The 71,754-nt window shown below is 43.0% G+C and overlaps 2 protein-coding genes and 1 long non-coding RNA gene across 4 annotated transcripts in view; all 3 read right to left on the bottom strand.

Moving 5' to 3' along the window:
* Nucleotides 1–1,744: 1,744 nt before the first annotated feature.
* Nucleotides 1,745–11,399, bottom strand: LOC139170781 (uncharacterized). Of its 2 annotated transcripts, XR_011559663.1 has the most exons (7): nt 11,139–11,399; nt 9,474–9,543; nt 9,210–9,366; nt 7,328–7,522; nt 7,189–7,251; nt 3,066–3,187; nt 1,745–2,853 (listed from the first exon to the last, which is right to left on the bottom strand). It is a non-coding gene; the product is annotated as an uncharacterized lncRNA (long non-coding RNA). The 2 variants fall into 2 exon arrangements; XR_011559664.1 differs by lacking the exon at nt 9,474–9,543 and having other exon boundaries at nt 7,189–7,522.
* Nucleotides 11,400–14,445: 3,046 nt separating this feature from the next.
* Nucleotides 14,446–36,796, bottom strand: LOC139171694 (vomeronasal type-2 receptor 26-like). Its single transcript, XM_070760131.1, has 7 exons — nt 36,588–36,796; nt 36,478–36,495; nt 35,486–35,774; nt 30,503–31,294; nt 27,607–27,819; nt 18,388–18,514; nt 14,446–15,377 (listed from the first exon to the last, which is right to left on the bottom strand). Exons 1-7 carry the CDS (start codon nt 36,794–36,796, stop codon nt 14,446–14,448), a joined length of 2,580 nt encoding a protein of 859 aa, XP_070616232.1.
* A 27,993-nt stretch (nt 36,797–64,789) lies between these two features.
* LOC139171695 (pyruvate dehydrogenase phosphatase regulatory subunit, mitochondrial-like) overlaps nt 64,790–71,754 on the bottom strand; it is a 12,420-nt gene continuing 5,455 nt past the window's right edge. Inside the window, exons 5-8 of the mRNA XM_070760132.1 lie at nt 70,945–71,062; nt 70,542–70,691; nt 67,112–67,304; nt 64,790–64,922 (exon numbers count right to left, since the gene is read on the bottom strand). Of these exons, the coding sequence (XP_070616233.1) occupies nt 64,790–64,922; nt 67,112–67,304; nt 70,542–70,691; nt 70,945–71,062 (594 nt within the window). The remainder of the gene's footprint in view (nt 64,923–67,111; nt 67,305–70,541; nt 70,692–70,944; nt 71,063–71,754) is intronic.

Genomic DNA, 71,754 nt, shown 5'->3' on the forward strand with positions numbered 1-71,754 from the left:
TAGGTTTCCTTGCTTCCTTCCTCTGTTCCTGTCCCTTCCCCCTTTTCTTGCTTTCTTGCTTGCTCTTTTTCTTTCTCTTTTACCTTCCCTTCCTCTATTTCTTCTTTTCTTTCTCCTTCCCACCTTCTTCCCTCCCTCCCTTCACTCATTCCTCTTACTCTCCCCTTTCATAGGTTTCCTTGCTTCCTTCCTCTGTTCCTGTCCCTTCCCCCTTTCTTTTTCTTTCTCTTTTTCTTTCTCTTTTACCTTCCCTTCCTCTATTTCTTCTTTTCTCCTTCCCACCTTCTTCCCTCCCTTCACTTATTCCTCTCTTTCTCTCCCCTTTCATAAGTTTCCTTGCTTCCTTCCTCTGTTCCTGTCCCTTCCCCCTTTCTTTCTTTCTTTCTCTTTTTCTTTCTCTCTTTTACCTTCCCTTCCTCTATTTCTTCTTCTTTCTCCTTCCCACCTTCTTCCCTCCCTCCCTCCCTTCACTCATTCCTCTCTTACTCTCCCCTTTCATAAGTTTCCTTGCTTCCTTCCTCTGTTCCTGTCCCTTCCCTCTTTCCTTCCTTCCTTCCCACCCTCCGTCCATTCATTCACCCATTCATCTCTTGATCGCTTAAAGCTAGTTTACTGGTTTTCTTTAAAATAAATATTCTAAAACATGTCTCAATTAATGTAATTTTATTGGTTTCTATTTTTATAAGTTACCAGTAGCCACTGCATTTTCTAACCTCGGCTTATACTCGGGTCAATAAGTTTTCACAGTTTTTGTGGCAAAAATTGGTGCCTCGGCTTATACTCGGGTCGGCTTATACTCGAGTATATACGGTAATATCCACAAGGATATTTAATAACTGCATGGTTATTTTTATCCACATTAAATATCCACCTGGTTATTTTTAATTTGGTTTGGATTTGTGTTTGGGGGCTTTCTCTGTTTCTGAACTGTGCTTAAAGACCCAGGGTTTAAATGGAGGGTAGGCACCCATAGAAATTCTCCAAATGGAGTAAAGTCCTCCCACCTCTTTTTCGATAATTCGGATAATGATTTCTCTAGGTTGGTGGTTCTTTTACTAACCCGCAGATCTTGTCTCATCTCTCCCTGTTTGATCTTTTAGGCGCTTATATGCATTCTCTAAACAGTAGCTCAAAAGGATGTTTAAACAGGCCAATCACCTACCAGTGCCACCTGGATATAAGGGAGAAGACCATTGGGATGGTTTTCTTCTCAGAGGTGAGGAGACCTTATAGGGCACCTCAACGTTATGAAGGTCAAGGAAAGTTGTCCAGGGTTCACAAGAACTTTATAGTTAGAAACAAGAAGTTGTGGATGCTCCATCACTAGAGATCTTGAAGAAGAGACTGGACATCCATTTGTCTGAAATGCTATCGTGCCATTACCTATGTAAGCAGCAGAACATTATGTTTTATTTATCTGTTTCCATGTCAATTGGATTCCACATGAACCATTTCTTTCTTCCAGCTGAGGACAAATTTCAGTGTCACTACAGGGTTTTGATAGATTCCACATAAACATAAGCAGGGAGCTGTTTTAGTTGCTCTGTCAATGTTAAAGCATGATGAATTTTTCTGGCTTGTCTATATAAAGAGGCCGTTATTTATCTGAGTTCTTCTCTTTTCCTTGCCTTGCAGGGCAGATCCCCCCCTTCCCCCCCCCCCCGTTTCAAGCCAATTGCATCCCAGAGAAGAAAAATGAGAAACATGAACCCTCCAAATTTATTAAAAAAGAGCTATGATTTATTTGTAATTTATAGAGTGGATACAAATATAAGGATTTGCAGCAAGGGCAATCTTACTCTTTAGTGTTTGAAAATCAGTGAAATTGATTCAAAATTGATGTGTCAAACTTTCAACAGAGAGACATGACAATGATTTCTAAGAGGAGGCAGGAGAAATTGCACCACTGAAGTCCTGCTGCGTCCCAGCAGCACTGGAACCTTTCCTTTCTCCTTCGTGGCTGGGAAGAGGCTATTGGGCTGGAAGCAACAGGAGGAGGGAAGGTAGGCAAGGTGGTCCTCGGAGAGGGGCGGCATACAAATCTAATTAATAATAATAATAATAATAATAATAATAATAATAATAATAATGCTGCGGTGGAGTCCTTGGGGAAGAAACTGAAGTATAGAAAGGGCCTGTGGGAAGTGTTAGAAGTATTGTACAGGGAATCACATGATAAATGAGCCATGTCTCCAAAAACTTAACAGCTTCAGGAATCCTTTAAACATACACAAACATAAAAATTAATTAAACACTTATTTCAAATTGTAAAAACACATAAGAAAACACACCAAACTCAATTAACACAATGTAAATGTAACGCTTACAGTGCAAAGGAAGAGACCAAATCCATATCTCTTGATTTAATCAACCTTCTCTAGGGTTAGCATGTACACACACCAATGGCCCTCAGGTGCGACCCTAGAATCAGCACCTACAAATTTCTACATACAGGACAAAGTCGCTTGCAGAACATTTCTCTGCAGTTGCTACCATAGGCAAACCTCTCTGCTACCCGAAATGAATAATTCTCCTTTCCTCACAGCTGTCTGGATTTCATTTTTATTTATTCTTCTGCAACTGCAGCTCAAGTTGGAACCCCAAATTATTTTTCAGATACTTCAGATCTTAAAACTGTTTTTCCTTTTTCTATCACCTACCAGAATTTAATATGAAATTGTGGAAGAGAAATTCAAGGCTGCAATCTAAAAGTTTTCACCTGCTTAGTCTTTCTTCAAAATCTTTCCAGAGCTCTTCCTTTTCTGCAATTACATGGGCATTTTTTTGTATAAGCTCCTTTTCTTCACTTGGAGCTCGTCTTTTTATGACGACAGCCTTGAAATTTGTTGTCTTCTGTAAATTAAGATGAACAGAGAAATTAGCCCTCAAGCATAACTACACCCTTAATTATGTTTATATTCCATTATATTTACACACACACACACACTCACACCCCACAAGAATACTTCTTTTATTCTACATCTTGTTTATATCTGGCCTCAGCTCTGATAAATAAATTTGTGTCTGAAAGAAAAAATAAGGATTACTGCCTAAATATTTCTCACCTTTTAAATTCTTCTTTTAATATTGTTATTTTCTTTCAGAACTTCTGCTTGGTCCCCATCTTGTTTTTGAACCCTGCAACTCAGATCTTGATTCTCCCTTCTGAGCTGGTCTATCTGCTCATCTGAAATTTTATTTTGTAAAATATCAACACCAGAGTAAAATTAGCCCTCTTAGGCTCTTTTTTACTTCAATCTTCAGACTTGTTTAAAATTAAAATTAATTTAAAAATACGTAGTATTTTATTTTATACATAGTCTTGCATTTTGGGGAATAAATTAAAGAGTTCCTTTAAAACTATCATGGTAAACTTAATGTAAGGAAGGTGACAGAGAAAGGGAGATCTCTGGGCAATTGAAAGTACATATTTCCAATAAGAAAGGGCACCACACAAAGGCATTTTAACTGTGCCAAGACTTACATAAAATCTGGTCCATATAATTCTTTTTATAGCTTTCTTTTTGTCAAATAATTCTGGAGAAGCCAAAATACATAACAAAGGAGGAATATCATTGTATATCAGATCACTCACACACATATCCTCCACTAAACCCACCACTCACATCGGACTTCTTGATCTCTTACGACAACATGAAATATCTTTCGGGCCCTATTTCCACCTGATTAAACAAAAATCATGTTTTTGAAAGGGAAATTGTTGTATAAGAGAATCGATCTCTCAGCCTGATTTGTTCACCTGTGAAAATAATAATGGGGCAAATAATTGCCCGGTGAATCAAGGTGGATCCATCTCGGCCCGGCGTTTTTCCTTCCTGATGGGACTTTGCCCCGGGGCCGCGAGTGGAAAGAGACTGACTGAGCTCTGTCATTGATGGGGGGGGGGGGGGGGAGAGATATTTGTGGGTGGGTGGTCGCCTGCCTTGGAAGTCTTTCCATCCTTTCTCTCCCTTTGCAGCCCAGGAAGGGTTAAGGGAGGAGGTGGCGGGCAAGGCTCAGCTGAGTCAAAAGGGCAGAAGAATTTGGGGAGGGGTCGCCTTTACTGTTCGTGACAAGGCCGAGGCTCCCTGCCTTCCCGGCCAGGAATTCTGGCTTCTTGGCCAGCTCTCTCTCTGTCTCTCCCTCTCCCCACCCCAGCCCGGGGCATTTGGGACCCTGCTGGTAATTTGGGGAGGGGGATGGAAACGCTTCCGATCCCACCTACCACTTCAATTCCTTTCCTGGGCTGAAATAGCTGGGAAGAAAGCAGAGACCCCCCCGCCTCCTGCGCACCCATTCGGTATATTGGTTGCAAATTTGCTATGGAAGCCTAAGCAATGCACTACCCATGCTGGAGAACTGGACAGACATGTGGACTATTGTAAAAAAAAAAAAGAGGGAGGGAGACACAGAGAGAGAGAGAGAGGAAGAGAAAAGAGAGACAGAGAGCAAGAGAGAGAAAGAGGGAGAGAAAGCAAGCAAGAGGGAGAGACAGCGAAAGAAAGAGAGTAGTGATAAAGAGAAAGAGAGACAAAGAGACAGAGAGAGAGACAAAGAGAGAGAGAGAGAGAGAAAGGGCGAAAGAGATAGCAAGAGGGGGAGAGAAAGAGAGACAGAGAGAGCAAGAGGGGGAGAGAGAGAGATAGCAAGAGAGAGAGAGCAAGAGAGAGAGAGAGAGAAAGAGAGAAAGGGAGGGAGAGAGAAAAAAGAGAGGAAAGGAGAGAGAAAAAAGAGAGGGGAAGGGAGGAAGAGAGAAAGAAAGAGGGAGGGATAGAGAAAGAATTTTTTTTTGCTAATTTTTTTTGGCTCAATGGTGTCCTTCTTTCCCAATCTTAAAATCTAGTCACTTTACCCTATGAGCTACATTTTCATCATTATTTAGCTCATTATTGCCAGACACAAAGGTACAGTGATACCTCGTCTTACGAACTTAATTGTTTCCGGGAGGAGGTTCGTAAGGTGAAAAGTTTGTAAGATGAAACAATGTTTCCCATACAAAACAATGTAAAATCGATTAATGCATGCAAGCAAAAAAAAAAAATTGCAAAAACGGCGCTATGCTAGGTGCCGCCGTGCGGCTGTCACCTTTTAAAACAGCCGGGCGCTTCTTGGCGTTCTCCCGAATGCCGAATCCGGAGGTTTGCCAAAAGTTCGGGTTCGGGAGACTGCCGAGAAGCGCCGCCGCCCGGCTGTCACCTTCCGAAACAGCCAGGGGGGCTTCTCGGCGTTCTCCTGAACGCCGAATCCAGAAATTCAGCAAAAGTTCGGGTTCGGTGTTCAGGTTCGGGAGGCTGCCGAGAAGCGCCGCCGCCCGGCTGTCACCTTTCCAGAAGAGCCGCGGAGCTGTCAGCCAGTCAGGAGGCTCAAACGGAGGTGGGGAATCCCAATAGGGAATTCCATGGGCAGAGCTTTGATGTCACGAAGACGTCCTTCCTGTAGTCGGATGTCTCCGAACTTTTGCCGAACTTCCGGGTTCGGCGTTCGCAGTGGAGGGTTCATAAGGCAAAAAAAGTTCATAAGAAGAGGCAAAAAATTTCCGAACCCCAGGTTCGTATCTCAAAAAGTTCATATGACAAGGGGTTCGTATCATGAGGTACTACTGTACTTAGGGTTGTCTTGATTGATTTCCTCTATCACTTTCCTGATTGTGTAAGGTGGTGTCAAAGAATTTAGGCTTTATGCCTAAAATGGGATGAGAATTCCTTGTCTGCCAGTTTCTAGCTAACTGTGATACCAAACTTAAAATATATTTCAAAAATAAAGCAGAAAAAAAAAACCTATAATAGCAACTGAGGACTAACATGTTGTGGTTGGTGCTGGGCCAGCTCCTGCTCCAAGGATTGTGGGGGTTGGTTTGGGAGAATCCTCATGTTATCAGAGAGCGGTTTTACTGCCAACAGCTTCAGATAGTGAAGCTTCTACGTCAAGGAAAGATTCTGGGAGTGAAGCAGGATCGCATGAGGAGGTAATTACAGGCAGCCCATTAGTGAGGCACCATCGTCATTAGACTCAGAAGAAGAGAGATTCATAGATGCTCGCAAGGGCAGGTTTATGACAGGGAAGGAACAACTGCGCAAGTATTATAGAAAATAAGGGAGAACACCTGTGTCTGGGGCAATTGCCTAATGGGGCTGCTGATAAATTGGCAGCATGGTTGGGAACATGTGTGTGAAATTATCCGTTTGGTGAGAGAGAAGTGTGGTTTGCTTTTGAACTGCTCCAGGATTCACAAGGACTTTTTTGAACAATTCAGTTAAGTACAGCGTGAGGACTCTTGAAGGGGAGGTGGCTGTGACATCTTCACAGCTGCCTTTTATCTGCTCTGCTTTTGTTTTTGACAGCATTCCAGGCTGGTGGTTTGTGGGAGAGCACTTTGGGCTGATTTAAAGTGCGTGTGTGCCATATTTTCTTGTTGATAAACCGACTTTTTGTTTACTTCACAACTGTGTGTTTGAATATATACTTTGGACTTAATTGGGGCGCGTAACATGAAGCACGGCATAACAACATCTCTCTCCTTTCTGCTGGGGGGGGGGATTTTTCCATGGAGTTTCATTCTTTTTAGGAAATTGCCAGTCATCACCAAATTGCAATGATTGGCAGCTAAAAGATAAAGTAACAGCAGTAACTTTTTTTTTTGGAAAAAGCAGAATATAGAATATTGTGTTCAGATACTGAATAAGCAGGAAAGTGGCTCTTAATTGGTTATGGTGACCAAACATCAGCCCCTGCCTGCTTTTGGCAAGGGTTTAAATAGGGAGCCATTTTGGGAAGAAGCCAAACAGAAATTCCCTGCTCCACTTCTTTGTCAGACTGTAGTGAAAACTTTCCAGTTTCTCAGGACATAACACAGAATATAGGTTTTCAGAGAGAAAAATTGATATTGAGAACAGCTCATAATATTCTAAATGTATTTGCCCTCCAATTCCTCTAATCAGAATGATTCTTTAGGACAATGATTGAATAAATTAGCAAGTAATAAAACAAAAAGTAATAAAAGCAACTGAATTCATGTTAACATTAACAAACTCTGTTTTCTTTCCTTTTAGCTTCTAAGGCCAACCATTCCCACCCAAAACCCCAAAACAAGAAATGCAAAGCAGCAAAAGATAACAGGTAACCTCAAGGGAACTAAATTCCTCTTCTTTCAACTAGTTTTCTTTTGGATAAGTCCTTTGAGATACTCACTTCTTGGAGCTCCAAGTTGTACTCTGATTGTGGCCACCTGAGCTTTTCTACACCGACACTTATCTAAAAATTAAATAACAATAACTTTATAATGGAAAAATAAAGAAAAACTGGCAACCAAATTAGTTCAAACACTTACCAACCATCACATTGTTGAGCAAGGAAGGCTGTCCTTGACTCATTCATACTGGTTATAATGGGGTTAATGGGAGATTATTTGCAGTAGAGAGGGTGCCTCCCCAACAACTCTCAGAATGAATGTTAATGACTACATGACTGGCTGATGTTCTAAAAAATAAATGGTTGCTCCAGTGATTCTCTCAAGAACCTTTTCCTGGGGATTGAAGAAAAAAAGAAAAGAAAATATAATTGACTGGTACATTATTTCCTTAAGACTAATAATAAAGTTTATTGTCTATGGAGATTCTCAGTCATCCAGGTCATGGTTATCCCAAGGTGCTTTTTCGAAAGGTAACTAGACTTTGTTTTTTCCATGAAAACATTTCACTTGTCATCCAAGAAGCTTCTTCAATTCTGGATGAATACTGGAAGATGGAAGGATTTATATTCCTTGTAGTCATGTGGTCGTTAGTGGCTCCAACTCCTTTCAGAATGAGTGCAAACTACATGACTTCTCTCCAAAAAAGCTGAGGCAGATGCCTATATAAAAGAGGATGCCCAAATGGTACATGGTACTTAGCAATGATAAGTAACAAAAATATTTGGGAAGGGGGCAACACATTTTTTAAAAATGTATTTTCCATTTTAGAATAGAATAGAATTCTTGATTGGCTAAGTGTGATTGGACACACAAGGAATTTCTCATTATTGTCATTGGGGTCAAATAAACAAGAATCAAGAATTATCCTTAAGATTCCGATTCTTAAGGGTGGTATCTAATTTAGTTTGCAAGGAAATACAGATAATCTAACCAAAAGGAGTTGAATTTATTTTCATGTTAAAAACTTATATACTGACTACAACCACTGTTACTTCTAAGCTGTGCGAGCGCGTGCCCGTGCAGCCATTAAAAATCCCCCAAGCAGAAACTTTTGAAGTGGCGTAAAGCCACGCAGTCCCGGATCGCCAGCAAATCTTTGCTGGCCAGAGAAGCAAGCGATCCAGGACTGCGTGGCTTTGTGCCATGACGACAATAACAGCGCTGTGGCGTCCTTCAAGCGCGGCCCTTTGCGGCGTCCCACCAGCCGTTCCTGCAGGTAGGTTGGGCGCACTACGCAGAGGTGGTGCGGGGCCAGGCGCTGGGTGCCGTGGACGCCTGGGAGGCCAAAGGGGTGGACATGGCTGCTGCCTCTTAGCTGCAGAACCGGACGGGGGCGGAAGCGACGGCGGAGTCCAGCGCTGGGGTCATGCGGGTCCGCTCATCCAGGGGGCCGCAGACTGGTAAGCCACCCTTCGCTCTCTCTCTTTCTCTCTTTGTTGCCAGTGTGGTGTATGTGAGAGAAAGAGAGAGAAAGGAGGAGAAAGAAAGCAAGAAAGAGAAAGAAAGCGAGAGTGTGACAAAAAGAAAACAAGAGAGAGTGTGAGAGAAAGAAAGAGAGAGAGAAAAGGAGTGGGAGAGAGAGAGAGGAGAAAGAGAGAACAAGAGAGAGAGAAAGAAAGCAAGAGAGACAAGAGTGCAAGAGAGAGCAAGAGAGAAAGAGAGACGAAGAGGGAGAAAAAGTGAGAAAGAGAGAGAGCAAGAGGGGGGAAGAGAGAAAGAGATAACAAGAGAGAGAGAGCAAGAGAAAGAGTGAGAAAGAAAACAAGAGAAAGAAATGAAAGCAAAAAAGGGAGAAAAAAGAGAAATATTTATTTATATTTTTTTGACTTCTGTGCCGCCCAATCTCAAAGGGACTGCTGCTCAGACACTATACTTTTCCGCCCACACCGAAAAAAAATTAGAGGGAACATTGACTACAACTATATGTCTCCGTTCTTCTTTTATAATGTTATAAGAGAAAGTCTTGATTGTTCTTCCTGCAACATTGACAAAATGCCATATTTTAAAAACACAAACTTACTGACAGTGATTAATAACACTAAAGCTGGATGCAATGTTCCAAGTGTTAATGTCACTGTTAATGTCTCAAATACTGACTATAACTAAACATTATATTCCTCAATGCATCTCCATTGTTGTTTTATAGATGTTATTGCAGAACGTCAGGATTGTTCTTCCTGTAATATTGAAAAAATAAATTATTTTAAAAATACGAACATACTCTACTGACATCGATTAAGATTAATAGCATTTAGTGTGGCCCTGAACAAATATTTTCTTCTACCTCTTTTCAGATTTTTCATAGGGATTTAATCATCTCAGGAAGTTGCCTGCCAAATAGTGATAACTGGTAGCTAGAATATAAAGTAATAGTATTAACATTTTATTTGGAAAATCAGAATATAGGTTTTGGGAAACAATATCCAGAATAGCATATAATATTCAAAATGTATTTGTCTTCCAATTCCACTAGTCTGAATGATACTTTAGGACAATTGTGGAGTAGCCAAGTTAAAATATAATTTAAGGTAAATAAAAAAGATAAGCAAATAAATAAGGAACAGTACAAAAATGAAAAATGATTGATCAATTAAAATCCAAAAAATAAAACCAATTGCTATTCCTCCCAACCCACAATTTTAACAGAAGAGAGATCAATTAATAGCTGAGCTCTCTATAGTTGTCTACATTTATCCTACAATTTACCTGCCTTAAATATGTGGGTTGGCAACCAGAGTTTTACAGACATACACTAATGTGTTTGCCCCCTGATTTGGATATAAAAACTAAATACTAACATTAAAAACTTAATCAAAATTGGAGGTGGCGCAAATCCAGTCTTTGTCACCTTTATTTTAATGAAGGCTTATATGCAGGTAGGGGTTCCTACTTACCACCACTACCAGTGCAATGCATGCGCAGCTCCGGGTGATTAGTGGGGGTGTGCACATGTCCAAGTGCGATTTGACTTCTGTGCATGCGCAGGAAGCAAAATATAGTGAGAGGCTGCATGAGATTTTGACCATTTTTTTTTTGCTTCCCTGCATGCGTGGAAGCAAAAAATCGCCCCAAATCACTGAAATCTCATATGTGCATGTGTCTTCTTGTGAAGTTTTGCTTCCTGCGCATGCGCAGAAGCCAAATCTTACTCGGACGTGTGTCCCCACCAGCCAGTCACCGAGCTTAAAATAATTAAATAAATAAATAAAATTTTCACTACTGGTACGCAGTGTGGCGCATACTGGCTAGCAAACTCGTATACTGCCTCTATGGTCTATAGGATTTTTTTAAAATAGAAAATATGGGGTGGGTAAGGACATCTCAGGGCTTTACCTAGTGGTGAGGTATCCTGCGGCTGTCCCCCCATCAAAAAGGCAAAGGGCCAACGGTGTAGGAGAAGACCTTCCGGGCAAGCAAGAGGGACTTGTATTTCAGCTGTTGATAAGCTTCATTTTAAATATCTAATGGTTGATTTATGACCCACCGGGTCATCTTTTCAGAGGAGTTTCCTCACCAGGATCCTTATCGCCTCCCAGAAGTAAGGACTCCTAGGGTGATGCCCAGGGGTAGATTCCCATTCCTGGTGCTACCGGTGCACTGCACGTACAACTTTGCTTCTCTTGCAGCTGCACCTGCACATCCCAGAATGTTTTTGCTTCTGTGCATGTGCAGGAAGCAAATCTTTGCATGGGGACATGCGCGCACGAGATTTTGGTGACTTTTTTACTTCTGCGCATGCATGAAAGCAAAAAATTGCTAACAATCGCTGAAATCTCATGCATGAGCATCCTCTCCTGATATTTCTCCTCCTGCACATGCACAAAAGCCAAATCTTGCTCAGGCAAACATACCTTCCCACCAGTCACCCAGAACTGCCCACGCAGCTCCATTTTTGGAATTTTTTGTTTTTTTAAAAAATGGGGTGGGTGAGGATATCTCAGTGCTTTACCTAGTGATGAGATTTCCTGCTGATGTCCCCCAACCAAAAAGGCAACAGGCCAACGGTGTAGGAGAAGACCTTCCAGGCAAGCAAGTGCGACTTGAATCTCTGCTGTTGATAAGCTTCATTTTAAATCTCTCATGGTTGATGTGTGACCCATCATGTTACCTTTTCAGAGGAGTTTCCCCACCAGGATCCTTTACCGCCTTCCAGGAGGGGGCTCCTAGGGGGAGGCCACCCCTGGAAATGCCGGGCAGACCCTGGGTGGGGGGGTAGGATAACCCCTTGGGCCATATTGCTCAGTCAAATGGCAGCACAGGAAACGTTTTTAGGTCAAACCTTTCATGCAGCTGTGGAGAGATACTAGGGGTGCCCCCCTCACACTCCCCACAACGTGCCTCTTTGAATAGAGGGGATTGCGTGCTAAAAAGAAAAAGAGATCCTAAGAGTCTCAAGGCAAAGTCTAACAGAAGGAGTGAGGAAAAGGGAGGGTGGGGTGAAAGATGTAGGGAAGCCCCCCCCCCCCCCCCCAGGCTGCCACGGGGACTCAGCACACAGACACCATTTTGAATCCAGGTTAGGCTGGAAGGAGGTTGTAGGGAAACCTCCAGGAGAGAAGAGGGGGCCCTCTGAGCAGGGATCGGACTAGATGACCTCTGGGTGAACCCTCCAGCCCTTGGAATCTCTGTGACTGTCCCAAAATAATCGTCAGGGGCTGCTCGCTTTTCTCTCTCCCCACTAACAACCCCCCTCCCATCTCTTCCCCTTTGGGGAACTTTCCCTGATTCCAGGCTGGAGAGAAAATCTCCCTGCAGCTTTCTGCCTTGAAATGGAGGAGGGGAGGAGAGATCACTTCAGGAAAGAACCACAAAATGGAGGCTGGTGGGTCTTTGTCAGCTTTAGCTGCCCTTTTCTATTCCTGTAGAAACCAGCTAGGATTTAAAGGCTGGCTTGTGGGCTGCTCCTACAGGCAGAGAGAGAGACAGCTAAAGTTTGCAAAGTAATTAGATCAGGGGTCTCCACCCTTGGAAACTTTAAGACTTGTGGACTTTCAATTCCCAAAGCTGGCTGAGGAACTCTGGGAATTGAAGTCCAGAAGTCTTAAAGTTTCCAAGGTTGGAGACCCCTGAACTAGGACAATGTTTCTCAACTTGGGGGACTTTAAGGCAGGTGGACTTCAATTCACAGAATGCTCCTGGTGCCTGGTGAGTTCTGGGAGTAGAAATCGAACTGCCTTAAGGCTGTTGACAATAAAGTGGAATAGAATAAAATTTTATTTATTAATTTAAATGTTCGTCTGTATAATAAGAATGAGGGGAATAAATAGGAAAATCTTAATTCTGGATTCTTTTACCCCTTAAAAAAAACACCCCAAGCTACTTATTTCAGTGAATACAATAGAATAAATATAAGATAAGAGAAATAGAAATGGAATAGAAATACTAGAAATAGAAATAAATAATAGAGTAGAAAGTCCCTTCCAGACTATTCTGTTCCATTCTATTCATATTTCTATATTCCTAGTCTGGAAGGGACTTTGGAGGTCTTCTAGTCCATCCTTCTTCTCAAGCAGGAGAATTATACCATTTCAGAAAAGTGACTGAATGGATAGACCCATGATGGCAAACCTATGCAATTATAGTATGATTGGCTATGAGTAGAACCCTCCCCACAATCTAGGAAGGGGTGCAAAGGACCTCTTGGCATGACTGCCACTTGCTTGTCAAGAAAGAGTTGTGATTGAGTCGGATTGCCATTCCACCCAGCATCAAAGATAGTAAAGTCCTAAAACCAACAGGTCACAAAACCCACACCAGCATAGCAATACGAGCATTGCAATGTAATTTTAGAGGGGAAGGTTCAAACATAGTGGCACTAAGAACTGCTGCAAAGAATATTGGCAGTTTATATTTTATGATTTTCTGCCTTTTTAAAAACCCTCTTCTATTTTATTTCTTTATTTCACTTTAAGCTTTATTTTATTTTACTATTTTATTTTCTCTCTTCTAATTACTTTGTATTTAAGTTTTACTAGGAAACACCCAAGTGGTACTGCAAAGTCCAATCCTCCCTAACCCCCCCCCTTTTTTTTAAATCTTCCAAGACTTCAGTCACGATCTCCATCTCATTCCCAATGTCAAAAAAGGAGCTTTATTTACACTGTGGGCCCAGGTTTCTATCTGCAAGAGAAAAAATCATTTGCTTCTTCATAACACCCTGCATCTTTTTGCTAATTGTACATTTGTGTTGCTCAGAAACAAAATGAGTCACTTTATTGCCCACTATTAATGTCACCTTTTCTTTTTTTTTCAACTCAGCTCTGCTTTGGAAAAATAAAATGTAGTAACATTCCGGTCCTTTACTCTTCTATTCTCGCATTTGTAGAGAAAATATTTTCTTTTTCTTATTCCAAATATCAATTTTCAGTGGAAGGCTGGACAAGATGGTTACAGAAGGATGATCAGGAGTGATCACCTCATTAATTGCATGGTGAGGAATGTGACATTTAAATGCTGTATATTCATCCAGGCCAATTAAGGGAATGAGGAAGACGGAGAACTTCTTGGATGGTAGGAAGATAAAACAAGGTAATATCATCAGTGTAAAGATATAGCCAACTACACATATTTCTGCTAATTTTAGAATAAATGTCATAATTTCAGTTGACGTCCTTTTGTGAAGAGAATGTCTTTGAACACGTTCTTTCTAAAAAAACCTAAGTACTTCTGGATCATGCAAGGACCCATCTTCAACTCCCAGTGATCACCCAAAGATTAAGATATATGAATTATTGCAACTTATGATTTGGTGTTAATGCCCAGTCTCTTCCTCACACTACATCCATGGGACACTCAGTTATTCCATTTGATGGGAAATATTTTCTAGAAATCTTGTGTGAGATTGTCTACGGAGAGGGGCGGCATACAAATCTAATAAATAATAATAATTAATAATAATATTTAAGTTTCTGTTTTATTTAACTTTCATGTAATAAATTAGTCATTCAGTTGGATAATCCAGAATATCTTCTTCCTAATTTAGCTAGGAGGGCTTTCTCTACTCTCTATATGCTGAGGCTGATGCATTCTTGAGTCTAAAACTGCAAAGAATCCCAATTACAGATAAACCAAAATACAGTAATGGCATTTTTGGATACACCCTTCCCAATAATTTGTAGCATATACACAAGACTGCACAGGTGTCATGTTTCAAATAACTGGTGGGGAATTTCAGGCTTCAGATAGGCTAATAGTAAAGAACAGATATGATGTCAGATATCGGCTCAACTCATGTATGGAGAACAAATTAGACTTTTTCAAAATTTTGAAAGGTTTGAATGTTGAAATTCATTTCTTCTGGTTGTAAGCTGCTCCTTTGTATTCAGGTCTGGTCTCAGTAGGATAATGTAGCACTTGGGGATGAATATGCAGCCTAGAAGACCAGCACTGGAGGCCAGTATGGAGAAGACCTGAACAGCCACCATGTATTTCCCTTTGGTGCTCAGGTAGGTGGGTACAAAAGTCACCCAGACGCTGCAGAAGACCAGCATGCTGAAGGTGATCAGCTTGGCTTCGTTGAAGGCCCCAGGCAAATTCCTGGCCAGGAAAGCCACCGTGAAGCAGATGGCCGCCAAGAAACCCATGTAGATGAGGGTGATGTAGAACATGACAACAGCCCCTTCGTTGCATTGCAGGATGATCTCTCCAGGCTGGGAGTGGAGGTCAGAGTCAGGGAAGGGGGAAGAAACTCCCAGCCAGATGCAGCAGATGACAATTTGGGCAACAGAACAAGAAAGGATGATGGAGTTGGCCAAGCTCTTCCCCAACCATTTCTTCACTCGGTTTCCTGGTTTTGTGGCCAGGAAAACCAAGACCACTGTGATTGTTTTGGCCAAGAGAGAAGAAATGGCAACTGAAAAGATGATGCTGAAAACCGTTTGTCGAAGAAGGCAGGTGGCTCTCCTTGGTTGGCCAATGAAGAGAAAAGAAGACAGGAAGCAAAGCAGGAGGGAGACCAGGAAGATATAGGAGAGATCCCGGTTGTTGGCTTTGACAAGGGGAGTTTCTCGGTATCTAATGAAGATGATTAAGACAAGGCTTGTGGTTAGGAACAAGAGTAGTGCAAAAAACATCAGAATGTTGGCTAGAAGTTCTTCATAAGACAGGAAAATTATAACTTTGAGAATACAATGGATTCTGTCTTCATTTGGAAATTTATCATCCGGACACTTGGTGCATTTTTCTGTATCTGAAAAAGCAAAAATAAATATTTACTGAATGTCCTATCCTTTTTTCCTACAAGAAACACATTCTTGGGACAACAGCTGAAACCAGCAGCATTTTTTAATATGTATTTCTTAACATCGCACAAAAGAACATCAATGGCAAGAGCACTTAGACTTATATACCTTTTACAGCCCTCTCTAAGCGGTTTACAGAATTTTGCCCCCAACAAAGGGTGGAAAGCTGAGTCAACCTTGAGCCTGGTGAGATTTTAACTGCTGAACTACAACCAGTAGTCCACAGTTTGGCAGAGTCTCTTGCTGTGGCCTGGAATAAGGCTGCAACGGAGGCTCTTGACCAGATTGCGCTGTTGCGACTTCTCTGTGGCACTAGACTCCGGAGGGCTCCTTGGTTCACCAAGGACCTCTGGGAGTTGAAACGCCAGAAGAGACGTCTAGAGAAGCGATGGAGGAAAAGTAAATCGAACACTTGTAAGAGCTCATATTAAGACTTACAAAGTGGCGCTCAAGGCAGCAAGATGCGCGTATCATGCTGCCTTGATTGCATCAGCGGAATCTCGCCTGGCCGCTCTGTTTAGGGTGACTCGCTCCCTTCTTAGTCAGGGGGGAGCTGGGGAGCCCTTACAGAGTAGTGCCGAGGATTTTAACACATTTTTTGCTGATAAAATTGCTCAGATCCAGACGGTCCTTGACTCTGATTGGGTAGCAGAGTCGACTGACAACGAGTCAGTCGAGTTGACTAGGGCCTGTCCTTGTCCATCTGTCTGGGAGGAGTTTGACCTGGGGACACCTGATGAAGTGGACAAGGTCATTGGAGCTGTGAGTTCTGCCACCTGCTTACTGGATCCGTGTCCTTCTTGACTGGTCTCGGCCAGCAGGGAAGTGACACGGAGGTCACAGAAGGAGGTCCAGGAGATTGTCAACACTTCTTTGAGGAGGGGGTCCTTTCTGGCTCCCTACAAGGAGGCACTTGTGCGGCCCCTCCTCAAGAAGCCTTCCCTGGACCCAGCCATTCTTAATAACTATCATCCAGTCTCCAACCTTCCTTTTATGGGGAAGGTTGTTGAGAAGGTGGTGTTGCTCCAGCTCCAGTGGTCCTTGGAAGAAGCCAATTATCTAGGCCCCCAACAGTCAGGATTCAGGCCCAGCTACAGCATGGCAACTGCTTTGGATAATGGATGATCTCTGGAGGGCCCAGGACAGGTTTATCCTCTGTTGTGGTGCTTCTTGACCTCTCAGTGGTTTTCGATACCATCGACCATGGTATCCCTCTGTGCTGGCTGGAGGAGTTGGGAGTGGGAGGCACTGCTCTTCATTGGTTCTCCTCCTACCTCTCTAGTCGGTCACAGTCGGTGTTAGTGGAGGGTCAGAAGTCGACCTCTAGGTCTCTCTTGTGGGGTGCCTCTGGGATCGGTTCTCTCCCCCCTACTATTTAATATCTACATGAAACCGCTGGGTGAGATCATCCAAGGGCCTGCCGGTGCCTGGAGGCTGCTAGGGTCTGGATGGGTGTCAACAGGCTCAAACTCAACCCTGACAAGACAGAGTGGCTGTGGGTTTTGCCTCCCGAGGACAATTCCATCTGTCCGTCCATCCCCCTGGGGGGGAATTACTGACCCCCTCAGAGAGGGTCTGCAACTTGGGCTTCCTCCTCGATCCACAGCTAACATTAGAGCACCATCTTTCAGCTGTGGCGGGGAGGGCGTTTGCCCAGGTTCGCCTGGTGCACCAGTTGCTGCCCTATTTGAACCGGGAGTCATTGCTCACAGTCACTCATGCTCTCATCACCTTGAGATTCAACTACTGCAACGCTCTCTACATGGGGCTACCTTTGAAAAGTGTTTGGAAAGTTCAGATTGTGCAGAATGTGGCTGCGAGAGCAATCGTGGGCTTTCCTAGTTATGTCCATGTCTTGTCAACACTCCGCAGCCTGCACTGACTATCGATCTGTTTCCGGTCACAATTCAAAGTGTTGGTTATGACCTATAAAGCCCTACATGGCATCGGACCAGAATACCTTCAGGACAGCCTTCTGCCACACGAATCCCAGCGACATACCCCTCGGCTGTTTCACTTTATGCTTGATTTGTTTGGATTGTATGATTGTTTCTTAATAAGGGTTTTAAATATTGTTTTTAATATTGGATTTGTATTTTGTATTGACTGTTGTGAACCGCTCCGAGTCCCCGGAGAGGGGCGGCATACAAATCTAATAAATTATTAGCGCAGTGGTTAGAGTGCAGTACTACAAGCTGCTTCTGCTGACAACAATAATAATAATAATAATAGTTATAGTTATAGTTGTTGTTGTCAGCAGAAGCAGCTTGTAGTACTGCACTCTAACCACTTGGCTCTATAGAAATCATTTTTTAAACAATGTAAAGCTAAGGTTTATGAAACTGAACAAAATCCTAGGCCAGAATAATTTTGATTTTATCAATGTATTTTATTGCTACTGTATTGCTGTTGTATTGCTATTGTTTATTGTTAGCCACTCTGAGTCCTTTTTGGAGTGAGCGGCATATAGATACAAATAAATAAATAAATTCTGCCACCCCTCCTATTTCTTCTCAGCCCCTCCTTCAGTGGTTTATTCATTTTATTTCTTTATTTATTTTGTTGAAAACATAATGGTTACAGAGGATACACTCATAGTAAAACATATCAATGAAAGAATAGAAGAAAATATATAAGGACAGAAGAAAAGATATATAAAGAAGTATAGGAGACACAATAGGACAGGGGATGGAAGGCACGCTGGTGCACTTATGCACGCCCCTTACTGACCTCTAAGGAATCTGGAGAGGTCAACAATGGATAGTCTAAGGGTAAAATGCTGGAGGTAAGGGGATGACACTATGGAGTCTAGTTCCTTTGGATATTCTACCCTTTAGATAAGAAATTGTGCAGCTTGAAAATAAATAAGAAAACCAGTGAACTTCAATCTCTTTAATGAACATGCTCTGGGTGTACCCATCTCCCACAAGGCCTCCCATTGTTTTCAGTGTGACCCACCTTCCTGGGTGGAGATGGTCCCTTCTGGGCAAGGAACACAGTCATAGCAGCAAACTGGCTCTCCTTCTTTAGTCCTCTTGAAAAATCCAGGCTGACAATTTCCCACACATTTGGACTGAGGCAGAGACTAAGCAGAAAAACAATGAATGTCAAAGAAAAGGTGTTAGGACTCACCATACATATCAAGTGGAGGTAGACATGGGCATTAGCCAAATAGCCATTGGTCTTCCCTTAGGTAAATATGAAGTCTCTGACTCATTCCAAACAGATACAGGAAGCATAACTATGAGCAGATTCTTCATTTTTGCTTACTCTTGCTTTTGGCACCTAACATTGTAATAAATGACTTTTCCACTTAATAAAGTTTGGAGGGATGGAACTGAAAAAAGCCTTAAGTGACAACGAGTCTGTTCCAAAACTATATCCCAGTATAGTACTTAGAAATTAGGACTCTCAACATTAAAGGAGATGTTCTTTGTTGATTTGCAAATTTATATGTTTAATCAGTATGTCAGCCATACTGGAGAAAACTGACCACCTAGTTTCTAGAACTGGAGGTAGATGAGATGGAGGTGAGGTCATCAGATTATCAAACAGGGTATGTAAGGCATCTTTTGCTGCAGCCATTGTGGCATGAGAATGAACTCTGTGTCAGAAAGGATTTCTAAGACCAAGCTAGGTATTTATAATGCCTTGGGGAAAAATTACACTTGGAATACTGCATCCAGTTTGCTGAGACTCTAAAAAGAGTGCAGAGAAGAGCAACTAAGATGATTAGGGGTTGAAGGGTAAAATAAATGAAGAACAGTTGTGGGAATTGGGCATGTCTAGTGTTAAATCAGAAGCTGGAGGCTGAGAAAGGTTAACAGCTCTTTATTGGCAATCAGGAACAGTTGAAGTGACCAGCTCGCAGGTGGGAAGTGACTGCGAGCTACCGGCTAAGGCCGCGCCTTGTATACCTTGCTGGCGCGGGGAAAACAGCCATGAGTTCCTCTTTTTTAAACTTTCGCGTCAAGGTTTCCCTTGGCCGCGACTTAAGCCAATCAGTGATCACCTTTATTTAAAAGTACAAACATAACACCCCTCCCCCCATAGGTTGAACAAACTGTCACTCATTTAGATATGTGACATAGTCCTGTAGCCTGATTGGTGGCTTGCTGACTCGCCAGACCTGCGCAGTTCAGTTTGCAGGGAGTTGTCCTTCTGGTTGGCTGGCTCCCGTGCTGCTCCGTCCTGGTAAAGATTGTCTTGGCCTATGGACGTTGAAGCGGCCTTACCAACGCCAGCCGCCAGGGTTCCAGGGCAGCCGCCGCTGGATGCCAGAAGAGGATGCGGTGAGTAGTCTGGTTGATCTTGGTAATTCCCATGTGTTAGATCTACGGGAAAAATGTCATTGTTACTTTGTGTTAACTCACTTGGATGTCGTTTTCAGATTTGGTCTATGTGTCTCCGCCAGATTTTCCTGTTGGCTAGTTGGATCGTGTATGATTTGGGGCCAGCTTTGGATTCAGTTGTCCCCTCTCTCCAGTGGAGATTTGAGTCAAAGTCTTTTGCATAGACTGGGTCGCCTGTTTTAAAAGTCCGTTCTGGTTCTGTTGTAGGCTTGTCTTTCCTTTCGGAATACTCTTGGTGAATTCTGTCCAACTGGGAACGGAGTTTCCTTCCCATAAGAAGTTCTGCTGGACTTTTGTTTGTGCTGGCCGACGGGGTGATGTGCTGGACTAATAGGAATTCGTCCAGCTGCTGTTGCCAGTCTCCCGGTGCTGACCAGTGCAGGGCTTCTTCTGTGAACCTCACCATGCGTTCAACCCAGCCATTAGCAGCCGGAAAATGGGGAGATGTTAGTGCATGTCGGATCCCCCTTTCGGCCAGGAAGACCTCCATTTGCCTGGAGGTTAGTTGTGGACCGTTGTCTAAGACGAGCACCTCCGGCAGTCCATGTGTTGAGAAAAGTCTCCGCAGCGCCTTTATTGTAGCTGCTGTTGTAGTTGAGGTCATTAAGACAACCTCCAGCCACTTGGAGTATGCATCGACCACAATGAGGAATGATTGTCCCGCTAGAGGTCCTGCGAAGTCTATGTGTATGCGGAACCACGGTCCCTTTGGTGTCTCCCACTCCGTTGGTTTGGTCTTTGGTGGGTCTGGGCGAGTTTGTTGGCACATGTGGCTACCCAGGTTTCTATGTCCTGGTCTAAACCTGGCCACCAAAGGTGGCTCCTGGCCAGGCTTTTCATCTTTACCATGCCTGGGTGACCCTGGTGTAACAATTTCAATGCTTTCTTCTGTAGCTGTTTAGGAATTATCACCCTGTCACCCCGCAATATGCAATCTCTTAATACATTTAATTCAGTTTGTCTGTTCTTGAATACCTGGCATGTCTCTTTTGGAATTTCCCCAGGCCACCCTTTAAGTACCCATTGTTTTACTCGGGATAACACGGGGTCTATTTCTGTCTCTCTGGCTATTTCTGCTGCTGTTATTATTGGGTTTTCTTGCATTTCTATCAGCAATACATTGGACGCTGGGGCTGGGTCATTTACCAATTCTGCCTGAGGGCACCTGCTTAACGCATCTGCGTGCCCAATTTCCTTCCCCCCCGTGCTTAAGTACATAATTATAAGCGTCTAAAAAATCATCCAGCGGGTCATTCTCGGAGAAAGAAATGTAGGGGTCTGCTTATCTCCTGCTAGAATGCCTAACAAGGGCTTGTGGTCAGTAATCAATGTAAAAGAGCGGCCAAACAAATATCCATGGAAACGTTTAACGCCTTATCTAATGCCCCCTTATCTAATTGAGAGTACAGTAATTCCTTTCTGCAGGTGAAAGGGTTTTAGAATAAAACGCAATTGGGACATCTGTACCATCTGGGAATGTGTGGCTGAGGACTGCTCCTATACCGAAGGGGGAAGCATCGCAGGTTAACGTTACAGGCATGGTTATGTTATATTGAACAAGGACACTGTCGGAAGTTAATAATTTTTTAATGTTTTGAAAAGCGTTGTGCTCGATGTGTCCCCACGTCCAGGTTGTGCCTTGCTTAAGAAGCCGGTGGAGAGGTTCTGCTACCGTGGCCTTCTGTTTGAGAAATATGGAGTAAAAATTCAGGAAACCAAGAAATGCCTGAAGTTCTGTTTTGTTTGTCGGTACTGGGGCATTCTTGATGGCCTGGACCTTCTCTTCTGTGGGGTGGATGCCGTTCCTATCTATAGCAAAACCTAGGAATTCAACACTGGGAACTGCCCACGAGTACTTGTCCGCTTTTATGCGGACACCCGTCTCCTGAAATTTAGTCAAAACTGCTCAGATTCTTTCCCATAATTGGGGGGGGGGGAGATTGAGCGGAAATAAGCACATCATCGAAATATGGCACCATGCTCCATTAAGCTTTGAAAAATGCCGGGAGCAATTGAGACCCCAAATTGTAAACGGGTACATTTGAATGCCCCCCGGTGGGTTACTTTTGTCTGGGCTTCCGCTGTTTCTTCCGACACGGTTAACTGCTGGTATGCCTGGGCCAAATCGATTTTAGCAAACATGGATCCATTTCCTAACATGTGCAACTAATGTTGCACTACTGGTATTGGATAGGCATTATGTTGCAACGCTCTGTTAATTGTACCTTTGTAATCAGCGCATATTCTAACTGACCCATCTGGCTTTAATGGAAGGACGATTGGGGTTTCCCATTTAGCATGGTCTATTGGTACTAAAATCCCCTGGGCGATTAACTTATCTAACTGTTGGTCAACTTTTGGCAAAAGCGAGAGGGGCACCCTACGGGGTTTTAAGCGGATTGGGGCCACTGCCGGGTCAAGGTTGAATGAAATTGGAGTGCCCTTGTACTTCCCTAATCCTGGTTTAAATACTTCGGGGAATTCTTTTATTATTATCTCCATAGGGGCTGAGGTTTGGCTGGCAATAGAGTGGATTCCCATAACCCCCATGCCTAGTGGTTGGAACCAATCTAGTCCTAGCAAGGTATGCTTGGGCCCATCTACAACAATAAGCGGTAACAAACCTTTAAACCCCTCACAACATACCTGTACATTTACAGAACCCAACCCAGGAATAGCATTTCCCTGAAAGTCCGACAGCCCGGAAGTCCAAGGGGTCAAATGTTCCCTTTTAACGTGTGGCATATACAGAAGAAATTTATGCCATGGCATTATAGTATGTCTGGATCCCGTGTCGATCTCCATTTTACAGGGTCGATTGTTTATGAAAAGCGAAGTAAACAGTTTTCCCAGAGCTGGCAAAGAGTTATAGTTAATAGTAAATGGAGAGTTATCTTTGCGGAATCCTGGGCGGAAACCGGTTGTTTGTTTGAAGTTTCCGCGGTTATAGGGTGCGTTTGCGTTTGCGGATGGTGTCGGTTGGCGTTGCCAGGGTTGGGAGAAATCCCTGGGGAGAGATGCTCTGCAGACGTCCGCGATGTGGCCTTTTCTGTGGCAGCGTCGGCAGAGGGAGTCTCTGAAAGGGCATCTTGACCATGCGTGGGAGCCGTTGCAGCCGAAACACGGTGGGAAAGGCCATTGTGAGGCGTTGAATTGTGGCTGGCGGCGAATTTGGAGGCAGTTCTTCAGCTGTTGTGTCGGGTGTCGTTTCGGTGGTGCCTTCTTCGGTCGCAGGGTTGTTCTCAGTTACCTTGTTGACCGTCTGGTTTGAACGTTTGAGTTCGGCGGCAGATGCTTCGGAGACCTCGGCGGCTTTGGCTGCCTTTATGATGTCTGAGGTATTTCTTTTGCAGGGTTAGGTTGCTCATGCCGAATATTAAACGGTCGACTAGCTGTTCCTCTGGATCCTTGTACTTACACTTGGATAAGAGGGCTCTCAGTCGAGTCACAAAGTCGTTCATAGATCCCCCATCAGCCTGCTTCATTTGCGAGAATTGGTTCCGGCTGATACGGGCAGGAGTCGTCGGCTTGAAATGGCTCTCGAGCTTTGCTTGAAGCGTTGATAACACTACACTCTCGATCAATTCTTGGTCCATGAGTGTGGTTGCCAAGTTGTAAATCGCCGAACCGCAATAATGTAGGAATAGGGCTCGTTTTCTGTCGTCCGACGCGTCATTTAAGTTGCTTGCCTGGAGAAAGATGCGGAATTTGGACATGTAAGCCGTCCACGTATCTTCGTCTGGGTTGAAGAAGGGCAATACATGAGGCATTGCTGAAGCCATCTCTGGAACGCGGAGGCTCGAACCCCTCGTTGCCACTGTTAAATCAGAAGCTGGAGGCCGAGGAAGGTTAACAGTTCTTTATTGGCAATCAGGAACAGTTGAAGTGACCAGCTCGCAGGTAGGAAGTGACTGCGAGCTACCGGCTAAGGCCGCACCTTATATACCTTGCTGGCATAGGGAAAACAGCCGTGAGTTCCTCTTTTTTAAACTTTCGCACCAAGGTTTCCCTTGGCCGCGACTTAAGCCAATCAGCAGTCACCTTTATTTAAAAGTACAAACATAACATCTAGTTTAGTGAAAAGAAGGACAAGGTGTGATATAGCAGTGTTTCAATATTTGAAGGGTTGCCACAAAGAAGAGGAGGTCAACCCATTTTCCAGAGCGCCAGAAGGCAAAAGAAAAGCAATGAATGGAAACCAATCTAGGAAAGAAGCAACCTTGAACTAAGGAGAAATTTCCTAATAGTGAGAACAATTAACCAGTGAAATGGCTTGCCTTCCGAAGTTATGGGTGCTCCATTACCATAGTTCCCTCTAAGCTGAGCAGTGAGCAATCGCTCACTTAAAAATCATAATCAACTCAGAGTTTTCCAAACCTGCCCAGAAGCCGAGAGGGAAAGAGTGAGAGGGAAGGAGGGAGAGAGGAAGAGAGGAAGAGGGAGAAACAGATAGAAAAAAGAGAGGAAGGAAAAGAGAAAGAAAAAGAATGGGAGTAAGGAAGAGAGAAAGAAAATCAAAATCTAGTTTGAAACTAGCTCAACTATTTAAGTGGCATTCTGATATTGATAGAGTTGCCCTATTATGAGCTCACTGTTATAGACACACAGTACAATATTTTATTTTGAAATTCTCTGAGGCAAAACAGGGTGGGTTTTTTGTTTGTTTGTTTGTTTGTTTGTTTATTATTTCTGTGCCGCCCAGTCCCGAAGGGACTGCCGCTCAGACACTATACTTTTCCGCCCACCCCCCCAAAAAATTAGAGGGAACACTGTCCATTACAGGAGCTTTTTAAGAAGAGATAGAAAAGGGTCTCCTGTTTGAGCAGGGGTTGGACTAGAAGACCACCAAGGTCCCATCCAACTCTGTTACTCTGTGTTGTGGTTGGCTCTGGGCCAGCTCCTGCTCTGAGGACTGTGGATGCTGGTTTGGGAGAATCCTCATGTTCTCAGACACTGGTTTTACTGCCAACAGCTTCAGAAAGTGAAGATTCTGTGTCAAGGGCAAATTCTGGGAGTGAAGCAGGATCGGACAGTGAGGTAAATGCAGGCAGCCCATTAGTTAATGACCCCATTAGTGAGTCATCAGACTCAGAGGATGCTCGCAGGCACAGGTTTATGACGAGAAGGGAACAACTGCGCAAGTATCATAGACGATAAGGGAGGATAACTGTGGCTGGGGCAATTAGGCTAATGGGGCTGCTGATAAATTGTCAGTGTCGCTGAGAGCGTGCTTGGGAGATTATCCGTTTGGATAAGGACATCGTGCTTGAACTTTGTTCCTGATTATCACAGACTCTTGGGGGAGATTTCACAGTTAAGTAGAAACTTGTGGAATGACTAAGAGAGGTTTTGGCTGTGACATTTTCACAGCTGCTCCTATCTGCTTTGGTTGGTTTTATTCTCACAGCTGGCAAAGTCTGTTACCTGTGTTTGAGCTCATTTGCTCTGTTTAAAGTGCATGTGCACTGTATTTTTCTTTGATAAACTGTTCTGCTGTTTAATCTGCATCAGCCTGTTTGTGTTTCAATTTACATTCCTGACTTCACTGGGTCTCGTAATGTGAGCCCGGCATAACACTCTGTATACTATATTGCCGTTTGAGCAAAAGGAACAAACAAATCTGAAACCAGTAGTAACACATTTTCCAACCTTGTTGGTTTTCCACCAGTTTGATGGAGACCCTGCTGTGCTGTTCTGTTCGTGAAACAGTCACACTTGTACTGTTCAGGTCGTATACGACCTGGACTAAATAAGGTTTACTTTAGGTACTTAAATTTGGTCTTTTTGAAAACTTTTTTCACTGGGATACTAATTTGAACTTTTCTGAACACAATGAGAGGAAAACTGAAATGAAAAAGTTAATGCTTATATTTGTATTTTGCTCATAAAAACCCGCCCCCAGCATTTTTGTGAAATATTTTCAATTTATAGATAGTTTAGCCTGCAAACTGCTTACAATTTTACTATATTTGGCATTGGATCACTAGTTTGATCATTTCTGAACATAATGAAATGAAAATTGAACTGAAAAACCTGATGCTTATTTGTTTATTTTGCTCATAAAAGCACCCCCCCATTTGTTTCAAGTATTATATTTTTTAGGCTCCTAATTCCAAATATTTTCAATAACTTTGGCATTGATATACTAAAATGAACATTACTGATCATAAGAAAAATAGAAATGAACTGAAAAAAATGATGCTTATTTGTTTATTTTGCTCAGAAAAGCCCCCCACCAGGCTCTGCACATTTTTTCACTTTATATATAAATTTATATATATATAAATTATGCTGTGAATTCAAAATTAGTTGTCTAGGTATCATGTACTTACTTTGCCAAAGGATATTCCAAATATTTCCAGCCAAATCTATATAAAAAGTGAAAATAATTGGACAAAGCCAGGCCGGGGGGTAGTGGTCCTTTTCTGAGCAAAATAAACAAATAAGCATCATTTTTTTCAGTTCATTTCTATTTTTCTTATGATCAGGAATGTTCACTTTAGTATATCAATGCCAAAGGGGGGGAAATATTTGGGATTTGGAGCTCAAAATTATGAAGTGCTCAAAATTATGGCTTTTCCGAGCAAAATAAACAAATAAGCACCAATTCTTTCAGTTCAATTTTCATATCATTATGTTCAGAAATTTTCAAACTACTAATCCAATTCAAAAGGTTTTCAAAAAAGTTGGAACTGGCAGGCTAAAAAAATGTAAAGTGGCAATGATTGCACACAGCCGAGTGAAATAAAAATATAAGCATCAATTTTTCATCTTAGGGAATATTTTTCTGATGATCAGGAATGTTCAATTTAGTAAATCAATGCCTATGGTATTAAAAATATTTTGGATTTGGAGCCTGAAAAAAATGTAAAGTGAAACTGATTGCACACAAGCTGTGTGTGGGGAGGCCCTATTTCTGAGCAAAATAAACAAATAAGCATCAATTTTTTCAGTTCAATTTTCATATCATTATGTTCAGAAAGTTAAAGTAGTAATCCAATGCAAAAGGTTTTCAAAAAAGTTGGAACTGGTAGGCTAAAAAATGTAAAGTGAAAATGATTGCACACAGCCATGGGGGGGTGGCCCTATTTCTGAGCAAAAAAACCAAATAAGCATAACTCTTTTAGTTCATTTCCATTTTTCTAAGGATCAGGGATGTTCAAAATAGTGATCCAATGCAAAAAGGTTAAAAAAAAAGTTGGAACTGGCAGCCTAATCTAGATAAAAATGAACAAAATTACATACAAATCTAATAAATTAAAAGTGCACAAAAATGTTGGGGGTGGGATTTATGAGCAAAATAAACAAATAAGCATTAATTTTTTTCATTTCAATTTTCCTTTCATTGTGTTCAGGAAAAGTCAAATTAATATCCCAGTGAAAAAAGTTTTCAAAAAGACCAAATTTAAGTACCTAAAATAAACCTTTTTTAGTCTGGGTTGTATATGACCCGAACAGTACAAATGTGACTTTTTTTGCCCAGGAAAAGTAAACCCCCCCCCCCAAAATACTCATAGAAAGAACCCCTAAAATGACGCAAAGCCATGAAATTTCAAGTTTGAAATATGCATGGAATTTTTTTTACAGGGTCTCAAACTTCGTTTTGAGTCACATACGACCCGTACAGAACAGCAATTAAGTTACAGATGGTCCATAAAACGGAATAGCACTGAAGCCTCCAAATCAGTCTAAGAAACTGTAATATTTCTATTCCACACATTTAATTCTCACTGAAGGGCAACCACTTTGGGGACTAAGTTTAGGCTACTTAAAATGGGATCTCAGAGTTTGGAAAACAGAGAAAAGACATCAAGCTTACTCTCACCTTGTTGAGCAACTTTAGGTATGAATGAATATCTTGACCGATAATAAGTCTCTGTCTTTCAAAAGTGCCCAGAAACTCGATCCTGGGATCCTCCTTGGGGAGAACCAACAAGCTTTTGATGCCCAGATCTGCTGCTAAATCTCCGTTTTGGTCTAAGTACAGTTTCATCTGGGAAATATTGCAAAACATATTCTTCTCCAGGAATGGATGAAACTAGAATTGAAACATTCAAAAATTTTAAAACCTGAAAGCTTAGCTTTATCCTTACATTTGAATCTTTCTTCTACAGTTATCTAACTTGCAAATATGCTTAATTGGGAGAAAAGGTGTTATCATTATCTTCATAAGTGAATGAAAAAGGTTCAGAAATATTTATCAATATATATTGAGAAATATATTTGATAGAATTAGTCAATTGTAGGGAATATTCTAGAGCAAATAAATTGAATAACATGAAAAAAAGATTACTTATAAACTTGAAAACAACAGGTTGATTACCAGAAAGCATGGATTTGTCAAGAAGAAAGTTGTCAGGCTAATCTTCTCCATGAAAGACCTGTCTGGAAACATACCAACCTGAGCTAATTCTACTTTATTTTAGTACTAGATTAACAGAATTTTGTAAGTCTGAAAGTACACATTTCACACCAATTTTTTTCAGACTGAAAAGTTAGGGAAGTTCTTTTCTGAGTCTCTTTCTTTCCCATTATGCAGCTGCAGGATTCCTCCCTCTTAGCTGATCCTTCCCTGGGCAGCCTCTGTTCTTCCCATCCCAAAAATTATTCACACATATCATTACACTTCCTAAACAGACTATACAAATGTTGGTAATATAACTTGATTTCAGTAAAGAACCAACAAGCAATTTTGTGATGTGATTAGAAACCTAGTTAAATGCAGGGTGGTTTATATAGTAATTGAGTGAGTAAAAACTTAATTTTTAATCTTTTTAATTTTTCTCAAGAAAAGAAGTAGTTACGAATAACTATTTCTCCTTGGTCATCAATTCTACATTGTCATTAATATAAAAGAATTGATAAATCTCTGTGATGCAAGATTTGGTGGAAGATTGATAACAATCCCAGCGGCCGATAAGGTCCCACAGAGTTGGCCTTCTCCAAGTCCCATCGACTAAACAATGTCGTCTGGTGGGCCCCAGGGGAAGAACTTTCTCTGTGGCAGCCCCAGACCTCTGGAATCAACTCCCCCCAGAGATTAGAACTGCCCCCACCCTCCTTGTTTTTCGTAAATTGCTTAAGACCCACCTATATCACCAGGCACGGGGGAATTGAGACATCTCCCCCAGGCTTATATAGTTTTATGTATAGTATGCTTGTGTTGCATGGTTTTTAAATGTTGGGTTTTTAATGTGTTTTCTTTTAAACATTAGATTTGTCATGTTGTACGTTGTTTTATTATTGTTGTGAGTCGCCCCGAGTCTGCGGAGAAGGGCGGCATACAAATCTAATAAATTAAATTAAACTCTCAAACAAAATTAACTTGATGTGATTTAAAGAGTACCAAATTTCCAGAAAAAATGTTTATGATTTCCTCATAGAAAGAAGTGTCTGAGTTATACTACTACGGTATGGTATCTCATAAAAGGCATATATTCAAAATAAATGAATGATGCATTGGAAGAAGAACACCAAGCCTGATAAGTATTTAAGTTTATTCTTGTGGTTAAAGCAGAAGGCTAGGAAGCAAGAGAGAGTTAATTCATTAATTAACCTAATTATCAGGAAGTATTGTTAATACCTCACTGAAATCAAGTTATATGCTCAGTATTCATACAATCTATTGAGGAAAGAACATGATATCTGTGAATATTGCATGGGACCAGGACAGGGTGGGTTCCTCCTGGTTCACCCAAACTGGTAGTGACACACTGGTGACATCATGATGACATCACTGAACCAGATCAGTGCCAGCCCATGGGCGCTGCCATCTTTTTTAAAAAATTGAATTAAAAATATTTTTTCCCTTATGAGCATGCACAGAAGCCGAGTTCCAGCACAGTGCATGCGGTCACCATCTTTTTTCCAGCCTTTTTTTCCTGTGTGTGTGTGTGTATTTGTCAGATTTTTTGTTACTGCGCATGCACACATGCATAAAATGTGCCAATGTGACACCAGACGGAGCGAACCGGCAGTGAGGTAAGTTGGAACCCACCTCTGGACCAGGAGACTGTGAATTTGTCAGTCCTTCTCAGCCCAACTCACCTCCCAGGTTGGTTGATGTGGGGAAAATTACTTGTAAATAAATAAATAAACATTTATGAAAATTATCTCAAAATTATCGTAAAAGGAGGAGCCTTTTTTTTAGAACTGAGCCAGTGAAGGGGGAGCTCAGTCTTCCCTTCCCTTAAATGCAAATATCTTAATGCTGAGATTGAGCAGGCATCAATCAGAAAAGCTGGGATTCCTTCAGACAGTATGGTATGTGCTAAATCAGGGATCCCCAAGCCTGGCAACTTTAAGACTTGTGGACTTCAACTCCCAGAATAGCTGGCTGGAGAATACTGGGAATTGTCTTAAAGTTACCAAGTTTGAAGACCTCTGGGCTATATGATCAGAATCTCTTAAATTTATAAAAGTAAAATTCCACAGTGCTTCAGGGATTGGGTGACACAGAAGTCATATAAAATAAATAAATAAATAAATAAATAAAATAGCCTAAAATACAGGACTTTATTTCAAAATGCATATAGCCCTTTTAAATTAGAAATGTTTAATACTAAAATTGGTATCTACTCCTTGGAAAGGTATTCCCTGAGCAATTAGATTGGCCAAATCTATTGGCCTTTTGGAGCATAAGTGGGTTGGGATGGTTTATTCCTTCTCCTTTGGATTCTTTCTCCAAAGGAGATTAATGGATCTATATCGAGACCCCATACCTGCCACGGCTGCAGCCTTGGAGTCCCCAACATTTTTTCCCCTTCCTTTCTTCTCCTCGATATGGAGGAATAGGCAGCATTTACGGCATGGGCCAGAGTCACAAAGAAACTGTAGTCGAAATGGTAATTTTTAATCCGGATCCTATTCGTTTTCTCTTGAGACTCCAGTGGTGCTTTCTGGATGCATGTTTTCTGGCCTTTGACAGAAAATAGATGCTTTGAAAGAGAACAGTGAAAGTAATGATCTTGAAACTGGGGAACTACAAAGAAGTAAGGTTCAAAGCCAGGATCATTTGGCCTTTCTTTTGTCAGATAAGCAAAGTTCCAAATACTATGGATATACTTGAGAAGTGTATTGCTTTTTATGAAATACATTATAAAATTTGGGAGGATCCATACTTTCCTTTCAATGGGTCTGGGCATATCTTCAAGTATTAAATGGAAAGGAAGAGCTCTGTCCAAAATGGGAACATTTTCTATGAAGTGAACAAAGACATTGACTTGTCTCCACTTAAAAATGGCACCCCTGAGGTATGATGTATGTTCGGTCATTGAGAACTGTTGTGATATAACAACACAAATTTCATTCCTAACCAGCATGGGAGTCAAAGTCCTCATGAAATTTTCTCCATTGTCTGTGTCTGAAGCAAAGAGACCAATCAAGGTCCAATTGAAATAGAGGAGCAGTTGAACAATGGCTGGGTAGTTGATTTCTTCTTTGGGCAGGATCCGGTGGAAAAAGGGGAATTGACTTTTATCACTCAGAGCCTCTGAAGCAATTCTATCTCTGATCTGAAAAAACAATGAAGAATGTTGTGTTATATTTGGGGGTCAGATCAAGTGCAAAATACGATATTTGTAGGTAAGCGGGCTTATCTGCTGTTAAATTTATGGAAGGAGTTGATAGCATGGGCTTCAAAATGTTTCCCCGAAGGGAGGGGGGGCGATCTCACATGAATGCGCGAGATCACCCCCAAGAAGCCTTTCAGCAAACTTCACAGATGTGTAGCCATCTGTGGCGGTGCCGAGGTTAAAAGGCCGCCTTGTCAGAGCTCCAACCTTTTCCTCAGGATCCTCACAGAGAAGCACCCACCCACCCTCCTTTTACCTTTTGGTGTGATGAGGTCACCTCAGGGGCCGAGTAGGATTTTTTTGCGGCATGAGCACCTTTGATGACAGCCGTTTTTTCACCTACTGCACACCAAAATGGGGGAGAGGGGACAGGTAAGAGGTGTTTAGTTTGGCATTTTCAGTTATTTGATGTTCATTAAATTAAACCGCTTTGGTCACTGGTGGGCAGGTTGACATCTAATTTTAATAACAATAAAGCAGTGAAGGGCTACCAAAATTTTTACTACCACACTGTGGGCATGGCTTATGCATTTTGTTTCAACATCTTTCAGTGCAAATTGGGTGCTCTGGGGTGGAGCTCCAAATTTTGCTACTGGAACTGCGTTCCTGACCGTTCCTGTAGGAGCCCATCAATGCAATAAAGTGACCCATTTTTAAACCCAGACTGATGTCCATGTGTAATTTGGTTTCTGACGCAAATTAACAAATCCAATCCCATTTTGATGAATATTCTAGAATGTTTTGTTGATTAGACATTAAAGACCGCATATTAACCGGACTATATAAAAATTGAATACAAGAAACAAAATAAGCAAAAAATAATAATAATGCAAATTCTTTCTCTATCACCCATTATTTTACTACAGTTAGATTTCAAATGTCAAGTGAAGTGTTCTATTTCAATAAAGGATCCAATTATTTATAGTTTTTATATTTTGCTACATCTTTCACTACCTGTATATCTTTGCTTTAAATTATTTGTGCAGCAATATTTTTGGCTACTTCTCCAGTTGTGCAAGAGCCAGGGAGACCACAACTTCAAATACCATTTTCAGTTGTACAAGCTAACAGGTCTTTAATTGATATTTTGTCTGTTCTTGCAGACACAATTTGGGGAGTTTGACAGTTTCATAGCTTTAATTTTACACAACAATTATAAACCCTGATTTTAATGTACAAAGAAGAAATTGTGTAAATTCCCATTTAAACTCTGAGGGCAGCAGCTGAAGTCCTTTTACCCATCCTGGAGATACTCCTCTGAGGATGTGACTGGGTTTGTTCTAGTAATGCTATATATTAACCCCCAAACTTCAGTTCTGTATAAGGGCTTGGGGGTAACTTTGGTATTACTTTAACAAAGCTGGATAGCTATGAACTTTCTTTTAACTTTAAGCAGTGAATTCACTTGAACCCTTTCTCTTAAGTGCCTCCTTTGAGGGAAACAATATCCAGTTTTAGAGAAAATTAACTTTAATGATTGTACAATACTTAATGATTGTCATAGGGGTTAAAGTAATCAGGAAACAATCAATATTAATAAAAATCTTAAGGATACAAGCAACAAGTTACAGTGATTCAGTCATAAGTGGGAGGAGATGGGTGATAGGAATGCTGAGAGAAAACTTGTACAGTAATACCTCATCTTACGAACTTAATTGGTGCCGGGAGGAGGTTCGTAAGGTGAAAAGTTTGTAAGACGAAACATTGTTTCCCATAGGAATCAATGGAAAAGCGATTAATGTGTGTAAACCCAAAAATCAGAAACCGGCCACCACCACCATCGAAGGAGGCTTGAGCCTCCCGATCCTCCCCGCCCCTTTGCCATGCATGTCATCCTGCATGCAGGATGCCATGCAGTCAGGAAGGTCATCCTGCTCCCCCCCCAGCCAAAAACACAAAGGCGGTCTGCCGCCGCCCGCAGAGCAATGGGAAGCTGAAGCCGCCGGCGGTTTGAGCCTCCCTTTGCTGCATGCTGCTTTGCCCTGCCTGTTGCCCTGGGTGAAGCGCTGGGGGGAGGGAGTTAGGAAGGTTCTCCTGCTCCCCCCCCAGCCAAACACACAAAGGCGGTCTGCCGCCGCCCGCGGGGCAATGGGAAGCTTCCTAACTCCCTCCCCCCCAGCCAAAAACCCAAAGGCGGTCTGACGCTGCCTGCTTGAGCCAGGAGGACAGGCAGGGCGAAGTGCGTGGAGGAATGGGAAGCTGAAGCCGCCGGCGTTTGAGCTTCCCATTCCTCCACGCCACTTTGCCCTGCCTGTCCTCCTGACTCAAGCGGGCGGCAGCAGACCGCTTTTGGGTTTTTGGCTGGGGGGGGGAGCAGGAGGACCTTCCTAACTCCATCCCCCCCAGCCAAAAACCCAAAGGCGGTCTGCCACCGCCCGCTTGAGCCAGGAGGACAGGCAGGGTGAAGCAGCTTGGAGCAAAGGGAGGCTCAAACCGCCGGCGCCTTCAGCTTCCCATTCCTCCACGCCGCTTTTTAAAGCCACCGGCGGTTTGAGCCTCCCTTTGCTCCACGCTGTCACCTTTTAAAACAGCCAGGGGGCTTCTCGGCGGCCTCCCGAACGCCGAACCCGGAAGTTCGGGTTTGGCGCTCGGGTTCGGAAGGCCGCTGGGCAGCCCCCCCGGCTGTTTTAAAAGGTGACAGCTGGGCTTCCCAGTGGCCTCCCGAACCCGAATTTTTGCCGAACCTCTGGGTTTGGCATTCGGGAGGCCGCCGGAATGTCCCGCCGCCTGGCTGTCACCTTTTAAAACAGCCGGGGGGGCTTCCCAGCGGCCTCCCGAACGCCAAACCCAGAAGTTAGGGTTTGGCGTTCGGGTTCAGGAGGACGCTGGGAAGCCCCCCGGCTGTTTCAAAAAGTGACAGCCGGCCGGCAGGGGGGGCAGCGGCGGGTTCGTAAGAAGGAAAAAGTTCATAAGAAGAGGCAAAAAATTTCTGAATCCCGGGTTTGTATCTCGGGTTGTTCGTAAGACGGGTTCGTATCATGAGGTACCACTGTACTTAATAGTAGTGCAGACTTAGTAAATAGTTTGACAGTATGGAGGGGATTATTTGTTTAGCACAGTGATGTAAAAATTAACTTTAGTAAGGAAAGATGTTACTTGATTTGTTGGCTTATCGTCAGATAGGCATCTATATCATTTTCCAAATAACATAAGTTTTTACTTTGATTCATCAATAACCAGAGAATTATGGCAGCAGTTTTCTTAACAGCACACTACATCATCCAATTTATGAGTAAGATTGTATTATGTGTGCAGATCAGGATATTCCAATATGTATTTAGCACCTTAGACATTTAGCACCTTCAGGATCCTTCATTAGTCCTGATAAGACATTAATATCTAGACTGAATAACAAGGGTTCAAATATGCACCTTTCCTTTCCCCTTTTAATAAGTATCATTTTCTTATGGCTCCATTGAGCCCAAACCTCTCAAAGAAGCACTTGTAGAAAGAGCTTTGATCAGGACAAACAGTCTAAGGTCCATTTTAAGGCCAATCAATTTACTCCATGATATTTCTCCATTTTTCAGTGTGAAATGTTGCACTAACATCTCTAAAGTCATCAAACTCTGTTTACTTGACTGACTTAGTCTGTGATTAGCCATTTCAAAAACTATTTTCAACATTGGATTATTAATTTATGTATTATTTATTATACTAATTTATATCACTTTTAATTCTACATAAAATTTTGTTCTCATTCAAGGAATGCACTTTTTTCTCTACCCAATCTCAAATTTCCTTAAGAGCAACATGGCATTCATTTTTGCTGCAACATCTATTAGATAAACTATTCCTGCTGGAGTCTTTTCTGTTCAATTTTTAATGTACTACAGACATTACTATATCCAACTTGAATTCGACTGGATATAGCTGTTATTATTTCTTTGTGAAAATGCCATTAGAGGGTTCCACAACCAGGGATATTTTTGAAAAAGCTGAATAGCCAGTATTCAGTAGACTTTTTATGGTGGATTTGAATATGAACACAGTATGGTAAAACATAGCTGATATGTTCACTAACATGGTGAAAAGCAGTCCTTGAATTCCATGGAGAAAATAGGATTGCATTTATTGTTCACCCACCATCACCTCATTCACTTTACCAGCGAGAGAAGAACACACACAAACCTGTGGGACTTTGTAGGTGTCTGCTAAGATTGATATCTGGATGGAGATATCCCTTCTAGCTGCATCAAGAAGAGCCAGGAGGTTCTCCTTCCTTCCACAGACATAATTGGGGACGTTGGCTTGTCCAGTGGAGAGAATGTCCAGCAAGGCATCTGAAGTGTGTGAAGTGCTCAGACAGTTATCATGAATGTTGTATCCCAGTGTGAGATTGTGCAGGAGCTGTGAACTCTTGTTGACCACTTGAATTGCAAATATTAATCGTAGGATTTTAAAAAAACCACGAGAATTCCTATTGTAAAAAATGTCTATGTTATTACCATCAATAATAACCAATAAAACAGTCAAGGATCCTTGACTTACAAGGTTTGTTTAGTGACTGTTCAAAGTTACAAGGGCACAGAAAAAAGTGACTTATGACCATTTTTCAAAGTTACAACTGTAGTAATATAATTTAATCAAAATTCAGATGCTTGGCAAATGATTCAGCTCCCAGGATCATGTGATCACATTTTGCAAACTACTGACAAGCAAAGTCAACAAGGAAGCCAGGTTGACTTACCAATTGTGTTACTAAATTACTGTAGTAATTCATTTAACAACTATGGCAATAATGTTCGTAAAATGGAGAAAACTCATTTAAAAATTGTCTCCCTTAGCATCAGAAATCCTAGGCTCAATCGTGGTTGAGAGCTACCTCTGTTTCAAATATAACCATGTCTGTCTACATAGGTCTACTGAGCATAAGCCAACATTGATCCAAAACTAGTGATCAGTTATACAAATATGAAAATGGGCTGGGCTGGGGTAACAATTGTTTCAATCTCTTCTTCAAACAAAAGTCAGCATTCAAGTGATGAACTCAGGATTGAACTGGGGGACAAAAATAATATGGAGTTCTTTCATGTTTCTTTCATCTTTGGATTTGAGTCCCTTCAATAAAATAAGACAAAAGAAGGAAGACATGGAAATAAAAATCATTCAGAAAATTGGACATGTCCTGCAATATAGGACTAAATGAAAAAAAGTAGAAAAGAAGGAAAGTATTAGAATTGCAAATGGAGGGAATGTAGCTCCATTACCGTGAATGACTTACGAATCAGACTGACTAGAAGGAGCACTGTTGAAAGGCAACATTATATGCGATATTTTTGCTGCAGAGATGATGATACCAATTAGATGGTCACCTGGGCTGTAATAGCTCCATAGTTTGTTTCCATCCTGGTGCTCCAAATTCAGCAGGCATTTCTTCCTAAGATTTCCAGAGACCAGATGGGGCAACAGCAGCTTTATCAGCAGAAGCAGGAGGTCCATACTTTATGGGGTGAATCAATCCCCTTCCTGTTTCCAAAGACGAACAAGATTTAGAAGATTTCAAATCAGTCTCACAAGATGGAAATGCCAATGGCTTTCCTGATTCAGAAAGAGGGAAACATTCAACTTCACCTGGAAAGGGAGAGAACCAGATCATGCCTGTCCCAAAACTCATTCCCATGCAGCTTCACCTAATGAATGTATCCGTTTCTGATACAACAATCTTTGCCTATGGCTTCAATCTGATGATTCTATCAAAGACCCAGATGGACATAATTAGAGTGAGAGGCAAATTCTCCTCTTGGGACCCTGAACAATTTCTGGGCTCCATGTGCAGAGGAGAGATAAGAGGAGAGCATGTGAGTGAAAAATCATAAATATACCCCTGGGGACTCGACTGTGTTCTTCCTCTCTAGATATGTCCAGACAGTACATTTTGGGACACAATTTCATCAGCTAGGTTAATCAGAAACCCATTTCAGCTCCCACTAGTGCAGTTTTCTCAAATAGTGAGGTGCCTCCCCCTTGGGGGGATGCAGAGCGATGCCGGGGGGGGGGGGCGTAATCCTGGGAAATGTGTTTTTTTTTTGCCTTGAGAATATGGGTTTTGTGCACCGAACAATAGCACACAGCATAGAGCAGCAGATATGAAGTTCATGTAACAAATCTTAAGAGACCCCATGGAAAAATATTTAACAGGGATGAAAAGAAAGGGGGAGAAAGATGGAGATATTGAGATAAATATAAGTCTCTAAGATGAGGAAATATGATGAAGCGTATGTAGTGCTTGGCTGCACTGTGACTATGGTGGGAGGCAAGAAAAGACCAGTATGTTTACTGTGTCTAAAAATATTGGCTCTGGACAGCATGAAGCCAAATAAATTAAGGCACTTAAACAAATTAAGCCCTGTTCTGGGCATGGCTACTTCTCCAACAAATCCTCCAAAAGACTCACTCTTCAGCAACAAACAATTGCTTTTATTTCTCTTCACGGCAGTTTATATACATGGAATATATATATACAGCTAAAATGCTAGCAGCACGGTTGGGGGATTTTCTCTCTCGGCTGGAGGCCTTATGGAGGCATGAACATTCTTTCTGAATAGCTTGGAGATAACAGACTATAAATCATTACTTCAAGCAAAGTCTTACCGGTGCTAGACAGACCATTCAATGAAACTCCTTCTGGCTCATTTTTAACAGCCTCTCATAAATCTTTACGGTTTCTTTCCAAGATACTACTGAAAACTACGCCATACATATTCAGTACAGTTATCAGACCACACCTTCTTTTCCAGCTACTCCTGGAAATGACATGTACAAATGCACAGAGCTACTAAAATGTGGATTAATACCTCTTACCTTGAATCTCTTCTCTTCTTATGACTTTTCTTCTATATTTCGGATCTAACCACTCACTGTCTAATATCTCATGATCACTTTCTGACAGGGACCCACTTTCATCAACCCCCTGAGGCACTCCTAATCACTGTCAATTTCAATCCTGGCTTCACTTCCATCTGATACCCTCCTTAACCCAGGATAAACTAAGGAACCTGGCTCATCATCTTCAGAATCAGACATTTCCTGTGGCTGACAAGGATTACTCACAACACCATCCCTCCCCCCATGGCCCCTCCCCTGGAGTGGATGGAGGGAATTTGGTTTAGAAGGAAAATGAACATGAAAGTCAAAAATCAAGTCAGGGGCTTCAAAGTCTCGGGTATCCATCCAGAAGCAATTATCAGGGCCGCCCATTGACCCTTCCACCAAGTACTGGAAACAGTCATTGAACCAACAAGAGTCCTTGATGCCAGTAATGTTCAACTGGGGCAGAGGAACTTGGAGTCTGGGTGCTGGGCATGGAACTGCAAGAACAAAAGGGTCTGGAGCAGGAGGATGAAGTGGAGAATCAGGGCTAACTGGAACAAGAGGGAATTATGAAAAACGGGATGTACATGCATAGAGCTGGGCAAGGTCAGGCAATAAATCACAGAATTGATGACTTTTTCTATAGGGAAAGGTCCTAATAAACTTTGGTTGAGCTTGCAGCTGGGTTTTTATGAGAAGAGGTACTTGGTGGAAAGCCAAACTCGATCACCTACAGTCAATAGTGGGGTGATCTTGTGAGAACGGTCCGCAAATCTTTTATAGTCTTCTTTGGCTTTGTTCAAGGAACACTGATGAGGTTGTGAACAGAGTGCAGCTCGGTCAAGAAATCTCCGGCTAGTGGAACTGGAGCATCTGAGAGCGTGAGCGGAAAAAAATCTAGGTGGTAGCCATAATTAGCAAAGAACGTCATGGTCTGCATGGAAGTGTGTTGAGAGTTGTTAAAAGCAAACTCGGCTAAGGGAAGGTATTTTGCCCAATCTTTCTGTCGGTCATAGACAAAACAGTGCAGGTATTGCTCTAAAATGCCAATGACTTTTTCTGTACCCCCATCAGTCTGGGGGTGATGGGTAGAAGCCAAGGAAACTTGGACCTGGAGCACAGCCATGAATTATTTCCAAAACTTGGGAGTGAATTGAGGCCATCTGTCACATACTATGGTATCAGGTAGACCGTGTTGCCGGAAGATGTGTTGGATGAATAGTTGAGCAGTGACTTTCGCTGTAGGTATTCTGCAGCAAGGAATGAAATGCACCATCTTGGTTAGCATGTCCACCACCACAAACACGGCTGTGAATCCAGCGGAGACAGGTAAACATGTCAGGAAATCCATGGAAATGGCCCCCCAAGGTTTCTCAGGTGTTAGCAAAGGCTGTAATAATCCAGGGGGAGATCCTGTGGCTGTCTTGGCTTGGTGACAATGGATACAAGAATTGACATAGGAGTGGACATCATGGCGAAGTCTTGGCCACCAAAAAGTTCGGGATACTAGGTGTAGTGTCTTGAAAAGACTAAAAGGGCCAGCTGTAGGGTTATCATGGTACTGGTTTAGGATAAGGGTTCAAAGTGGCCCCACTGGAAAATATAACAGGTCTTGGTAACATAGCGGGTCCTCAGAAAATGTCCATAGTGAATCAGAGTCAAGGTCTTGTTTTCTTTGGTCTACAAAGTCATCTTGGTGTTGTGCTTCCCAAATCCGTTCTCAAAGATCTATCATTTCTTGTACGGCTGTGATCAATGTGAGAAGTAGGGTGGTATGAAGCGGCAACAGTTCTTTGACTTGAGTGTACTCAGGTTTGCGAGACAAGGCATCGGCTTGTTTGTTATCTCATTTGGAAATGTAGGCGATTCTGAAGTTGAATCTGGCAAAGAAAAAAAAGTCCACCAGATCTGTCTTTGGTTTAATTTCCTGGCAGTTTGGAGGAATTCAGGTTTTTGTGGTCAGTTCTGACTTCTACTTGGTGATGGCCTCCTTCCAGGTAATGTCCCCAGGCCTCAAATGTTGATAGCCAACTCTTGATAGCCAAGAGTTTTTTTCCCCAAATGGTGTAGTGGCACTCAGATGCATTTAGTTTTCTGGAATAGTAAGGATATGGGAACGAGGGACTGCGATCTGGTGTGTTTGAAGAAGTACAGCCACACTCCGACATTTGAGGTGTCAGTTTCCATGACAAAGGGATAACAAGGGTCTTGGTACTGGAGGATAGGTTCCTGTATGAAAGCTATTTCAGGGTCAGGAACACTTATTGCTCTGTTAAGCTCAATATTTCAAGCCTAGTATTTCCCAGCCAATCATTCTGGGAGTTGAAGTTCCCCCATGTTAAAGTGGATGAGACTGAGTAACAGAGAAAGAACCAACCGAGGGACTGTGGAAGACAAGATGCAGAGGAAATCCTGCACTCTTCCTTTATAGTTTAGCTGTTCTTATCATGAAGATCCAGAGCATTTAACCTGAAGAGATTGGCTTCCCTTGGAAACAGGGATCATGGTTTGCTAGGATCCTAGATCTGGCCTAGCACTGTGTTCATAATCAAGCAAAAGCAACTTCAATTCTCTTTCAAATTTCTCTGTAGAAACTGAAATAAAGTTGGAGGGTGTCTTTCTATCTTCTGTCACACAGAGAAAAGTCGCATGCACATCCTTTCTCTCTGCAAAACCAACAAGATTATAGGAGTGGAAGAATCCAGGGGTGGAATTAAATGAAGGATTAGCCTAGTATGGTATGGTAACAAGTGAACTAAATTCAACCTCCCTTGAATTCTGTTGACCCTTATTTAACTCCAAGCAAATGCTAATCATTATTTGAGAAGACTCATATGCATAGGCATGATTAGCAATAAATCAGTTAAATTCAACCTTCACATATGGAACTGATCTTTCACACCTGACATGAATCAGATGTAGGAACGCTAAAAATCTTTCATTGTTTTTGAGTATTGGTAGGTTGAACTTTGTGGGTTAAGCTAAAATATCTAGTGTAGAGGTTTCTGACTTGAGTTCAATGTTGGGGAAAAAATCAGCTGAAGCTATTATTTTTCTGCCTATGTTCTTCTTAGAGATGGTCATTATTTTAATGAGATACATTTTGAATCATCTCATGCTCTTAATGGATTGTTTTATTATTGACATCTAAAATAACCCCCGGGTAAATTGAGTTTGAGATCCCTACTTTAAATATACATTATTTGTCAGGAGTGCGTGTGTAAATTTTGTATTTCTTCAGATAGCATAGCTGCAGCCACCCCTCCTGCAATATTCTAGGAAAAATGGGTTGGGTTCTCTTCTCTTGTGGCCAGTTTGCAGATAGTCTCATTAATAATTATTATAAACATTAAATAAATGTATGAGGGTCACCCAAAAAGTGATGTACAGTGATCCCCCGTTTATTGCGTCCCCAACCATTGCGAACAGGGTACTTCGCTATTTTTCAACCCGGAAGTCAAAATACCATCTACGCATGCGTGCCGTGGGCACGCATGCGTAGATGACAACCGGGAGATCAGCTGCTGGGCGGCTTCCCTGAGTCTTCCCCCTCTTGCTGGCGTCAGCGAGGAGTTTCCCCACCGCCCACGCAAACTCCTCGCTGCCGCCCGCCCTTCGCCCGCCCACGCCGTTCATTCTCGCCGCTTTCGAGCTGAATCCGGGAGCGAATTCGCTCCCGGATTCAGCTCGAAAGCGGCAAGAATGAACGGCGTGGAAAAGCCGTTCCTTGCCGTTCGTTCTCGCCGCTTTCGAGCTGAATCCGGGAGCGAATTCGCTCCCGGATTCAGCTCGAAAGCGGCGAGAATGAACGGCGTGGAAAAGCCGTTCCTTGCCGTTCGTTCTCGCCGCTTTCGAGCTGAATCCGGGAGCGAATTCGCTCCCGGATTCAGCTCGAAAGCAGCGAGAATGAACGGCGTGGAAAAGCCGTTCCTTGCCGTTCGTTCTCGGCGCTTTCGAGCTGAGTCCGGGAGCGAATTTGCTCCCGGACTCAGCTCGAAAGCGCTGAGAGCCAGCGCCCCCCGGACCCCCAACCCGGGTTTGGGGGGCTGCTAGGAAGCCCTCCATGCCGGCGGCAAACAGCCGCGCCGCCCCCAATCTTCGGCTCCTCGCTAGCGCTGTGGGAGTAAAAACACCATCTGCACATGCGCAGATGGTGTTTTTACTTCCGCAGCGCTACTTTGCGAAAACCCGCTCGTTGCGGGGGGTCCTGGAACGGAACCCTCGCAACGAGCGGGGGATCACTGTACCACATTTTTTTCTCAGCTTACAATAATGGTATGAATGCAAAACTTTAGATCAAACCCACGGCCGATGGGCCAACTGTGGCCCTCGGGACAATAGTTTATGGCCCCACCTCAATATCAAAGTTTAATGTTAGTGTGGCCCGAGTTTGATACGAATGGCACTTTTCAGTGTTGTGTGCAGAGCTGAATGAACCTGCCAATCCCGGTGGAGTATATTGCTCTTGGAGGTGGGACATCAGCCAAGTATATTGCGAACTTGCGCCATTACCCCAGGCTCAGAAGCGGAGGTGGAAATTGCTACTCAGCAGGACAGAAAAAAGCGGAAAAGACGCATCGGCTAAAGTTTAGCCGCTAAACACTGAAACAGTATCACCAAGTGGAATTATATATTACACAGCCCTAAACATGTCTTGTTCAAAGCCTGCAATGAAGAGAAAGGTTGATGATGAGCACAGACAATTTCAGGCAAAGTGGGGTGCAATATTTCTTTGTTGAGCACACGGGCATCCCAACGTGTCTTAAATTATAGGCTCAAAGGACTCTTGCATTGTTTGGGTAAATTTCAATAGGAATACCCTCTGGCCTGGGGATTTGTTATTTTTCTGTTTAATTAAAGTATTTCTTAATTCTGTGATACTTATTTTATCATTAGGTATTATTTCTTCCTCAGATATGATTGGTAAGGGGCGGCATACAAATCTAAGTAATAAATAAATAAATAAATAAATTAGCTAAGTAGTTTGTTATTAATTTCGGGTTTGGGTTCCCTGAGTTGTAAAGCTTTTCGTAAAAAGTTTGGACGACCTGTTTCTTGCCCATGTTGTTTGTTTTTAATTTGTCATTTTTATCATATAAAACATTGAGTGTTCTACTGGCTTTTTCTTTTGCTAACTTATAAGATAAGACCTTTCTGGCTTATTCCCAAATTCAAAGTAGTTTTGCTTTACTTTCTTTATTTTACATATGAGTTCTTCTTGAATTATCAGATTTATTTTGTGTTTTACTAAGTTCAGCTGTCCTAATATTTTATTGGATTTTTTGTTTATTTTGGAGGTTTTTCTCTAATTTCCCTAATTTTGTATTTAAGGTTTTTGACATGCTTTCTTTTTTTTCTTTTTTGATGAGTAGGTGATTGTTATAACTCTAAGGTATGCTTTCATTGTGTCCCAAACGTTTTGCAGGGATGTGTTCCCATCGTTGTTTATCTGATAAAATAAGTGTCAGCGTTCTAAATAGCATCTGAGAAATAAACCAGTTCGAGTCCAACTCTCTCAATCAGAGCATCATTTATTAACAGAACCATGTTAGCTACACCATTGTCATTCCGATTCTGATCCTTCCCAGAATCCCACCTAGGTTAAGGTTCATCTTACATCCCCCACACCCACAAGTTCATCACAAGAGCCAGTCTGTGTGCAGGGGCTTATCAACTTCCTCTTCTCTTCAGTTGAGGGAGATCAAACGGTGGCCTTGGCTTGGAGAAAGGAATCTTTGGTTGTGTCTAGTAACTTTCCCCTTTGACTACTCACTACCCCTCCCATTCCCCCTTGTGTTGTGTTAGGCTGAACTCTGTAACTCCACATGAAGACTTCAGCCTGACACAAATAAGTCTATTTCCCTTGCCATGTTTCAATATGTTCTGTCTGGGTCACTCCAGAAGCCAATACCAACCAAAAAAGAGAAGCCAGACACACTGGTAAAAGGCAAAGGCAGTTTTATAAAATCCAAGAAAAACACAGGTAACAGAAAATGTCCTTACAAACAGGAAAATGCTGTATCTTCAGATATATTCACGAAGGCCAAAAGTCCATGCAGCAATACAGAATTCTTGCTGCCAAACCAAAGCTGTAGATAGCAGACCTATACCTCCCACGGATCTTCCAAAGCTGCTGGGCCACAAGCCAGGAACAGAGACGCCGAGAAACAAGACAGGATAACGCCACGCCAAGCTGATAACACTCCACATGGCTTAAAGGGCTTGCCTGCCTTTTAAACCCTGCTGATGAGTACCACACCCAAACCCAGCTGTTTCTACTTCAATGGTGAAAATATCTCTTTAACTGCTCCTTTCGTTGCTCTGAACGTCGCTGTCTCATGTCAATGACAGCTTGTGCGTCATCACCTAATGACTCCAAGCTACTGGCTGGGGAGAGCCCCCCCTCCCGGGGCTCTCATGCTGTTCTCCTTCATCCCATTCCTGATTTTCCTCTCCCCCGTCCGACTGTTCAGCCCCCTCCTCTGCGCTGACATCCTCCTCCGGGCATGGAGCCAGCAGAGACACAGCTGGTCCCTGAGCAGCTTCAGGCTGAATCACAACACAATATATTCCTTATCTTTCATCATTGCACAATTTAGGGTCCAATCTGAGCAGATGCATAGTCGCTTCATTAGGTAAAGTTTTTAAAAAGTTATAAAACTCAAATCAGAGATAGGAAATATCTGAAAAGATCTGAAAAAAATCCCAGGAGGCTCAATAAACAACCGCAAGACTACAAAGCAATCACAAGGCTACAGGACATAACAAAGGTACGTTCCTGAAGCCTCCCGGTGCTTCTCAACTGACTAATTCATCTCACCATAGCCCAATCCCTCTCCTCTCCATCGCTTCCCAGCTGATTTAAAAACATCAGAAGCCCGATTCAAAAACCTCCAAAGCCTGATTCCTCCCAGGCGTTCCCCCGTGCTTCCCACCTGATTTTAAAAGCCAGATTCCCGTCTGAATCCTAAAGTCCTGCAGAGTTTCCAGGTGCAGCCAATTCCCCAGCCCTGTCATTTAATGTGGGTGGGTGAAAGGCGAACTGTGAAGAGCCCTATTCCCTATCCAGCGCTGCACAGCTGACTCCAATAAGCCCAGCAAAGTTACCTGGGAGTAATTTAACAAAGACCAAGAGGTTTCGTCTGGAAGTGAAAATTTCTATCAATCACTAATGGAATCAGCAGTAGGTCTTTGGCCTGTCTTAATTGTTTTAATTATCTAGTTGTTCTTTGTATGGAAAAGGGATCTGCAAATTGTTGTTGGAGTAGTGCACAGAAAGCTTGATACTGTTGCAAAATAGGGTCCTGTCTGGCGAGGAGAGGCGTAATCCAGTTGGTAGCATGATTAGGTAACACGATAATTATGAAGGCAACTTTCTCAGAAACTTGGGGAAAATCACCTGGTCTGGCATCTATAAATATCTGGCATTGGCCCTGGAATGCCAAGAATTCCTCGCGTTCACCATTAAACATGTCTGGCAATGCAATAAGTCACAATTGTCGGGGTAGAGGGGGAACTTTCAGGACAACATGGGCTTGTAAAATTCACAACTGATTCCTTAAATTTTGGATATCTTGAAAATTCTCCATAATATCCAGGAGCATGCAGTGGCGAGTCTGCGAATTGGGAGACAAACAATCTGTTTTTCTTGATGGATCAATTATCTTATTAGGAAGCAAACTCACATGCTGGAAACATGGATTGAAGCAAAGGGATATTTTTCTACAAAGTATTTCAGGAAATCATTCAAGTCTAAAGCATATTTCAATCTGTAAGAGTCTGCCTTTTGAGCACAGATGAGGCTCCAGGAAACAAGCTAAACTAAAAGCATAAACATTCACTAATGAGTAATGTCTGGTTTTCTTTTTACTTCAGTCACTGTTCGGAGATAAAAGAACAAAAATCCATGGATTCTGGAATCAGTTTCTCTCAGCACCATTTTTAAGCTGAACTTTGCTTGCCACACCTCTTTTCCTATTTATACTGTCAAAATTTCTATTTCTACTGCCAGGGTGGCCAAAGGTCCCAGAAAGATATTCAATATCTAGATCTCCATCTATACAGATATTCATGCCTGTCTCTCATTCGTCTATTTTTGGGTCTTCAATTCTCATTGTCCTTTGATTCCGACATTACCCTAATTGGGAGGTGGGAGGAGTGTTGTATAGTCTCTGGTGATTCTCCAGTCTTGAAGTCTTCTTCACTCTCATTCTCAGACTCAGATGTCAATAACACTGGTCTGCAATTCCATTGTTCCTCTGCCTCCTGGTCTTTGAAATCTGTGACCAGCTGAGCCGGACGTGGACAACTCACAACACTACTCGGCATCGCCGAGTTCTCACACCGGGTCCAATGCAGGGGGTATGGTCTGGATGGAAACTGTAAATGATAAGCATGAATCAAATCAGGAGCTTGAACATAATTTGCATCGACCCAAGTCAATTGTCAGGGCCATCATATGTCCACTGGACAAGATACTGGAACCGATCTCTGATACATCGGGAATCTTGAATTCTGGTAAACTCCAACTTGAGCAGATCATCTTGAACAATGGATACTGGTGGGGCTGGAAAAGGTGGTCAAAGGGGGCAGTCAGGACTTATTGGAATTAGGAGGGATTGATGAGACACTGGATGGACATGAAGAGAACTAGGCAAAGTCAGACAATAGACCACTGGACAGATGACCTTTTCCAATGAGAATGGACCTATGAAGTGTTGATCAAGTTTGCAATGTGGTTTCTCTGAGGACAAATACTTGGGGGATAGCCAAACTCGCTCTCCAAGAAGCCAAAGGTGGGGCTTGTCAATGAGAGGGGTCTGCAATTCGCTTTAATGCTCTTTAGCGTTATTCAGGTATCCTTTGACCATCTTGTGGAGAGGCTGGAGCTCAGGGAAGATGTCTTCTATGAAGTGGAGAATTAAAGAGTGTGAGTGGGAAGAAACTGATGATAGCCGTAGTTGGCAAAGAACAGAGTGATCTGAACAGTCAGTACTTACTGCAATGAGGAGGGATCGATGAAACACTGGATCGCATGGAGAGAACTAGGAAAGGTCAGATGATAGGGCACTGGATTGATGACATTTTCCACTGGGAATGTACCTATGAAGCGTTGATCAAGTTTGCAATGAGGTTTCTCTGAAATAATGGGTGGATAGCCAAACTCAGTCTCCAACAGCCAAACATAGGTTGTCTTGACGCGACCTGTCTGCAAACCACATTTAATGTTCTTTAGCTTCATTCAGGTACCGTTTCAACATCTTGTGGAGAGGCTGGAGCTTGGAGAACATGTCTTCTGTGACTGGAACTGGAGAATTAAGGAGCGTAAGTGGGAAGAATCTGATGATAGCAGTAGTTGGCAAAGAACAGAGTGATCTGAGTGGAAGTGTACTGGGAGTTGATAAAAGTAAATTCAGCCACAGGAAGATATGGTCATGAAACCGATGGAAGGAGATAAGGTTGATAGGAAGTCCATGTAAATAGCCCCCCCCCCAAGATCCCTCTGGCACCGGAAAAGGCTGTAGAGGTACAAGATGGCTTCTCGTGGCTGTCTTGACTTGGTGGCAATGAAAACAAGAGTTTACATAAGAAAGGAGGTCATGCCAGAGTCTAGGCCACCACAAAGTCTGGGATAACTAATGAAAACAGCTGGAAATATAGTTGCTAGACATGTAAGGCATAGACAATAATATTATGTTATTATTATGGCATCTGCTCGCAGGTTAGGCTAATATGGGGTGTACGTGACTCTCAAGTTACATCTGGCAAAGAAGAAAGTCCAACGGATCTGACGTTGATTCAGTGTTCTGGCAGTGCGCAGGAATTTCAAGTTTTTGTGGTCTGTCCAAACTTCTAGTTGATGACTTCACCTTCAAGGTGATTTTGCCAGGTCTCAAAAGTGGTCTTCATGACCCCAACAGCACTCTTTCTCAAATAGGGTAATGGCGCTGCAGTAAGAAGCACATGGAAACAGGGGACTGCCATCCTGACGCATCAAATCAGGAGCTTGAACATAATTTCATCTACCGAAGTGCAGTTGTAATGGCCACATTCGGTACATTGAACAAGGTAGTGGAACCAATATTTGATTCATCCGGAATTCTGAATGCTGGCGATCTCCAACTTGGGCAGATCATCTTGAACACTGGATACTGGCAGGAATGGAACAAGAGATCGAAGAGAACAGCCAGTATTTACTGGAGCCAGGAGGGATCAATGAAAAAGTGGATTGCATGGAGAGAACTAGGAAAGGTCAGATGATAGGGCACTGGATTGATGACCATTTCCACTGGGAATGGACCTATGAAGCATTGATCAAGTTTGCAATGTGGTTTCTCTGAGGACAAATAATGGGTGGATAGCCAAACTCGGTGTCCAACAGCCAAAATAGGGTGTCTTGATGTGAGCAGTCTGCAAACCACTTTTAATGTTCTTTAGCTTCATTCAGGTACCGTATGAACATCTTGTGGAGAGGCTGGAGCTTGGGGAAAATGTCTTCTATGACTGGAATTGGAGAATTAATGAGCGTAAGTGGGAAGAATCTGATGATAGCCGTAGTTGGCAAAGAACAGAGTGATCTGAGTGGAAGTGTGCTGGGAGTGGTTAAAAGCAAATTCAGCCACGGGGAGGCATGCTGACCGGTCTTTCTGCTGATCAATGACAAAACAACGCAGGTACTGCTCCAAGATGCTGATCATTTTCTCTGTACATCTATCACTCTCTGGCTGCTGTGTGGACAATAGGCAGACTTGGACCTGGAGTGTCGACATGAATTCCTTTCAAAACATAGCAATGAACTGGTCTCCGTTGCCTAACTCCATTTTGACAGGCAGACTGTGTAAGCGAAGGATATGCTGAATGAACTGACGAGTAGTTACCTGAGCCATTGACAATCCATGACAGGGAAAGAGATGTGCCATCATGGTCAGCATGTCCACCACCACGAGCATGGTTGTGAAACCGGAGGAAGGAGGTACGTTCGACAGGAAGTGCATGGAAATATCCCACCTAATATGTCCTTGGCACCGGAAAAGGCTGTAAATAAAGGTCCAGTATGGTCACCCGTGGCTGGCTTGGCGACAACCAGAGGAAAAAAGAAAGTTCAGCAGGAATTGCATGGAAATAGGGCCCCAAAGTCTCTCTGGCACCGGAAAAGGTTGTAGAAGTCCAGGATGGCCTCTCGTGGCTGGCTTGGCTTGGCGGCAACAAACACAAGTCTTCCACTCGTTTCCCCATTTTACCATCTCGTGGACAGATTGGAGCTTGGACAAGAAGTCTTCTGTGACTAAAACTGGAGAATTATGGAGCGTGAGTGGGAAGAATCTGGGATGATAGCCGTTGTTGGAAAAGAACAGACTGATCTAAGTGGACGTGTGCAGGGAATTGATAAAAGCAAATTCACCCATGGGGAGGAAAGCTGACCAGTCTTTCTTCTGGTCGTAAACAAAACCATGCAGGTACTGCTCCAAGATGCTGATCATTTTCTCTACATTCATCAGTCTCTGCGGGCTGTGTGGACACTATGCAGACTTGGACATCGATAGGTGACATGAATGTTTTCAAAAATGTAGCAGTGAACTTGGCTCCGTTGCCCGACAACACTTTCTCAGGCAGACTGGGTAGCTCTATGATATGCTGAATGAATGAACCTGAGCCATTGGCAAACCTCGACAGGGAATGAAATGTGCCCTCTTAGTCATCATATCCATCCCATGAGCAGGGTCATGAAACCGGTGTAAGAAGATACGTTCGACAGGAAGTGAATGGAAGTAGCCCCTCAAGGTCTCCCTGGCACCGGAAAAGGCTGTAGAAGTCCAGGATGGCCTCCTGTGGCTGTCTTGGCTTTGCAGCAACGTAAGAATGGAGGACATGTCAGAAGACTCTAGGCCACCACAAGGTCTGAGATAGGTAATGAAAACTTCTGCAAATATAGTTGATAGACAAGTAAGGCATTGACATTAATATTATCTTCTTTCCGAATATACTAGAAATATAAAAGGAAATTGTGTGTTACATAACCACCTTGTATATGTATTGTACAGCCAAGTCCCTTGAACATAGAACTCATCTCGAAAGCAGAGCCGGCCTTTGGAAAAAGTCCAAAGAGAATGAAGGCTAATCTCTTGCTTGGCTTGGTCCAAAAAATTGTCTCACCAGTGCGTTTCCCGAATCTGTCCTCGTAGGTCTACCGGATTGTGCATGGCTATGATCAACACAAGAGGCAGAATGATCTGAAGCGGCAATGGCATGGAGATACCTGGCATGGAGATACTCAGGTTTGTGGGATAAGGCATCTGCTCGGGGATTATGACAACTTGGGGTGTACATGACTCTCAAGTTACATCTGGTGAAGAAGAAAGACCAACGGATTTGACATTGATTCAGTTTTCTGGCAGTGTGCAGGAATTTCAAGTTTTTGTGGTCTGTCCAAACGTCTACTTGATGACATCAACATCAAGGTGATGTCTCCTGGTCTCAAAGGTGGTCTTGATGACCAACCGCTCTTTTTCTCAAATAGAGTAATGCCGCTGCAGTAATAAGCACACGGAAACAGGAGACTGCCATCCTGACGCATCAAATCAGGAGCTTGAACATAATTTGCATCTATCGAAGTGCAATTGTCAGGGCCACCCTTGGTCCACTGAACAAGATTGTGGAACCAATTTTTGATCCATCGGGAATGGTGAAGGCTGGCGATCTCCAATTTGGGAAGATTGTCTTGAACACTGGATACTGGCGGTACTGGAACAAGAGATCGAAGAGGGCAGTCAGTACTTACTGGAACCAGGAGGGATCGAGGAAACACTGGATCAACAGGGAGGGAACTAGGAAAAGTCAGATGATAGGCCACTGGATTGATGACCTTTTCCACTGGGAACAGACCTATGCAGCTTTGATCAAGTTTGCAATGAGGTTTCTCTGAGGACAAATAATGGGTGGAGAGCCAAACTCGGTCTCCAACAGCCAAAATAGAGTGTCTTGATGCGAGCTGTCTGCAAACCACTTTTAATATTCTTTAGCTTCATTCAGGTACCGTATGAACATCTTGTGGAGAGGCTGCAGCTTGGAGAAAATGTCTTCTATGACTGGAACTGGAGAATTAAGGACCGTGTGCTGGGAGTTGGTAAAAGCAAATTAGACCACTGGGAGGTAAGCTGACCAATCTTTCTTCTTGTCATTGACAAATTCATGCAGGTACTGCTCCAAGATGCCGATCATTTTCTCTACATTCATGAGTCTCTGGGGGCTGTGTGGACATTAGGCAGACTTGGACATCGATAGGTGACATGAATTTTTTCCAAACTGTAGCAGTGAACTTGGCTCCGTTGCCCAACGACATTTTCTCAGGCAGACTGGGTAGCTCTATGATATGCTGAATGAATTGATGAGCGGTGACCTGAGCCATTGGCAAACCTCGACAGGGAATGAAATGTGCCATCTTAGTCATCATATCCGTCCCATGAGCAGGATCATGAAACCAGTGGAAGGAGATACGTTCGACAGGAAGTGAATGGAAATAGCCCCTGAAGGTCTCTCTGGCACTGGAAAAGTCTGTAGAAGTCCAGGATGGCCTCACGTGGCTGTCTTGGCTTCGCAGCAACAAACACAAGAGTTTACATAAGAATGGAGGACATATCAGAAGATTCTAGGCCACCACAACGTCCAAAATAGGTAATGAAAACTTCTGCAAATATAGTTGACATTGACATTAATATTATCTTCTTTCCGAATATACTAGCAATGTAAAGGGAAATTATTGTGTGTTACATAACTGCCTTGTATATGTACTGTACAGTATGTTTCTATACTGTTTTGTTGTTCAAATGTTTTTATCCTTTGTGTTTTTTATTTGTTCTCTGTTTTTTGTTCTTTTTTAAAATTTGAATTAAAAATAATTTTTAAAAAATTAAGTCTGAGATACTAGGTGCGGGGTCATGAAGAGAACAAAATGTCTTGTTGCAGAGTAGTCATGGAACTGGTTCATGATCAGGCTACGGAGCAAAGTCCCTGGAACATACAACTCATCTTGAAAGCAGAGCCGGCCTTTGGAAAAAGTCCAAAGAGAATCAAAGCTAATCTCTTGCTTGGCTTCATTGAAAAAATTGTCTCACCAGTTCGCTTCCTGAATCTGTCCTCGTAGATCTACCGGATTGTGCAGAGCTATGATCAACTCAACAGGCAGAATGAGCTGAAGCAGCAATGGCATGGAGATACTCAGGTTTGTGGGACAAGGCATCTGCTCGGGGGTTATGACAACTTGGGGTGTACGTGACTCTCAAGTTACATCTGGCAAAGAAGAAAGACCAACGGATTTGACGTTGATTCAGGTTTCTGGAAGTGTGCAGGAATTTCAAGTTTTTGTGGTCTGTCCAAACTTCTACTTGATGACATCACTTGCAAGGTGATGTCTCCAGGTTCCATAGGCAGTCTTGATGACCAACAGCTCTTTTTCCCAAATAGAGTAATGGCGCTTCAGTTATAAGCCAACAGAAACAAGGGACTGCCATCCTGTCACATCAAATCAGGAGCTTGAACATAATTTGCATCTACCGAAGTGCAATTGTCAGGGCCACCCTTGGTCCACTACACAAGGTTGTGGAACCAATATTTGATTCATCAGGAACTGGGAACGCTGGCAATCTCCAGCTTGGGCAGATCATCTTGAACACTGGATACTGGCAGGACTGGAACAAGAGACTGAAGAGGGCAGTCGGTACTTACTGCAACCAGGAGGGATTGATTAAACACTGGATGGACATAGAGAGATCTAGGCAATGTCAAACGATAGACCATTGGACTGATGATCTTTTCCAATAAGAACGATGGCCTCCTGTGCCTGGCTTGGCTTGGTGGCAACGAACATGAGTCTTTCACTCATCTCCTGGTTTGACCATCTCGTGCACAGATTGGAGCTGGGACAAGAAGTTTCCTGTGACTGAAACTGGAGAATCAAGGAGCGTGAGTGGGAAGCATCTGGGATGATAGCCGTTGTTGGCAAAGAACAGAGCGATCTTAGTGGAAGTGTACTGGAAGTTGATAAAAGCAAATTCAGCCATGGAGAGGTATGCTGACCAATCTTTCTTCTGGTCGTTGACAAAACAATGCAGGTAGTACTCCAAGATGCCGATCATTTTCTCTACATTTCTTAGTCTCTGGGTGATGTGTGGATGCTAGGCAGACTTGGACATCGAGATCCGACATGAATTCTTTCCAAAACATAGCAATGAACTGGCCTCTGCTTCTTGACACTATTTTGTCAGGCAGACTGTGTAACTGAAAAATATGCTGAATGAATTGATGAGTAGTGACCTAAGCCATTTGCAATCCATGACAGGGAATGATATGTTCCATCTTGGTCAGCATGTTCGTGATTGTGAAACTGGAGGAAGGAAGGAATTTCATCAGGAAGTCCATGGAAATAGTCACCCAAGGTCGTTCTGCATTGGTAAAGACTTTAGCAGTCCAGGGGGGGGGGGGCTCCCATGGCTGCTTTGACCTAGCGGCAATGGACACAGAAGTTTACATAAAAATGGACATTATGCAGGAGTCTCTGCTACCAGAAATTCCGAGATATTAGGTGCATGGTCTTGAAGAGACCAAAATGTCATGCTACTGGGTTATCATGGCACTATTTCACGATCAGGGCCTGGAGCGGGCCCCCTGGAACATACAAGTTGTCTCGAAAGCAGAGCCGGCCTTTGGAAAAAGTCCAAAGAGAATCAAGGCTAATCTCTTGCTTGGCTTCATCGAAAAAATTGTCTCACCAGTGCGCTTCCCGAATCTGTCCTCGTAGATCTACCGGATTGTGCAGAGCTATGATCAACTCAACAGGCAGAATGAGCTGAAGCAGCAATGGCATGGAGATACTTAGGTTTGTGGAACAAGGCATCTGCTCGGGGGTTATGACAACTTGGGGTGTACGTGACTCTCAAATTACATCTGGCAAAGAAGAAACACCAACGGATTTGACGTTGATTCAGGTTTCTGGAAGTGTGCAGGAATTTCAAGTTTTTGTGGTCTGTCCAAACTTCTACTTGATGACATCACTTGCAAGGTGATGTCTCCAGGTCCCATAGGCAGTCTTGATGACCAACAGCTCTTTTTCCCAAATAGAGTAATGGCGCTTCAGTTATAAGCCAACAGAAACAAGGGACTGCCATCCTGTCACATCAAATCAGGAGCTTGAACATAATTTGCATCTACCGAAGTGCAATTGTCAGGGCCACCCTTGGTCCACTGAACAAGGTAGTGGAACCAATATTTGATTTATCAGGAACTGCGAATGCTGGCGATCTCCAACTTTGGCAGATCATATTGAACACTGGATACTGGCAGGACTGGAACAAGAGACTGAAGAGGGCAGTCGGTACTTACTGCAACCAGGAGGGATCGATGAAACACTGGATGGACATAGAGAGATCTAGGCAATGTCAAACAATAGACCATTGGACTGATGACCTTTTCCAATAAGAACGATGGCCTCCTATGCCTGGCTTGGCTTGGTGGCAACGAACATGAGTCTTTCACTCGTCTCCTGGTTTGACCATCTCGTGGACAGATTGGAGCTGGGACAAGAAGTTTCCTGTGACTGAAACTGGAGAATCAAGGAGCGTGAGTGGGAAGCATCTGGGATGATAGCCGTTGTTGGCAAAGAACAGAGCGATCTTAGTGGAAGTGTACTGGAAGTTGATAAAAGCAAATTCAGCCATGGAGAGGTATGCTGACCAATCTTTCTTCTGGTCGTTGACAAAACAATGCAGGTAGTACTCCAAGATGCCGATCATTTTCTCTACATTTCTTAGTCTCTGGGTGATGTGTGGACGCTAGGCAGACCTGGACATCGAGATCCGACATGAGTTCTTTCCAAAACGTAGCAATGAACTGGCCTCTGCTTCTTGACACTATTTTGTCAGGCAGACTGTGTAACTGAAAAATATGCTGAATGAATTGATGAGTAGTGACCTAAGCCATTTGCAATCCATGACAGGGAATGATATGTCCCATCTTGGTCAGCATGTTCGTGGTCGTGAAACTGGAGGAAGGAAGGAATTTCATCAGGAAGTCCATGGAAATAGTCACCCAAGGTCGTTCTGCATCGGTAAAGCTTTAGCAGTCCGGGGGGGGGGGGGGCTCCCATGGCTGCTTTGACCTAGCGGCAATGGACACAGAAGTTTACATAAAAATGGACATTATGCAGGAGTCTCTGCTATCAGAAATTCCGAGATATTAGGTGCATGGTCTTGAAGAGACCAAAATGTCATGCTACAGGGTTATCATGGCACTGTTTCATGATCAGGGCCTTGAGCGGGCCCCCTGGAACATGCAAGGTGTCTCGAAAGCAGAGCAGGTCTTCGGAAAAAGTCCAAGGAGAATCAGGGCTATTCTATTGCTTGTGTTGCTCCACAAAGTTGTCTCGTCATTGCGCTTCCCAAATCTGTACAGGATCACCCATGGCTGTGATTGACTCAACAGGCAGAATGGTCTGAAGTGGCAACAGCTTCTTGGCATGGAGGTATTTGGGTTTGTGGTATGAAGCATCTGCTCATGGGTTATGCCAACTTGGAGTATACATGACTCTCAAGTTAAATCTGGCAAAGGAAAAAGACCAACGCATCTAATGTTGATTCACTTTTCTGGTGCTTTGCAGGAATTTCAATTCTTTGTGGTCCATCCGAATTTCTATTTGATGGTGAGCTCTTTCAAGGTGATGTCTCCAGGTCTCAAAGTTGGTTTTAATGACAAACAGCTCTTTTTCCCAAATAGAGTAGTGGCACTTGGACCGATTCATTTTTCTGCACTAATAAGCACATAGGAATAGGTGACCACCATCCTGACACATCTGAAGAAGCATGGCTCTGATGGCAACATCCGATGCATCCACCTCCACTACAAAGGGACGAGGGACTGGATGCTTGGGTTCTTTCATGAAGGTCTTCTTTAAGGTCAGAAATGCCTGCTGCTTGGCATTGCCCCACTGAAACACAGGTTTCTTTTGTAGCAGACAAGTGAGAGGCATGGTCAATGTGGCAAACTCCAGGATGAATGTTCAGCAATAGCGAACCACAAGTGTCTCTGGATGCCTTTCATCCGTCGCAGGGCTTTCCATGGTTTCAAGGCCTTGACCTTGCTAGGATCCATGATGATGTCTTCTGGAGAAATAAGATGTTCCAAGATGTCTGATAAAACTGATTTCTCCAACTTGGCATACAGGCGATGTTTTCTCAGACATTGCAGAATTTGGCAAAGATGCTGGAGGTGACTCATGCATGATGGGGAATAGATCAAGATAGCATCGAGGTAACCCAGGACAAATTGATCCAATAGATCCCAGAAGAGGGCATTCATGAAGTATAGGAAGATAGCTGGAGCATTCGTGAGTCCAAAGGGCATGACCATATACTCAAAATGGCCATACCGGGTTCTGAACGTTGTCTCCTAGTCATCTCCCTCTCAGATGAATACCACATTGTAGGTGCCCTTCAGATCTATCTTGGTGAAGATGGTTGTCTATCAAAGACGTTCCATCAGTTCAGGAATCAAAAGCAAATGGTTGTGGTTATGTACTGTAATGGTGTTCAGTTTGCGATAATCACAGCATACACCCAGATCTCCAGTTTTCTATTTTTGAAACGGGACTGGAGCTGACAAAGGCGGCGGCAAAGGCCGGATAAAGCTCATGGCCAAGTTTTTGTCTAAAAAGTCCCATAACGTGGCCAAATTGTGTTCCGAAATTGAGTAAATGCCTCCCCCTTGAAACTTGCCGTTTGGAAGCAACTTGATGGCACATTCATATGGTTGGTGTGGAGGCAAATAGCCCACCACTTTCTCGCTGAACACATTTTCAAAGTCTGGGATGTCAGGTGGCAACTCTACATCAGATTGCCCTGGTACCTGGGCTGCGCAGAGGTGGTGTATGTGGTCCACACTTGTAGACGTGGAAATGAAAGCAAGTTCTAGGACCAGACAATGCGAGGTTTATGGGTTCTTAGCCATGCTAACCCGAAGACCAAGGGAAAAAGAAGGACTTTGATGACATAGAACTAGATGGCCTCCTCATATTGTCCAATGGCTAAACGCACAGGTTGGGACATGAACTTGCTCAGTCCCAATGGCAGCACACGTCCTTCGATCATCTCAACTATCATTGGAGGCTTGACAGGGCACAAGGAAATAGAAAGAGATGGTGAGGCGGCCTGCCTCCTTACAATACAAACATTCAGCTTGACATCTGGCGTTCTCTGTGTTGTTCAGGTGAGGTATGTCTGCACTGAGATCCATAGGTTCTTCACTGGGAGTTGACACTAAGTGAAGCACAGGATGTCCAGGTGGTATCTGAAAGAAATATCTTGGGGCAGGGACTGGTGGGTTGACAGGTATCATCTGGACCCCACGGCATGGACCAGAAACTGGCATGGTGACAGCAGGAACAAGACCTAGCTGCAGAGCACGGCGGGCATTCCTAAACTGGATTTTGGCCTCAATGAATAAACAATGCTATTCCAATTCATTCATGGTGGGATGGATGGTTTCATGGACTAGTTCATCCAACATCTTATTAGATAGCCAATCCTGGAAAGCCTGTACTAAAGCGTCTTCATTTCAATTTAATTGCTGGCTCAGACATCAAAAATAACTGATGGTATCAGCATTAGGACTTTGACCTGTCTTAATTGTTTTAATTACTTAGTTGTTGTTTGTACGCAAAAGGGATCTGCAAATTGTTGTTGGGGTAGTGCACTGAAAGCTTGATACTGTGGCAAAATAGGGTCCTATCTGGCGAGGAGATAAATAATCCAGTTGGTAGTACGATCAGGTAACAAGCTAATTAGGAAGGCAACTTTCTCAGAATCTTGGGGGAAATCACCCGGTCTGGCGTCTATAAACATCTGGAATTGGCTCACCATTAAACACGTCTGGCAATGCAATAAGTCACAATTGTAGGGGTGGAGGTGGAACTTTCAGTAGAACATGGGCTTGTAAAGGTCCCAACTGATTTGTTAAATTTTGAATGTCTTTACGGAGGGCTGTGTTATCTTCTTGAAAATTCTCCATGATGTCCAGGTGCATGCGTGGTGAGTCTGCAAATGGGTGACCACGCACAACACAGACAAGAAGATTTCCCCAGACTATCAAGAAATCTTGCAAAGCTAGGAGGGTTTTCCGTGTCTCCGCTATTTATGTTCCAGATGAGTCTAAGGCTTTTAGGCACTGTTATGGATGGTGCTATGTTCCAAAATTTTCATACTGCTCTCTGATTGGCCAGCCACAAGCAGGGGTGTTGAATGGCTGTCAGAAGCTGGCTGCCTCCAAAGCAATTCCTTAAAAGCAGCTTGCCTAGAGCCAGCTGGCATTCTGCATTTGCTACAGCTGAGATACAATAAAGCCTTTGCTTTTTACTGCGACTCCACTCTACTTTGTTATGCAAATTTAACACTGGTGACAAAGAAACTAAGGAACAAAGGCACCTCACCAGCAGCCATCTTACAACAGAATCCAAGAAGAAAAAAACTGCACAGCCTATGGACAAGAATGTCCTCACAGACATCTCCAGCTCCAGCGCTCTATGATCCAAAGTGGGAATCATGGAAAATGCATATGTCCAGATTCAGAATGTTCCTGGAGGTGAATAATTTCCATGACCTACTGGACAATATAGAAGAGGGCTCTCTTCCTCACATACTGTGGTCCAGAAATTTACAATATAGCCCAGATACTTGTAGCACCAGGGGACATTTAATCAATATCTTGGTCCACATTATAAGATAAATTAGCAGAGCAGTATCAACCTGCAGCCCCACCGATGGTGAGTAAAAACTAATTCTACCATAGGCGACAAAGAGAGGGGGAAACAATGAATGACTTTTTAGCAAGCCTAAGACAAATTGCAACAAGGAGTGAATTTGATAATCAGAAGATTTGATGAAAGACTGCATCATCCTAGGCATGAGAGACTTAACACTTCAAAAGAAATTGCTAGTAAAAAGAGGAGCATTGTTTAAAGATGTTCTGGAAACAGTCAGAAGCATCAGAAACATCTGCAGCAAGCATCTGAAAAACAAGTTCCACAGTTCATCGCAAACACCACCAGACTGACTGGACAACGAAAGTTCCAGAGTTTGAGAGAGACGAAAAAGAGAATGAAAGATGCTGGCAGATCCGAGACTGCAGAGGGAACTACAGAGGAGGTGAGCAAAGAAGTCTCCGCTGCCCCAGTTGCCTGGGAAATCACCTGAGATCCAACTGCAATTTCAGGGATGCCATCTGCTACCACTGCCAAAAGAGGGGACACATCGCTGAGGCATGCAAAGCATCCCTACCGGCACTCTATCACAGTAACCTGGTCCAGTTGAATCTGAGTGGGGAAAATTGGCCCCAGAATCAGAATCGACCAGATGAACAGAGAGGTAGATGCGAAGAAGAAGGGAACTAGTTCAACAGAAGAGGAAATTACCACACAGTAGGACACTCCCTTAGGGATGAGGAAGAAAAGTTTTTCATTCAAGTAGAAATAAACGGCCAACCCTGAAGAATGGAGGTAGACACAGGATCTACATTTACCATTATATCATGGTCTAAAATCGAACAACTCATGCCAGATATTACAAGGCACAGGCTTAAGCCAAGTGGAACTAAATTAAGGGATTTCCAAGAAAATTGAATTCCAGTATTAGGCACAACAAAAGTACCAGTGGAATTCAAAGAGTTTTTAAAAAGCCTCACCATGAGAATAGTTGAAGGAAAAAGGCAAATGCTGCTAGGGTGAAATGGCTGAAAACCATAGGGATCAAGATGACTGGGCTTCACCAGCTTGCAGATGGCCTAGAGCTGTGATGGCGAACCTATGGCACATTTGCCACAGGTGGCACACGGAACCATATCGGAAGGCAAGCCAGACTCTGCTAAGTTTCAGCTCCAGTGTACATGTTTGTTTGTTTGTTTGTTTGTTTATTTGTTTATTTATTATTTCTATGCCACCCTATTCCTCGGATTCAGAGCGGAATTCTTGAGATTCCGTATTGATGGGACTGGAATTCAGCCCACAGAAGTGCCAGCCAGTACGAGAAGCTCTGTATGCAGCATCTGGCCATCCACTACATTGCCCACCTCATTGAACTGCTCGGCCAGGAAACGCACCTGCCACCCCACCTGCTGGAGCCACCCCACGACAGCCAGAGTGAGGGTGCCCCACCCTGGGTGACGGGCGTGGCGGGCAGCTCTGCCAGGAGCCATACACCACTGGCTCGACCAACTTGTACGCAGCTCAGGGCAGGAACATGGCAGCCCCATTCTGGCTGTGGTGGGGCGGTTTGAAGCAGGCGGGGCGGCAGGTGTGTCTCCTGGATGAGCAGCTCGGAGAGGTGGCCAATGTTCCCTCTAATTCTTTTTTGGTGTGGATGGAAAAGTATAATGTCTGAGCACATTTTCATGCCTGAGCACCTGATTTCCCCCCCAGATGTCACTCACTCTTACGCCCGCTAAATCTTCCCTGAGTGGATAATTTTAATAACAAAGATATTGTCTTATTGTTTTTCTCCCCACTAAAAAAGAACATACATCATATAGGTCAACTGAGTAAACAATTATCATCTACTAAATATCATATTACTCTCTGCATATGTCGCCATCCAATATGTTCATAGATATAATCCATTATGTTAGAAGAAAAAGTAATGTATTAAACCAATAATGATCAAATAATCAAATAGCAATCAACCATTTATCATTATCATTATAATTATTCAGTTTGCCATATATTGCCCTCTTAAATGACCAATATGAAAGACAAGAGCACAAGTCACTTAACTATGTAAATCATAAGTCAAGGAATCTGTATTTATTATATACTATTAATCCATCCCATTGAAGATCCTGCAATTTGAGTGTTTAATACAGTACTTCCAGAACATTGTCCTTCCCTTCATGCTACTATTCTTTCTTCCTTCCTTCCTTCTTTCTTTCTTTCTTTCTCTCATTACCCTCTTCTCCATCTCTCATTCTCACCCTCCATCATTTTCTCATTTCTTTTTCTTTCTTCCCTTTTCTCTCCTCTCTCTTCCTTCTTCTCTCTCTCTCTCTCCCTCCTTCCTTCCTTTTTTCTTCCTTCCTTCCTTCCTCTTTTTCTCTTTCTCCATCCCTCCATTTGTCTTTCTCTCTTTCTCCGTCCTTCCCTCCCTCTCAATCTCTTTCTCTCTCCCTCCCTTTCTCTTTATTTCTCTTTCTTTCTCCCTCCTTCTTCCTTCCTTCCTTCCTCTATTTTCTTCTCTCTCTCTACCTTCCCTTTTCTCTTTCTCTCTAACTCCCTCCATCCCTCCCTTTAGCTCTCTTTCCCTCTTCCTCCTTCCCTTTCTCTCCATTACTCTCTCTCTCCCTCCCTCCCACTTTTTTCTTTCTTTTTCTTTCTTTCTTTCTTTCTTTCTTTCTTTCTTTCTCTTTCTATTCCATCTTTCCTATTTTCTCTATTTCTCTCTCTCTCTTCCTTCCTCTCTTTCTCTTTTATCTCTCCCTCCCACCTTCCCTCCATCTCTTTCTCTGTCTCTCTTCCTCCCTCCCTTTTCCTCTATTTTTCTCTATTTCCCTTTATTTCTCTCCCTCCATCCTTCTTTCTTTCTCTCCCTTCCTCCCTTTTTTCTCTCTTTCTCTCTCCCTTCCTCCCCTCTCTCTTTCTCTCTTCTCTCTCCCCCTTCCCTCCCTCTTCCTGTCTTTCTCTCTCCCTCCCACCTTCCCTCCCTCTCTCTTTCTCTGTCTCTCCCTCCCTTTCTCTCTATTTTTCTCTATTTCTCTCCCCCATCTTTCTTTCTTTCTCTCCCTTCCTCTCTTTTTTCTCTCTATCTTCCTCCCTCCCTCTCTTTCTTTCTCTCTCTCCCTCCTTCTCCCTCTCTTTCTCTCTCTTCCTCCCTTTCTATTTTTCTCTTTTCCCCTCCCTTTCTTTCTCTTTCTCTCCCTTCCTTTCCTTCCTCTTTTTATCTTTCTCTCCTCCTTCCTCCTTCTCTCTTTTTCTTTCTCTCTCCCTCTCTCCTTCCCTCCCTTTTGCTCTCCCTCTCTTCCTCCTTCCTTTTCTCTCTTTCTCACTCTCCCTCCCTCCCTTCTTTCTTTCTCTTCCTCTCTTTTTTCTTTCTCTCTTTCTCTCTCTTTCCCTCCTTCCCTCCCTCTCACTTTCTTTCTCTCCAAAAGAGCAGGAGCTGCCCCGGTCATCGCCGGGCTGCTTTCTCCTGCTGGGGTGTAGCTGCACTCACTCTTGCTGACTTCAGCTGGGAACCTCGCCAGGGAGAAAGACATGGCCAGGTGTCGCATGTGCAGCTTCTTGCGCTGACTGGCATTCTGCTACAGTCTGCCCGCCCACCCACCAGCCCGCCCCTCCTGCCCATCAAGGAGCCGCAAAAGTCTGGGGAGGAGACCAGCTAGGCGCTGCTGGAGCCTGGGCCACTCTTGGCTGGGCACAGGGAGCAGGAGGGCTGTGGGAAAGCGGGGCCGAGGTCCAGAGAGGGACATCAACCATGGGTGCCGCGGGCCATGGCTGGGGTGCTTCATGTCCAGGCTTGGTGGAGAGTGGCGCACCACCGGGCCAGGTCTCTAGTGCATGTGCATGCGCAGGAAGCTAAAAGGCATATGTGCATGCCACACACACACACATGCACCTCAACACCACTGGAGCATTCCAGTAGGGCCACAAATGGCTGCCCTTTACTGATTATTTTATTTTAACAATTTTTAGTATCCTCACTGGATATTTTTATTTAAATCATACTTCTTGGAGATGGACAAAGTTTTGGTTGTTGTGGACTAATAAGGCATGGGGAAAAGAAATAAGTGCCATAGAACCAGCCCAGGATCTCTCTCACCAGAGAAGAATGCAAAACAACCTAAAATTGAGAAGCACTTTCCTGGCAAGAGACTTTTAAGTAAAACTGTCCCCCACTCCACTTCCAACAATCTTGAGAGGTTAGAACAGGTCCTGCAAAACTTTACTGTTGGCGGGGGGGGGGGGGGAGCAAAACGGCCAGCTGTTTTCACAACCAATGAGTCCAGCTACGGCTGATAGGGAGGCAAGAAACAAACTAATTCAGAATGTGGAGAGTTTACCATGGGAGAACACAACAGAGTTTATGGCAAAGCAATGCCTTCTCACAATGCAAACAGTTGTTTCAATATTTGAGTAGCTGATAACCAACCAACATGATGTAGAGACAATGAAAAAAGATATAGCTGTTTTTCTGCAAGTTCAACAATGGGCTACAGTCACCCCCATTAATGTCCGACAGCAGGTATACCGAACCCCATATTCAGGATAAGGAAGAAGAAAAAGTAAGAGAGCCCGCAAAAAAGTGGCAACTCAGAAAATCAGGCCACCTTCAGTCAAGGCTACAAGAGGAGAAGGTACTGACAGAAAAGATTTATTAGAAGACAGAAAAGTATCTCCCTTAGAATCACACCAATTACAACCCTCACTACAAACACACCAGGGTGCTCTTAGAGGGTTGCTCCAACCCTTCCCAAAATTTACTAGAACCATTTCTAGTTCATGACCAGAACTTTTCAGCTAAGAAGCCCTATATTGTCTCAAAACAATGGTTTGACTTTTTTTGTGTAGAAGCCAAAAAAGGTCTCACCTTCGCTTATAAATTGTAAAAGAGCGAGACTGGGAATGCCAGCAAAACGAGCCTTAATCATCTTGTTACCCTCAAAAAACAGTATAATTGCTCTTAAAAAGAGACAAGATGCAAGGTCTTTCCTGGGAACAGCTTACTGTGGCCGCAAAGCAAAATAACTCCTCTCTGTTATTCCACACACTGGGGTTTGCAGCTCCAGTGGTCCTTCAGGGCAAACTTTTACTGGGAGACATTACACAGGAGACTAGACTGGGATGACCCACTGTCGCCAGGCCTAGAACACAAATGGAAGACTTGGAAAGAGATGCTGCCAATTCTGGAAGCAGTTATCATACCTTGAAGGTACACCTTGATCTCACCTATGTCAGAAGCACAGAGAGAGTTTCACATATTTTCAGATGCATCAGAGGAAGCCATAGCTGCTGTGGTCTATCTGAGAACTGTATTAGGAACAGGTGCGCATTTAGGATTTGCTTTGGGAAAGTCAAGGCTGGGGCCGACAAAGAGTCACATGATCCAGCGTTTGAAACTTTGTGCCGCAACATTAACCATATAGATGTTTGATCTGATTTTAAGAGAATTTGATTTGGACTGCCAGAAAGTGTCTTCTGCAGAGCAGTTCTAGATTATATTGTTGAAAGCAGAGATTATCGTATTCCAGTCCATCCAATGATAAGCAAAGTTAACACTAATAGCAATAGCTGCCTTGGCTTCAATCCTCAAACATGTGGCGCAGTAGTTGAACACCATTGGCATTGACAAAATCATCATCAGTCAATTGCAAAGGGCAGATTCAGTCTAGGCATTTGGCTGACTGTGCAACCAAGGACAATAATAAATATTTCCACCCATTGAGGAACAGCTTCCAAAGGCTTGAGCTTCATGCCATGGCTGTTCTGAGAGCCTCTAATGAATGAACCACCAGCTGCCAGCCAGGAAACTGGAGCAACCTTCATCCACCTCCATGAGCCGCATTACGAGTCCAGGGAACAAGAGAAGCAGCGAAACCTTGGGGCTACTTATACATCACTTCCATGATCTGACGAAAGAGTAAAGTACGCCCTCTCTGCTCATCTCCAAAGCGCTTCAGGTCCAAGGGCCAGACATTGTCAGAAGGGTAGCCATTTGCCATCCACTCAGCCAGGTACCTGTTATCAGAAACACACAGAGCTTCAGAGATGCTGTGAAGGCCAACAGGTCTGTCAGTTTGCAGTTCAAATTGTATCAAAGGATACACACACGCACACACATAAACACACATGGACAGGTATCTTTTGAATCTCCTGAAGAGATCCAGAAAACCCATTGTTACAGAGAAACCACCCCCAAGCTCTACCTCTTCGACAGGAAACAAAAGATTGACAGTAAAAAAAGACCTCCTGGTCCATCTACTCTGCTCTTATATTATTTCCTGTATTTTATCCTAAGATGGATATATGTTTATCCCAGACATGTTTAAATTCAGTTACTGTGGATTTACCGACCACGTCTGCTGGAAGTTTGTTCCAAGCATCTACTATTCTTTCAGTAAAATTATATTTTCTCACATTGCTTCTGTTCTTTCCCCCAACCAACCTCAGATTGTGACCCCTTGTTCTTGTGTTAACTTTCCTATTAAAAAACTTCCCTCCTGAACCTTATTTAACCTTTTACCATATTTAAATGTTTCGATCATGTCCTCTCTTTCCCTTCTGTCCTCCAGACTATACAGATTGAGTGCATTAAGTCTTTCCTGCTTAAGATCTTCCACCATTTTTGTAGCCTGTCTTTGAACCCGTTCAATTTTATCAATGTCTTTTTGTAGGTGAAGTCTCCAGAACTGAACACAGTATTCCAGATGTGGTCTCACCAGTGCTCTATAAGCGGGATCACAATCTCTCTCTTCCTGCTTGTTATACCTCTAGCTATGCAGCCAAGCATTCTACTTGCTTTCCTTACCACCTGACCGCACCGTTTCCACATTTTGAGACTGTTAGAAATCACTACCGCTAAATCCTTCTCTTCTGAAGTTTTTGCTAACACAGAACTACCAATACAATACTCAGATTGAGGATTCCTTTTTCTCAAGTGCATTATTTTACATTTGGAAATATTAAACTGCAGTTTCCATTGCTTTGACTACTTATCTAGTAAAGCTAAATAATTTGCCATATTACAGACGCCTCCAGGAATATTAACCCTATCGCACACTTTACAGTCATCGGCAAATAGGCAAGCCTTCCCTACCAAACATTCCCTTATGTCACTCACAAACATATTAAAAAGAATAGAACCCAGAACAGACCCTCATGGCACACCACATGTAATCAGTCTCTGCTCGCCATTAACAACAACCCTCTGATATCTACGCTTCAACCAGCTGCAAATCCACTGAATTATCCAGGGATTAAGTCCAATCTTCACTAATTTATCTATCAGCCCTTTATGTAGAACCGTATGAAAGGCTTTGCTGAAGTCCAGATAGGCAATATCCATGGCACCACCTTCATCCAACAGCTTTGTGACATAGTCAAAGAAATCAATGAGGTTAGTCTGACATGATTTGCCCTCAGTAAAGCCATGCTGGTTTGGTTCCAATAAGTTATTGTGTTTTAGATGCTGATTTATCCTCTGTTTTGAGTAGAGTCTCCATCATTTTAACTATAACTGATGTCAAGCTAACTGGCCTGTAGTTACCAGCTTCTCTGCTGCCCTTCTTTTTTTTAAAGTAAAATTTATTTAAATACACAAAATACAAAGAATTAAACTCACACAGAAAAGAAAAAAACATTAAAATAAAATTGGACATTTTTGTGATGTGCCTGTAGTACAAATCTAATGGTGTTTATTTACTATTACATACATTATATTTACATATATACATCGAGTTTTAGCAAAGATCTTATTCTGGTATGTCTGTGATATGTCTCTGATTTTACTTTCCCCCCCTACTCCAACAGTTAATGTACTCTTGCTCCTCTATATTTTTTATTTCTTTGGTTAATCCATTTCTGCACACAATGTGATTTTTCCAATTATACCTTCCCCAATAGGCAAATTTCTGTTTTTCCCATTTTGTACAAGCTGCCCTTCTTTTGGATAGGCACAACACTGGCCATTCTCCAATCATCAGGAACACCTCCTGTTAAATGGGATTGGTTAAACAAATCAGTCAGAGGGGTAGCAATAACAGATCTGAGTTCTTTAAGAACTCTGGGGTGGATGCCATCTGGACCCATTGCCTTATTTATCTTTAATCGTTCAAGTTCTTCTAAGACATTGACCTCTGAGATCACTGGAGCTGAATCCCTACAGGTGGAAGTAATGCTATTGTAAGCTGTCTTTTGAGTGTACTTACTTGCCTGCCCCTCCTCCAAGCGATGTCCCAGCCGCGTTGAATCCTGCCAGGACAAAATAGCCCTTACAGGTGGGGGATTCACCCATTAGGCAGCGCAGGTCTGGTGTAAATCCTTCCGGGCCATTTACTAGCTGCTTGATGTGCATGGAACTTATCTTCGGCATCCTGTGCAGCAAAGCTCCCAGCAGTGGCTCTAATCCCCCCAAGAGAGAGCAGATAAGGATCTCCATCAATGGCAAAGAAAGGAGATGACCCACCGCCCCTCCCACCACCCAAAGAGTGTGCCAGTTCCCAGCAATGACACTTACAGGGGTTTCCACAGAGCAAAGCCACTTTCCAGCCCACCCTGTTTTCTACAGATAATCCTCAACTTACAACACTTCATTTAGGGACAATTTGAAGTTACAACAGTCTCAAAAATGTGATGTATGGCCATTTTTCCCACTTACAACCACTGCAGCATCCCAGTAATCATGTGATCAAAATCGGGATGCTTGGCAATGGATTCATATTTATGATGGCTGCAGTGTCCTGAGCTCACAGGTCACTCTTTGTGACCTTGAAGCCAGATTCATTTAACAACCGTGTTACCAACTTAAGAACTGTAGTTATGTACATGTTCTACTGCAGGTTTGAAAAGAAATCACAACCACTTATCTGCACAACCTCCATCCCAGGCACACCAACAACAGCTAAATCTTCTACAACTGAACCCATCCCGTTGGGTTTACAACCCCTAGTGATCACAGAAAAGGAAGTGAAAGATCTATTTCACAGACAGAAGCCTGGAAAAGCACCAGGCCCAGACAAGATAACTCCTTCTTGCTTAAAAGTCTGTGCTGAGCAATTGGCCCCCATCTTCACCCAAATCTTTAACAAATCACTAGAGTTGTGCTATGTTCCTTCCTGCTTCAAACGTTCAACTATCATCCCAGTGCCGAAGAAGCCCTCCATCAAGGAACCAGTTGCTCTAACATCTGTACTTATGAAAACCTTTGAAAGGCTAGTGATGTTCCACTTGAAAACCATCACGGATCCACTGTTAGACCCCCTGCAATTTGCATACCAAGCAAATAGATCAACAGATGATGCTGTTAATATGGCTCTACACTACATCCTTCAACATCTTGAATCTCCAATGACCTATGCTAGGGTCCTCTTTGTAGACTTCAGTTCAGCATTCAATACCATCATACCGGACATTCTCTTAACCAAACTAAATCAGCTAGCGGTACCTGAACACACATGTAAGTGGATCACAAGCTTACTAAAAGACAAAAAACAGCAGGTGAAGCTAGGAAAAATCACATCAGATACATGTACAATTAGCATAGATGCCCCCCAAGGCCATGTATTCTCACCACTTTTCTTCTCTCTATACACTAATGACTGCATCTCAAATGATCCATCTGTTAAACTACTGAAGTTTGCAGATGATACAACATTGATCGGACTCATTCGAGACAATGATGAATCCGCATACAGACAGGAAGTTGAACAACTATCCTTGTGGTGTGACCAGAACAATCTAGAATTGAACACACTCGAAACCATAGAAATGGTGGTAGACTTTAGGAGAAACCTTTCCACCCTTCCACTTCTCACAATACTAGACAACACAGTATCAACAGTAGAGACCTTCAAATTTCTAGGTTCTATCATATCTCAAGACCTAAAATGGTCACCTAACATCAAAAACATCATCAAAAAAGCACAACAAAGAATGTTCTTTCTGCACCAGCTCAGGAAACTCAAACTGCCCAAGGAGCTGCTGATACAGTTCTACAGAGGAATCATTGAGTCTGTAATATGCACCTCTATAACTGACTGGTTTGGTGCTGCAACCCAACAGGACCGACACCCTTCAGAGGATAATTAGAACTGCAGAAAAAACAATTGCTGCCAACCTGCCTTCCATTAAGGCCTGTATACTGCACGAGTCAAAAAGAGGGCGGGGAAAATATTTACGGATCCGTCGCATCCTGGGCATAAACTGTTTCAACTCCTACCCTCCAAACATCCCTACAGAGCACTGCACACCAATAAAATTAGACACAAGAACAGTTTTTTCCCAAATGCCATCACTCTAATAAACAAATAATTCCCTCAACACTGTCAGACTTTTTACTAAATCTGCACTTCTATTTTACTAGTTTTTCTCATCTTTCCTATCATCCTTTTCCTCTCACTTAGGACTGTATGACTGTAACTTGTTGCTTGTATCCAAAAATTTTATTATATTGATTGTTTCTTCATTGCTTATTTGACCCCTATGACAATCACTTAGTGTTGTACCACATGATTCTTGACAAATGTATTTTTTTCTTTTATGTACGTTGAGAGCATATGCACCAAGACAAATTCCTTGTGTGTCCAATCACACATGGCCAATAAAATTCTATTCTATTCTATTCTATTCATTTAGCAACCTAGGCAAGAAAGTGTCGTAAAATGGGGCAAAACTCACTTAAGGAATGTGTCATTTAGCAACAGAAATGTTGGCCTCAACTGCAGTCATAAGTTAAGGACAACCAGTATTCTGCTCGACAAGCGCTTCACATTTATGACAGTTGCTGTGTCCCAGGGTCGTGTGATCCCTTTTTGTCACCTTCTGACAAGCAAAGTCAATGGGGAAGCCAGATTCACTTAACAACCGTGTTACTAATTTAACAACTGAAATGATTCATTTAACAGTTGTGGCAAAAAGTTGTAAAATGGGGCAAATTCCACTTAACAAATGTCTCATTTAGCAACATACATTCTGGGCTCAATTTTTGTCATAAGGCGAGGACTACCTGCATTTACCTGGCAGGAAAGATACCTCAATCATGTGAAAAAAAGGGAAAGTGGAAAAGAGCAACCAGGATACATGTGCAAAGTTCCCCCCAAAACCAAAGGCAAAGCAGCACTGGGGAGCCCTTTCATTCCCCAATTGCTTTGCTCGGTCACCCAGACAATTCTTTGGTTTTGTCAGCTTCAATTTTGAGGGGCAGCATCAAAACGGAAGAAATAAAGAAAAAGAAAGAAGTAAAATGGGGGTTCCTTTACACCAGGGGTGGGGAACTATGGCCCCTGTATGACGTGTGGATTTCAACTCCCAGAATTCCCCAGCCAGTTGCAACGATGGCAGTTGAAGTCCACAATTCATAGTAGGGGTGAAATTCAGCAGGTTCTGGAAAAATGGTAGCACAAATCCTGGGTGGTTCACAGAACCAGCAAACACCTCTGGCTGCTCCCAGAATGGGGAGGAAATGGGGACTTTGCAATATCATTCCCTTGGAGTGGGGAGGGAATAGGGACTTTGCAGTATCCTTCCCCTGCCATGCCTGCCAAGCAATGTCCACAGAACCGGTAGGGAATTTTTTTTGAATTTCACGCCTGGACCATAGTTCCCCATCTCTGCTTTACACCCATGGCCTGGCTGCCTTACCAAAGTGATCCCAGTCTTCGTTCAGCTGTCTTATCTCCAACTGGGTTTTCTCCCTGGTGAATACTGGCTTGGGGTTCCTCTCAAAGCCCCCTGAGAGGATGCCCCCAAGCCAGCTACGGACATATATCCTGCTGTCCAGGTCGATGATGGCTGCAGAGGAGAGAAGCAAAGACTTGAACTCAGGAGAGAAAAACAGGATGCGGGGTAGGGTGGGGGAATCAACCCAAAATGAGAGGAGGGGGACTCTCCTTGCTTGCTAAGGGCCCCACTGCACACCGGGCCAGGCGCTTCCAACCTTTGCTTTGCAGGTGGATGCCAAGCACCTCTGCACCAACACACCCCTGGCCTCCCATTGTGACAAAGCCCAAGCATCTGCAGGGCAGCGCAAGAGAAGGTTCCTCACTTGGCATGCTGGTCTCCAACGGGGTCTTCGGGGGGCACGTCACCACATTAAAGTGCTCGCAGGGATGCAGAGGGATATGGCCAGGTTTTTCATCAGAAATGTCGAGGTCGTAAGCCCACTGAAAGCAAAGAAGAAGGGCAGGTTTTATGTCAGTGGGGCTCATTCTTCAACTTGTGCTACACTGTTTCAAAGAAACATTTCAGCCCACTGTTTAAATGCAGGAATAAAAAACACCATATATTTTTTAAAAAAACCCCTAACCCTCACATTTTATAGGAATCAATAAAAACCCAGAAAATTTAGAACTGTATGTAAGTCACTTTGTAACCTCAAGGGCAGAAACAACTGTTAATTTTCAATATTTTATTCCAAAAGGACACTTGCGTTTAATCCATTAGGAATTTTTTTCCTTAAACTGAAACTATAGAAACTAAAAGTGAGTAAAATAAGCTTTAAACAAAGTGCTTCAAAACAATTTTTATGTTGTGTTTAATTTTTCCTATATCTTTAGATATCACTGATGTAAAGAAAGGGTATTTTGCTACAATGAATTTAGTAATAATTCAATACTGAATTATTTTTATGCTGCATTTTAAGGGCTGGGGAAAATTAACAGTAATATTAGGTTTAAATGACTTAACCATTTAAATTGGTTTATCATTTCTTTCAAAAAAAATTCAAGCAGAACAAGCAGATATCAACTTCAGAAATAGTACTACGAACATGATGGTTACAGTTTTTCCAGCTCAATCTAGAATTACTGTTATTTTAAGAAGCAGCTTTAATACCATCTATAAACTCTTTTTGGTC

Source organism: Erythrolamprus reginae, chromosome 8, assembly GCF_031021105.1.
Source record: "Erythrolamprus reginae isolate rEryReg1 chromosome 8, rEryReg1.hap1, whole genome shotgun sequence".
In the NCBI taxonomy this organism is placed as follows: Eukaryota; Metazoa; Chordata; class Lepidosauria; order Squamata; family Dipsadidae; genus Erythrolamprus; species Erythrolamprus reginae.

Excerpts from the sequence above, each read along its gene's own strand:
- LOC139171694 (XM_070760131.1), bottom strand. The coding sequence starts at position 36,796 with ATGGACCTCCTGCTTCTGCTGATAAAGCTGCTGTTGCCCCATCTGGTC. Across the intron at positions 27,820-30,502 it reads CAAGGCTGCAGCCGTGGCAG|TTTCATCCATTCCTGGAGAA; the intron begins GTATGGGGTCTC and ends TTTCAATTCTAG. Across the intron at positions 15,378-18,387 it reads GACCATCTCCACCCAGGAAG|ATACAGAAAAATGCACCAAG; the intron begins GTGGGTCACACT and ends TTGCTTTTTCAG.